This window comes from Choloepus didactylus, chromosome 27 (assembly GCF_015220235.1).
Source record: "Choloepus didactylus isolate mChoDid1 chromosome 27, mChoDid1.pri, whole genome shotgun sequence".
Classification (NCBI taxonomy): domain Eukaryota; kingdom Metazoa; phylum Chordata; class Mammalia; order Pilosa; family Megalonychidae; genus Choloepus; species Choloepus didactylus.
In genome coordinates, this window is record NC_051333.1 from 8,012,281 (window position 1) to 8,068,531 (window position 56,251).

Here is a 56,251-nt window from a genome sequence, read left to right on the forward strand (position 1 = left end):
GACCAAAAAAACCATCTATAATGATAGATCAGCAGGGTCTGGACAGGGAGGGGACATACGGGAGGTCCCAGGGTACATTCAAATGTGCTGTCTTCATCTTAGTGGTTGTTTCTTAGGTGTGCACATCTCTCCACATCCTCTCCAACACTTGTAATTTTCCATTTTTAAAATACTAGCCATTTTAGTGGGTGTGAAATGGTATCTGGTGGCTTTGATTTGCATTTCCCTAGTGGCTAATGATGTCGTGCATCTTTTCATGTGCTTTTTGGCCATTTGTATGTCTTCTTTGGAGAAATGCCTATTGCCCCTTTTTAAATTGAGTTGTCTTTTTGTGGTTAACTTGAAAGATTTCTTTACATATTCTACATATATTTTTCTGGCTAGTTCCCCCAGCTCTCTTTTAGTTACTACTTGTATGGGATATTTTTTCCCATTCTACTGTTGTTTGCCTCTAGTGGATTTTTAATTTCCATTATTGGGTTTCTCATCCACATAAGTTCTGTTATGTTCCCTTTTTTGTTCCAATTACTAATTTTTAAAATTTCTAATCTTTTTGTCCACACATTGTCTTAATATCCTTTAGTTCTATATCCATACTTAGTTTATTTCTATCCATATTTTTCGTTGACTCCTGAATTGATTTAGGAGATTTGATCGAAGGTCTTTGATAAGTTGTTCCAATGCCTGTGTTTTCTCTAACATTTTAATCTGTTCCCCTAAATGAACCATTTCTTCCCATCTTCTTTGGCTTGTGATCTTGTTTATACCTGGGCATTTGACTGTTTTGATATGCTAACTCTGAAAGTCACTTTCTCCCTCTTGCCTAGGGTTTTAGTGTAGATTGGCTCTTCTTCAACACTTGGTCCAGTTCATATAGAATCTTTACAGCAGCTCGTGTTTAAGGGTTCGGATCTTCTCAGGTCTTCCTGCACCTGCCCCTCCCCTGGCCTGCCCAGCAACTTTTAAGTTGACCCTATTATGTGTGACTGTTTCCCCTCCAGAAGAGGATTTTCTTTCCTCTGTTCCCCCACTGTGAGTTCAGTGCTGTTCTTTGTTTTTATGTAAATTTTCCTCTCCAGCTGCTTTGATTTTTTCAATAGCTCAAGGCCACCTTTTTCACTACAGCTTTCATTCCTGGGTCCACTCCCCCCTACAGCAGTTCAGTTTTCCCCTTTCACACCTTATCTGCCTCTATTAACTTCCACCTTAGGTAATGCCACCCCACAGAGCCCAGACGGGGTCAGCATTCAAAAGCATTTAGCTGTCTCCAAGGGGAACCACTGCTCTCAGGGGTATTTTTGCGGCCATCTTGATGACATCACTCTGATTAATTCCGCCTACCTTCTTTTAACCAGCGCTGGAGACCCTACAATGAAACCAACACTAAGGAAAGCAGAAGAGATGGAGAAAGACAGAGTCCTGGACTCACACCTGCTTTGCCCTGAAGTTTTGGTTTCCACAAACCGGTACATTCTGTCTTCTGTTGAGGCTACTTTGAGTTGTAAAAATAGCAGCCTTACCAACATAGCAGAATTCAAGGAAAGGCAATTACAGGCAGGGAGAGCAGTGAGAGCAAAAGTGGCGTGGCTCTCAAGAGACAAAAAAGACAGGGTAATTTCTCAGGTGAGGAATCAGGTGGTTTTAGAAAAATCACTCCAAGGCGAGGAGGCTGGGGCAGGGAAACCACAGAGCTGCCCACAGGCATCTGCCCCAGGAGAGTGTGGGAAATGCGGCCCTTCCACCCACGTTGGCCCCTTTGATGGTGGGCTCTCCAGCTGCCATCAAAACACCACAACCAAAGTCTCTATGGAGAAACCACGTCTTTATTGATTCAGAGCCTGCATCAGTGTTTGTCTTGTGGGGAAGTGAGTCCAATGATTTTCCTCACCTCCTCAAGGATGTCAGCCATGAGCTCACTTTCCGCCAGAGGAATCACAGGACTTTCCTTCAGGCCTGGGGGAGAGTGCAGTGAGGGACCCCCCCTACTCACACCCCACTCCCTGCCTTCGAGTTTGCACAAGAGACCAAAGAACTACAATTCCCACAATCCCATAAGGCACAGTAATGCAGGGTTCAGGCAGATGGGTGACCCACGGCATCCTGGGAGTTGTAGTTCCAAATTAGCTGCACAAGCATCTGACAGGGGGGCACACCTCCACCACCAGGCCTGGTCCCCCCACCCCCACCCCCCATCCTTACCCTTGCGCAGGCATTCTCGGACATGCTTGGCCTCATAACTCATGCCAGTTGCATTTGTAAAACTGAACTCCTTGTTCAAGCCTGGAGGCAGCGGGAACTCCTTATGCTGCCCGTTCACCACCAGCTCTGTTGGGCACCAGGATGGGTTGAGGATCTGGGGGGAGATGAGAAGTGGCCCAGCTGCTGCTAGGGGCTCCCCTCCTGGAATGAGCCTGGTGATGCTCGGGAGCTCCTCTAGCTCCTGGTGGCTGGGGGATTGCTCTCGTCCAACCCCAGGCAGATTCGGATCCTCCCTCCTGCCTGGCTGCTGGGGCTTTGCTCCTCAGCAACAAGATTGTCAGCCTCCAATCCTGTCTGTTTGTCCTCCCTAGGGTCAAACGCCATTCTAACCTGAGAGCTAAGGATGAGGCCTCCTCAGGCCCACTTAGGGATTATCTTCAGGTCTTTGTGAATCCCCTTCGTGAAGAGGAATCTCCAACCATCCGGCACTTTCCTGTCTGCCAGGAGGCTCGTTCTTTAGCCACATGCAATTGGAGAGCCTAACTCAGCCCCATATCCAAGTCTGAGCCAAAGTGGAGAAGAGAGGTGCATTCCCTTGTGGAAAATGAGGCCTAGAGGGTTGGGGTCCCTCAGAACCAGGCCCAACAACTTCTGCAGTTCTGGGTGCACCCTTGCTAAGGTTTCTTTTAAGCAAGAGGACTGCCAGGAGGCCCGGTGACGCCATCCTTTGGCAACACCAAAATCCTGCCCCAGAAGCAATTCCGAAGGTCTCATTGCCCTCTGAGCATGGCTGAGGGGAACTGGTTTCTCCTCACACGTGAGGATATTTGAGTGAGAACAGATTCACCCTCGGGAGGGATCATGGGGCCCCTCCCTCAGCCTGGTTGGTAAGGAGGATGGACTCCTTAGCGATGGTGGGGCTGGTTCAGCCCAAATCCAGCTCCAGTGGCCGGAAGGAGCCCCTACTGGTGCCGAGAGCAGTGACTCCCAGCGCTCGGCCCCGTCCCGGCTGGACCCGGCACCCCTCACCTCGGCTGTGCCCTTGGTGCCGCTCACGGAGGCTGTGTTGGAGAGCGTGGTGGTGACGCTGCAGGTGAAGCTGCCGTGGACACCCCCTGGGTACTGGAGGAGCACAGTGACAGTGTCGTCCACACCTGGGCACGGGGCACAGGGCATAGGGCACAGGTCAAGGGCAGGGCTCGGTCTCCAGGGTCAGACTGCACGTGCCTCAAGTCCTGCCCATGGAACCTGGGACCAGAGCCCTCGCTCCTTATTTGGCAATAAAAAGGAACGAAGCACTGGTACATGCTACAACATGAAAGGGCCTTGAAAACATCACCCTTGGTGAAGGAAGCCAGACACAAAGGACCACATAGTATATGATTCCATTTCTATGAAATGTCCTGGCTGGGCAAATCTGCAGAGGTAGACAGTAGATTAGTGGTTGCCTAGGGGTTGGGGGGATAGGAGGGATGAGGGAAACCACTAAAGGGTATGGGGTTTCTTTCTGGAATAATGAAAATATTCTAAAATTGATTATGGTGATGGATGCACAGCTCTGTGAATATACTAAAAACCACTGAATTCCACGCATTAAGTGAATGAATTATATGGCATGTAAATTATATCCCAATAAAGCCGTTACCTAAATAAATAAACAAGGAAACCCAAAATAAAAACCTTGTCTCCCTGAGCCTCAGTTTCCTCCTCTGTAAATACCTGTTTTATAGATTTATGAGCATCAGTTTTCTTATCTCTAAGATAAACATAATCATTGAATCTGTTGTAGGCCTGTTACAAGTATTACATCAAATGATTTAAAACACATAACGCATTTAGAAGAATATTTGGACCACTAGGAGGGCTTCATAAGTGTTAATTTTTAATGGAATTAAATATGGCATGGAAATGTCAGCATGCTTTCGGAATACATCAGGCAGGCTGCGGACAGAAGAACCGCCTGACCCAGTTCTCCTTGGTTTCAGATGAACCCAAGTTCTTATTTTGAATCTCGTTAAGTCCTCTCCTCTCCGAGTGCCCCTTTGCACCGTGACTTTGCAGCTCCTCCTTCAAGAGATGCAGCCCCTATGCCCACCTCTTAAATCTGAGCTGGCCAGGTGACTTGCTTTTGCCAGTGGGACAGGAGCAAACATGATGTACACAGAGGTGTAAAAAGCATCTGCCCTCTTTTTGCTGCACCTGGAACTCGGAGATTGTGATATGAATGAGCCCAAGCAAGCCAGCTGGAAAGGACACGTGGAGGAGAACCAAGGCCCCCCAGACTATAGCTTGCCACATACAAGATGTGAGTGAGGCCACCCCAGGTCACTCAGCCCTGGCCAAATAGCCAGGTGACTGCTGCTGCATGAGGGAGCCCAGCTCAAATCACCAACCCACAGAATCACAACCTAAGAAATGATTGTTATTTTAAGTCATTACATTTTGGGCTCGTTTGTTATGCAGCAAAGACTAACTGAGACAACTTCCAAAAACATTAATATTTTAAATTTATTTTATATTTATTAACTGCTTACTGTTTGCCCTGACAGTTACTTCATTTAACTCCTTATGAGAACCCTATTATTGACATTTTTATCAGTAAAAACAGATAAGAACTCAGGGATGTTGGGTCCTTGGCCAGGATCTCACAACAAATATCCATTCCAAGCCCACCCCCACTCTCCATGCTGATCCTCTCTGACTTCATGCAGGAAGTTCCTCCAGCTGTCTAACCTGAGTCTTGTGGGCTCGGAGACTTGTTTTCAGTTCAGTTCTCCTGTGGTGGGTTGAATTATGTACCCTAATTTACACACATTCTTCATTTTAATCTGCATCCCAGTGAATGGGAGCCCACTGTATATAAGACCTCTTGAAGATGTTATTTTTAGTTAAGGTGTGGCCCAACTGAAGGAGGGTGGGTCTTATTAGTCCAGATTACTTATAAAGAGAAAGGCAAGGGGTGGAGTCAGAAGTACATGTCAATGGGATAGGGAAGAGAAAGAAGAGGACATTGCCAAGTGGAGCGAGGCAGGGGTACAAGCCAAAGAACCCCCCAGGATCCCTGGAATGTTACAGACTTTTGGGTGACAGCCTTGTCTTGCCGATGCCTTGATTTTGGACTTCTCTAAGTCTCAAATCTGTGAGTCAATAAATTCCTGTTGTTTAAATCAGCCCCATTGGGCAGTCTTTGTCATAGCAGCTCACCCCAACTAAGAAAACTCCTATCACCACTGAATACTCCAGGACAGACCATACCTGTTTCATGATGCCGTCCCATGGCGAAAATCTTCTCGGGCCTCTGCCCACCGAAGACCGTGGACAAGAACTGGACACAGTAGATGCCAAGGTCCAATAGGCCGCCACCAGCCTGGTCCCTGTCCAAGGCTCAGGGTATGGAGGTGAGGTCCTTCCCAAATTCTGCCCGGGCCACCCGAAGGTCCCCCAGAGTGCCCTGGGCCAGAACGGACCTCAGAGCCTCTGAGACAGGGAAAAAGCGGGTCCAGATGGCCTGCAGACCACAGAGGAATGAGCGGGTCAGGACCCAAGAATTAACCAATCAGGTCTTCTCCCAACTGGGTTTCTTTTGGGGTCCCAATCTTGAAGGTTCCCATTGCTCCCCACTCCCCAAACCAGAGCCCTCCCCCTTCCTCCCCACAGCCCATTAGCCCCCAGTTGTCACCCAACTGCCCCCTCCTCTCCTGCCCTATCCCCTCCTCTCTGTGCCCATGGCCCTGGCCCCAACTCAGGTCTGATCCTTTCTCACCTGGACCATTACCCCAGTCGCACAGCTTCCAGTTCACCCCCCCATGTGGCTCCATTGCTCATTCTCCTAGAGCTGGCTCTGTTTCACTCTTGCTTAATACCATTCTATGGCTCCCCATTGCCCAAAGTCAATTTCCACTTATTGCTTATGTATTATGGACAAGATGAGAAAACTGAGGCTCAGTCAAGTAAAACTGCTTGCCCAAGGTCACATAGCTGGGAAGTGGGGGGCTGGAGTGTAGAGTCCTCTGACTCTAAAGCCAGAAATCTTGACCTGTCCAGAAGTACGTTCATACTGCGCACATGAAATCTGCCCACTCCTGTTTTCTTGACATCTTAACTCTTCTTTCCCCCTCCGACCCTATTTATTGGTGCAATTTATTTTAAATTTAATTTATAATTAAAGCTCAAGTCAGCTGCCTATTTGCAGGAATCCCTCTTGACCATTCCCCAGACTTGGTTGGGGCCTCTAATGTCCATACAACTGGGCACCAGAATCGCCCATTTCAGTGACCCTACCAGCTCTTATGATCCCTCCACACCAAGCTTATACATCCAGCCCATGTTGAGTCCTCATTCCTTATTGTAGCATTTCTGGTGTGTCTTAGGTGCCAATAAAATTGAGGTAAGTGATACACTCAACAGAATTTTGAAACCGTCCAGGCCCACTTCCTGGGCATATGAAACTTCGCAAACTGGGAAACTCAACAATCTTGGGCATATACCAGCTAGATGGGATATGGGAAATCATGTGGCAGCCATTGCCACTACTGGCAGAATGTATCACAAGGTAATTAAAGACAATAATCCTCCCTAACATGAAAATAGATTCTGGGTACCATTGGTGGCCATCTTACCTGCTGGTAAAGCCCATTGCCATTTGGTGGCTATTTTAATTACTGGCAATCTCCAGCAAAAAGTCAAAGGACTCCATAGGCAGCCATATTTGCTAAGGGCAAAAGCAACAGCTGCTTGATGTTGACTGTTTCTAGGGGACAGTTCTTTGGTCCTCCTGGCCTCTAATCCCTATAAATCCACCAAAATTAAGCCTATTGCCATTGAGTGCCACTTTCACCATTAGCATCTCTTTCCAAAAGGTTGACAATGGATCCTTCATGCAACCATGTTTGCCAAGGGCCAAAATTAATAGTCTCCACCATGATAGTTGCTGCTAGTAGCTTCCATGACATAGCTCCACTATATCCGGGGCAGACCCACTAACCCAGTTCAGTTCTATAGCCATCTGAACTGTGGGCAAACCTATTCTTGTGTTCTCCCTAAAACGGCCGCTGACAACAATGTTTAGCAATGGCCAGCAGGGCCCTGTTGGATGTTGGAAGAACCCTTCCGCCCTCACCTCCATAAGGAAGAGGCCTCGGGATCGGGCCATGGCAACCATTTCGCGTACTTCCGCAGCGTTCACACCCATGGGCTTCTCACACGGGACGGCCTTGCCCGCCTTCAGGGATAGCAGCACTGCGGCCTTGTGCTGGGGATGCTGGGTGCCAACGTAGGTCACCTCTAGGGCAGGAGGAAGGAGGTCCAACTCAGCAGCTCCGCCCACCACATGGAGGCCCCGCCCACCGGGGAAATCCCTCCTCCAGCGGACAGACACCCCCCCCCCAACCTCCCAAACGAAGGCTCCAACCAAACCTGCCATCTAACCATTCATTCTCTAGCACCACTTTGTTTTCTTTAGATCATTTCTAGCTCTCCAAAACTACTGGTACCAATTGAAGGCAGTGGGTTCTCTGCCCATGAGCTCAAATGACCAATTCCTGAGACACCAGGGTTTCAGAGAGTTCATTGCTAAGTGTGAAGATCAGATGGCCTATTGGTCTAAAAGTCTGTCTCCCTGAACTGCAGTAACTGATAGTTTTATAGTATCAAAAGACGGGCAAGTTTTAAGGTAATGAGCACAATGGCTCTAGGTGATGTAATTAGAGATGATTGAATTATTGAGCATGCACAGATTGGTTACATGCTTAGCCATTGAACGTATGTAAGAAAATGGCCTTAATATGATGATGGGCATGATTTTTTAGCATTATAATGAGGTATAGATTACTTATAGGGGAAAATCCAAGCTCCTGCACATGTCAGGTGGGCTCATTTTGGTTAGATCCAGCTGTGTGTAGCAAGATAGTTTGAGAATTGGGATGGGTAGTTCTGGGATGACTCAAGACCTTTCATTAATAAACATTAGGGGCTCTCTTTTGTGCTCCTAAGTCTCTAAAGTTAAAAAGCAGGATTGGGGATACAGTCACAAGGTTTTTACCATCACAGGATAAAGACTATATAACTATATAATCATTATCAGAGATCAAAGCAACTGGGTCATAGTTCAGCAACCTCAGGCATTTCTCTTCGGTCATTTTACAACAGGAGAAAGTAAGAAAAGAAATCGACAGAATGATTAGGTCATCCTAGTTATTTTGTTAATTCTTAATTCTTGATATCAACTATCATATCAGGTCGTTTAATCTTCTCGATGACAGCAAGGGGCAGATATTATTTTGCCGGTTTTGTAAGCGGGGAGACTGAGAGAGACAAACACAAGAGGCCAATGAGAACTCAGGGAGCCGGATTCCAAAGCCAGGCTTCGGTCGAGTCTCCACCCCTGTCTCTTACCTCCAGGACCCAGAAGCCCAGCCTCTGGGCGATCCGCATCAGCACAGGACTACCTCGACTTCTTTAGAAAGGAAAGCTCCCCTGCAGCCCCCCATTGCGGAAGCCCGGCCCCTGGGTGCAATTTAACTCCAGACAGACCAGCCCAGACCCGCCCCATTCCCGAAGCTCCGCCTCCCAACCCAAGGTCCTTCCGGAAGTCCGGAGCCCCCCCGCGCCTCTCCCACTCCCCCACGTCGGGGTCGTTGACCAGCTCCTGGTAGGAGCCATAAGCCTTGGGGATGTCGTGTTTGCGCGCGAACTCCTTCGCCCGGCTCAGGTCGCGCGCCGCCACCGCCACCACCTGCAGGGGCGCCGGGGTCAGGCTGGGGGGACTGGGGCTCAAGGATGGGGCAGGAGGGAAAGTCAGGGGGGTGGGTGGGCAATGATGAAGGCTGGGCGGCAGGGCGAGATTACATCCCCTCTCTCCCAGGCCTGAGGAGGGCGCCGCCCGGGGGCCGGACACCTGCGTCCTGGGGAGGAGCGTCTGGGGACAAGGGGGATTAAATCCCCTAATACCTGATTTGTTTCTCTTCTCAGCAGCTCAGAGCAAGACCCTCCCAAAACTCAAGGGAACTCGTGTTTCCAGGGCAGAGGTGGAGAAGGAGCAAGCAGGGAACTCGATGTCGGGTCGCAGCCTTGGAGACGAACCCGAGCATCTTCCTCCCGCGGACAACCCCGGAGTCCGCCCCGCACCCCCCACCCGGGCTCCCCTTCCCCAGGAGTCCGGAGGGAGGGCGGACCTGGTGCTCGGGGCGAGGCAGCATCAGCAGCACGGTCGCGAAGTCGCTGGAGATGCAGCCCGCGGAGATGATGCCCCAGCAAAGAGCCACCGCGGGGACCCAGAGTCTCAAAGCCTCCTGCAGCCGGGTGCCCCCTGCCCGCGCTATTTAAAGCCAAGACGCCACGCCCACCCAGGGGCACCGCCCCCTCTCGCCAACGCCGCTTCTCATTGGCTATCAGGCTTCAAAGGATAACGTAACTTAACCCTAGCGTCCCCATTGGAGGAGGGCAACGTAGGCTCCGCCTTGAGGGGGTGGGAGCCGAAGGGTCTCCTGTAGCCCCCTCTCGGCCCCCCACGGTTGTCCTCTGACCAGGTGACTCTTAGGCGCACTTCCACCACGGTTGCCCTCTGGCCTTTGATGGGCTGCCCCATCCTTCCCACCATTCCCCAAGCTCCATCCCCCCTGACTCTTCTGCTCTGAAAGCCCACACCCTTAAGAATTGTCCAGAGGGAGAGGAATAAGGAAGATGATGGTAATTACTGACATTTCTAGGGTGCCTGCTGTGGGTCAGACCCAGAGCCGATGCTTTATTTTCCTCGCCCCTAGTTTCTCACCGTAGCCCTGCAAATTAGGGTCTGTTGCTCCCAGTTTACAAAGGAGGAAACTGAGGCCCAGGGAGAGCCAGGGTCATTTTTCCGAAGACTTGATATGAGAAAGCGAAGACCTACAAACCTGTATCTGAGAGATTAACAATTAACAAATAGTCATGATTACTGAATCATCATATAGATGTATTTCTTTCTATACGGTAAAATAGGCAAAGTTAATACCTGAAATTACTGAAACTCAACTAGTCTCATCCTTGTTTATACTTTCCATTGTAATGGTTGTTCAAGCCTGGTGTACTTCCTATTGTAACGGTTACAACTCCATTCCCCCTTGTTTGAATCCATAAAAACCCTGAACTCCTTAGAGGTGGAGAGATTTTTGGGCAGATAGGCCATCTGCTCCCCTGCTTCCCACAGACCATTAAACTCTTTCTGTCTTTGAAACCCCAGTGTCCTGGACTGGCTGCAGTTATGCACCTCAGACAGAGAATGCACTGGCTTTTTCCCAAGAAACTGACAAAAGAAAGTGAAGATCTGCAAACTGGTTGCAAAAGAAGCCAGGTTTTAGAAACCAGTTTGAACTGCTTCTTAAGTGCCCTGGAGCCAGGATAGCAGATTCCAGTCTCTTCCTTGCAGCTTTCTGGCTGGATTGCTTTGGGTACAGTGTTTCCAGAAAACAGAGGTCAAAATAGGTGTTAGGAGGATTGACTGAGTCTTGTGCTCTATAATGTTGAACAGTAAATTATACCCTAAATGAAATTGTCAAGAGTTCACTCAGCCTCACCCACAGCAAGGGGTTTGACAATTTGCAACCGAGAAGTTAGGATTTAAGGGATGATTTTGCTTTCTGGTATATTAAAGTAGACAGAAGGAAACACCTGGAATCTCTGAACTGTCATCCAGCTGCCTTGATCTCTGATAATGACTGTATACCTTTACCTTGTGTGCCGGTTTGGAAGTATTATGTCTCCCCAAAACTCCATGTCCTTTAATACAGTCTTGTGGGGGCAGATGTGTTAATGTTTATTAGGTTGGAATCTTTGGATTAGGATGTTTCCATGGAGATGTGACCCACCCAACTATGGGTAATATGATTGATTGAATTATTTCCATGGAGATATGGACCCCACCCATTCAAGGTGGGTCTTGATTTAATTACTGGAGTCCTATAAAAGAGCTCACAAACAGAAGTGGACCTCAGAGTAGCCAAGAGAGACATTTTGGAGACAGCCACTGAAAGCAGAATTTTGCTAGTCCAGAGTTTGCCTGGGAGAAACTAAGAGAACACCCCCAGATGCCTAGAGAGGAACGTCCTGGGAGAAAGCCATTTTGAAACGAGAACTGCAGCACAGATGCCAGCCACGTGCCTTCCCAGCTGACAGAGGTTTTCTGGACGCCAGCCATCAGCGTTCTTCAGTGCCCTATTGTTGATACCTTTGTTTGGACACTTAACTTATGGCCTTAGGACTCTAACTTTGTAACCAAATAAACCCCCTTTATAAAAGCCAATCCATTTCTGATACTTTGCATAATGGCAGCATTAGCAAACTGGAACACAATGTGCTCTTGTGGTTGTAAAACCTTGTCACTGACCTTCACTTGTACTCATTTTATCCGTTTTTTGCCTTTGGAGTCCTGTGATCACTAAAGACAGTGCCTAATGCTCATTAACGAAAGGACTTGGGAACTAACCCACCCCAAGTCCAAAGTTATGTTGATAACCTAAACTGTATCTAACCAAAATGGAACTGCCTGACATGGGCAGCAGCTTAGACTTTAACCTATAAGTCACCTGTACCTCATTATAATACTAAAAATCACACCCATCATCATGTTAAGGCTGCCATTTTCTCACAAAATACGTTCTGTGATGAAGCAGATAACCAGTCTGCGCATGCGCAATAATTAGATCACATCGAATTACATCATCTAGAGCCATGGGGCTCATTATCCTAAAACCAGCCGAGCTTTTGATACTATAAAACTATCAGAATTATTGTAGTTTAGGGAGACAGGTGTTTGGGCCAATAGACCATCTGCTCTCCTGCATTGTGCCTGGCAATAAACTCTTTCTCTTCAAAACCCCGATGTCTCAGGAATTGGACATTTTAGCCCATCGAGCAGAGAATTCACCACCTTTCTCTAGTAAAAATTTGGCGACCCCCGTATGGGATGCTGCCCAAGGCTCTGATAGGACAGGTAAGTGCAGTAACTGGGCCTTTCACAGCTGCTGGACTGTATTTAGTCTAGAGGCTCTGCAACCAGGTTTTTCCCTGTCATGGTGCACTCCAGATCCTTTTGGTGCCTTAAGAAGCTTCAAAGAGAGAAATCATCTCCAGTTCCAAGTCCGGACATCTGACTGGGTGAGCGGGTCATCAAGGTAGAAGTGGATCAGGAAGACGGTTTGGTGGTCCGAGTCTCCTGGACTTAGGCTTGAAGGCCTGGGTCTCACTTCCAGAAAGATTCCCCTTGCCGTGGCCTCTACACCTTTCTGTTTTCTGGGTAGCATTCTGTACAGGGTTTGAGGCCCTGACCTGAGTTTGTCTGTTGAGTATACTCCTGGAAATTAAGTAATTCAACAATGAATTCATGTTCAAGGCAATTGTTAAGACCGTTTAACTGTTAACCAGTGTGTTACTTAGAAATAGTAAGTGTTTAATGCCTGTTTAATTGTTAGTTGGTGTGTTCAGTATAGTTATTAATTGGTGTGTTAGTTAAATATAGTAAGTGTTAAGTGTCTTTAAATCTGTTAGTTGGTGTCTTATTGCATTTGTATTGGTCAAGTGTCCTCATTGGTTACTGATTATAGAAATTCTTTAAAATGGGAACCTTTGGGCTGTATTGGACAATTGGAAAGATTTTAGTTATGAGCCTATGAGAAAAAGACTTCTTTCTGCAATACAATCTGGCCACAATATGATTTAGAATCCAGAGGGAAATGGCATGAGAATGGCTCTATAGAAAGAACACTGTGTTACACTTAGAGTTGTTCTGCAAAAGCCAGAAATGGGATGAGATGATGTATAGCCAATCCTTTATTTGTCAGTCTCAAAAGTATTTCTGTGTGTCTGTTTGAGTAACTTTCTGCTTGTTTCTGCTGTCTGTCTGTTCAATGTGTATTTTCATACCTCTGGATGGTAATAAGCAAATTAATAAAAAATTCTATAGGAATAGCTTTAAATTAATAAGCAGTTTATATAAAGATATAAATTAGTGCTCTTGAAGTCCAAAAAAAAAAAAAGAAAGAAACAAAACAACCTTCTGGGCAGGATGGTTGAAAACCTTAGTTTTTGGAATTACTGTAAACAAACCTGGACATTAGAAAGAAATTGCCCCTGGAAGCTACCAGAGGGCTGCCTCGGGGATAAGGAAAAGACTTTTCTTTAAGTGAAATATATCTAATAATTGGAAATAATTAAAAGAAAGGTGTAAGAACTCTCAAATACCACCACCCTCATTTAAAACTTTTAAAACTAAGTTCAACAGCCCAGACTTCCTTCTTTCTGTCTCACCTGTTTCCTACCAAGGGTCCAACCACCTGAAGCAGCCATGAGGGAATAACTGGGTGCAGAAATGTGGGGAGTTGAAGTTTAGAATTCTTTCTCCTCAACCTGGAGATTAGAAATGGCAGGCATAGAAGAAATGCTGTGGAATAGGCCATGTTTGTTCAAGTTATTTTTTTCTATTAATACCTTTGCAATGGTAACCGTAGTCATCAAATCATTATTAAGATATAAATGGCTTTGGGATAGGAGTAATTGATTGAATCTAATTGCCAAATTTCAGTAAGTAAAATGAATGGTCCTTGAGAGCCATGAAAAGTGTTCCTGGATTTAGGCTCGGGATGAGCTAAAAAATCACAGGATATTTTTCAGACCTTGATAGTCAATGTACTTTTAAGATAGTTCATAATTTTAAGATACTATGAAAGCAAATAAATTTTTTTTACCCCCAACAGAAAAAAAAAAAGCAAATGCAGCCGTGTGCTAGTTTAAATATATTGTGTCCCCCAAACACCATTATCTTTGATGTAATCTTGTGTGGGGCATACATTTTAGTGCTGATTAGATTGGAGTTCTTTGAGTGTTTCCACGGAATGTGCCCCACATAACTGTAGGTGATAACTCTGATTAGATATTTCCATGGAGGCATGGCCCCACCCATTCAGGGTGGGCCTTGATCAGTGGAGCCATATAAATGAGCTGACAAACAGAAGGAACTCAGTGCAGCTGTGAGTGACATTTTGAAGAGTTGCTACAGCCAAGAGGGACACTTTGAAGAAAGCACAGGAGCTGCAGATGAGAGACAGTTTGAAGACAGCTGTTGGAAGCAGACTCTTGCTCCAGAGAAGCTGAGAGAGGACAAACACCCCCAAAGCAACTAAGAGTGACATTTTTGAGGAACTGCAGCCTAGAGAGGAATGTCCTGGGAGAAAGCCATTTTGAAACCAGAACTTTGGAGCAGACGCCAGCCACGTGCCTTCCCAGCTAACAGAGGTTTTCCGGACACCACTGGCCATCCTCCAGTGAAGGTACCCGATGGCTGATATGTTACCTTGGACACTTTATGGCCTTAAGACTGTAACTGTGTAACAAATAACCCCCCTTTTATAAAAGCCAATCCATCTCTGGTGTTTTGTGTGCCGGCAGCATTAGCAAACTAGAACAAGCTGCAAAACTGCAATGACAGATTCTAGTCTGATTACTGTTTCTATGATGACATTTTGCCTCAAATAGTCACAATTTTAGTCTACTTAGGTATGTTTTCCCTAAATTTATTGCAGCTGACTGTTCTGGTTTGCTAAAGCTGCCTTCATGCAAAATACCAGAAATGGATTGGCTTTTATAAAGGGGATTTATTAGGTTACAAATTTACAGTTCTAAAGCCATAAAAGTGTCCAAACTAAGGCATCAACAAAAGGATACCTTCACTGAAGAAATGCCGATGGGGTCCAGGAGACTTCTGTCTGTTGGGAAGGCACACAGCTGGCAAGCACAGGTCCTTTGCTCCCAGGTTCTGGTCTCAAAATAACTTTCTCCACAATGTCTGAATTTCTGTCTCTCTTAGCTTCCCTCAGCTCTCTGTTGGGTTTTCCTGGGGCATTTCTCTCCAAGTATATGGCTGTCCTCTCTTAGTTTCTCCAGGGCAAACTCTGGATTACATATTTTAGCATCTCCAAACGTCCTTCTATCTGCATCTCCCAGTGTCAAAGCATCTGTGTTGGCACTTATCTTCTCTCCAAAATGTCTCTCTCAGCTTCTCCGTGCTGCTCCTCTCTGTGAGCTCTCTTTAAAGGACTCTAGTCATCTAATTAGGACCCACCCAGGATGGCTGGGGACACCCCCCATGGAAATGATCTAATTACATGGTCTCACCTACAGTTGGGTGAGTCAAATCTCCATGGAAACACTCAATCAAAAGTTTCCACCCTAATCAAAAGACTAATAAGTCTGCCCCCACATGATTGCATTAAAGAACATGGCTTTTATAAGGGACACAGGAGAGTCAAACCAGCACAGGACTGATAAAATAAGCTAGTACTAGTACTTTCTCAAAATCCTTCCTAAAATGTAGCCTAACTAGAAAGACTGCATAAACTCAACAATGTATCTGGTAATAATGACATTTTCATAATACCATAAAAAGAGGATATGCTGGTACTTCAAAGACAACCTATTTAAGAAATCAGTTGAGTTTAGTAAGAAATATAAATGAGATTTTATAACTGTAATTACCTGGATTTCAAAGAATCTGGCTTCTTAATTACTTTGCCATTTGTTACCCCAGTGTGTGGAAGAATTTGGATTTGTAGTGGCTTAGTTTATGTCAGGCAGTATATTTTCTGAGACTATTACGTAATCAGGTTAGGAAGTGCTATCATGAATGGGAAAGACGTAATTCTTAGCTCCAAAGACTCTATATTCTAGTTAAACTATACTTGTACCAGGGCATAGTATAAATCAGTGGTATTTAAAGTACCTGCCAATTATCTTAACAAGGAATAAAAATGCTGGAAAAATTTTTAAAAGTGAATAAAGAATGATCTAGGAAGACCTCATAGAAAAGATGACACTTTTAAGACCTTTAAATAAGAAAGTAGCATTTGAGTAAGTGGAGCTCTGAACTAGTTCTTTTTAGAAGCCAGAACTTAATTTTATGAACCAAATATCCCTGGTATTCTTTGGTACTTGGGAATTTGAGGTTTTTTCTGGATATAAAGTCCCTTTAATATTCCAAACTTGGGCTCTTCTGACCGTTGAAGGTAGTGTGGATTGGATTGAGAGATTTTAGGCATATTGTAAAGTAATCATTTGTGTGTTGTGAGTATGAAGCATATAAATGCCTGACTATATTCCAAACCCAGGCAAATATATTTTTTCCTTCTTCCATTATGTTGTAGTATCTCTGTCTCTTCTCCCCTTCGTGAATACTGTCACTGGAATGTAGGATGCATGTTCAAAGAGCTTTGTGAATTTATGAAATTTATTTCTAATTGAATGCAATCTGGATAAATAAAACTAAAGGTGAGATGGACAGTATTTGTATTATTTCCCATACTAAGACGGGCAAATTTTCTAATTAAAGTAAATTTTGTTTGTATCTGACTGCAAGCCATGAATGCATATGGAAATTGTAGAAGGTTTGAAAAAGTTAATTCTGTTTGCTGTACTCATTGCTGACTACAAGCCTTGAATGGACAGGGAAAGTTGTAAAAGGTTTGAGAAGTGAATTTTGTTTGTTGTCGTCATTGCTTACTAGAAGCCTGAATGAATATGGAAAGTTCTAGAAGTTTGTAAAAGTGAATTCTGTCTATCATGGTCAGTGCTGACCAAAAATTTGATAATCTGTTTATAGTTTTTTAAAGAAAAACCCTTTTGTGTTAAACCATGTATTCATGTAAAACTAATGTTTAATTTTCTCTCTGTTAAAATAATATGGATTGTTAGCCTTGTCTTAAGGAAAAGTAATAAAAAGTTTTTCTTATATCCCTGAAGATGGGGAAAGTGATTAAACTAGAGGAAGGGGTTAGCAACAGACAAGAAGCAATTTAACAAAGGATTATGAATACTGTGTCTTTATATAATTTTTTATCTTAGTTGCTAGCGTATTAGAATAACTAGAAGGAAAGAACTGAAATGGTGGCACTGTAACCCATAGCATTCTTTGAAATTTGTTCTATAGCTACTGGTTAAATTGTAATTTGAAAGCCATAACTTTTTGTATAGATGTTATATTTCAGAATAAAGAAAAACTGAAACTTTGGTACTATAACTCATAACAACTTTGGAAATTTCCTATATAGCTACTTGTTAAATCATGCTTTGAAAGATATTACCTTTTTGTATATATGTTATATTTCATAATAAGAAAATAACTGAAACTGTGGAACTGTAACCTATAATATTTTTTGAAATTTGCTCTTTAACTAACTACTTGTTAAATTGCACTTGGAAAGTTATCGCTTTTATGAATACATGTTATATTTGACAATAAAAAAAATGATAGAAAAAAGAATAATATACCTGACAAAATTGTCCTTTAAAAGTGAGGAAGAGATTAAGACACATCCAGACAAACAAAAACTGAGGGAGTTCATTACCACTTAGATCTGCCTTACAGAAAACACTAAATGGGGTCCTCTATGTCAACAGGAAAGGATGATAAATATTATATCGCAGTGTGGATGAAGAAATAGCTCCAGTATAAGTAACCATATGGGTAAATACATAAGCTGGTATTACTTCATTTTTTCATTTGTAATGCTGTCTTTTACTTCTTATACAGCTGAAAATTAAAATGCATAAAAAACAAGGGACTGGTGGTTTGATGGGTTGAGCCCTCTACCATAAGTTTTACCCTTGGGAAGACGGTTGCTGCAAAGGAGAGGCTAGGCCTCCCTATATTTGTGCCTAAGAGCCTCCTCCTGAATGCCTCTTTGTTGCTCAGATGTGGCCCTCTCTCTCTGGCTAAGCCAACTTGAAAGGTGAAATCACTGCCCTCCCCCCTACGTGGGATCAGACACCCAGGGGAGTGAATCTCCCTGGCAACGTAGAATATGACTCCCGGGGAGGAATGTAGACCCGGCATCGTGGGACGGAGAACATCTTCTTGACCAAAAGGGGGATGTGAAAGGAAATGAAATAAGCTTCAGTGGCAGAGAGATTCCAAAAGGAGCCGAGAGGTCACTCTGGTGGGCACTCTTACGCACACTTTAGACAACCCTTTTTAGGTTCTAAAGAATTGGGGTAGCTGGTGGTGGATACCTGAAACTATCAAACTACAACCCAGAACCCATGAATCTCGAAGACAGTTGTATAAAAATATAGCTTATGAGGGGTGACAATGGGATTGGGAAAGCCATAAGGACCACACTCCACTTTGTCTAGTTTATGGATGGATGAGTAGAAAAATAGGGGAAGGAAACAAACAGACAAAGGTACCCAGTGTTCTTTTTTACTTCAATTGCTCTTTTTCACTCTAATTATTATTCTTGTTATTCTTGTGTGTGTGCTAATGAAGGTGTCAGGGATTGATTCAGGTGATGAATGTACAACTATGTAATGGTACTGTAAACAATCGAAAGTACTATTTGTTTTGTATGACTGCGTGGTATGTGAAGATATCTCAATAAAATGATGATAAAAAAAAAAGCATAAATCTTTGTTACTGGGCACACATTGCGTAAAAATGGAATCTGTGAAGTGAATAAAATAAAAGGGATGGGTGGAGGATATAGGTACTGAGTATGAAAGCAACACAAATGGACTTTTAATAGATTTAGTATGCTAAATGTAATCCCCATAGTAACCATATCTTTAAAAATCTACACAAAAATAAAGGCTAAGTGATTCAAAATGGCTCATTATAAAAGACCATCTAAACAAAAAGGAAAGTGGTAATGCAGAAAAGGAAGAACAAAACAGGTATAAGACTTATGGAAAATAAATAGCAAAATGGTAGAAGTAAATCTTTCCTTATCAGAAATTCCCTAAATGTAAATGGATTAAATTCCCCCAATTAAAAGGCAGAGATTGGCAGAATGGATAAAGAAAGATGACCCAACTATACACAGTTTACAAGAGACCCACCTCCCCCCCCAAAAAAAGTTTTTCTTAACCATCTGAGTACTCTGTCCAGAAGACAAAGATTTTATATCAGAATAATATCCTTGTAGATATTTATGCTGACCTTGTCATCCTTTATTTCAGAAGAAAAGTCTTCTCACTTTTAAGGAAAACTGTTACAAAGGATTTATTCTTTCATCTTGTAAAAGTGAGGTACTAAAATAGTTTAACATATTATATGGGTGTTTAGGAATTATTACAATAATTAAAAGGGATTTTCTATCCTTCTGTTAGCTAAATTTGTATGGGTGAAATGTTATTCTTATATTTAGAGATTGTATAAAATTCCTAAAGACGTGACACTGTTTTCACTGTCCTTGTTGTATCCTGATATAGTGATCTGTATGTAGACAACAGTGTATGTTGTTAGTTGTGGTTTTAGTTATTCTTAGAAAAAGGTTACAGATCATGGCAACAACCAAATTTAAACTTGTCAGTCACACTACTTTGCTCTAATGCTTCTCTAGAAGTATATGTGGTCAGCTATAAGTCAGAACTTCATCTGCAGCAAGGGACGTTAAAAGAGAAGCAAGTGATGTTATCAATATGGCGATGTAAACAGCTGCTGAAAACTTTTCTCCAGAGACTCAACAAAATAATGGACAATTCTGAATTGTTTGAAACTCTGGAGGAGGATGTAGACTCGAGAAGGACCCTGCAAATGCCAAATTGAAGAGAGAGATGAAATAACAGGTGGGAACCTTCTGCCAGGACCGGCCAGTCCTCTCCCCTCCCCCTCACTCACTCTCAGTGTGAGAAAGGCACAGAAGCAGCAGACGGGACCCCTCCCACCAGGCACACAGACTATAAAATCTCTCACAGCAGTGAGACATATCCCCCACTGTTTGAAGACCCAGGGGACAGGGTAGGACATTTCTAGGCCCAGGTCAATGAGGAACAAAGAGACCGAGAAAACGTGGACAGAGGCTGTGCCCTGGGTCTGAAAACCCTTCCCCCACCCTTGAGGGAAGCAGCTGGAAGTTGTTTCCTTGCCTTGGGGGTGCCTGGAGTCCTGGGTCAGCTGAGGGAGTCCTCTGCCACAGGTGTAGCCCCACATTGAGCCAGATTTTGGCCAGAAAAGTGCTGGCATAGGAATCCTGCAGTTTCAGCCCACCTGTGTAGACAGCCTGTGCCTGGAAGCAAAGCAGCCTCTGTGGACAAGTAAGTTACCAAACATCGCCATCTGCTGGACAGTCCAGAAAGTGCAAGGGAATGAAGCCCTTTTAAAAAGATGCTTTAGACCCTTCACTGGGACCAAAGGAGCTGCTCTATATGCCCTGCTCAGAAACCCAGCCTAGTTTTGGCTGAGAAATACAGGCAACCCAACTGTCAAAGCAGGGCTATAAAACAACCAGGTCTTGCTCACTAGGGGAAAACAGAGCACTACCAGAAGCCAGCAGATCTATATTACCCCACACGGTGAACTTACTGGGGTGCCCAGTGCCTACTTCCCATCCTTGTGGCAGGCCACGGTGGGCACCTGATTTGGGGGGAAGACTGGGGAACAGAGTCAATCTGACAACTGGCCAGTGAGAGAAACAAAGAAAAGATAGAGATCAAAGACAACCAACAAGAATACCCTAGGAGAAAGAGAAAAAACAACCTCCAAAATAAACAAATCAAGAAAATCAGATGCCTACACAGCAAAAAATCATGAGCCACACCAGGAAACATGAAGATATGGCCCAGTCAAAGGAACAAACTAACACCTCAACTGAGATTCAGGAGTTGAAACAACTAATTAAAGATGTTCAAACAAATCTTCTAAATCAAATCAACAAGTTGGATGAAAATGTGACAAAAGAGATGAAGGATATAAAGACACTGGGTCACCATAAGACCAAGAACTGGTTTTGGTCTTATTTATTTAAGAACTGGAATCATTTATGGGAATAAAAAAACCCACAATCAAGACAGCAGTTTCCTCTGAAGCCAGACGGGGGGTAAGGGACTGGAGAAGGGCCACAGGGGGCTTGAACTCTATCCATAGTATTTCTGCCTCTTAAATAAAGTCTGAAAACAATGATGGCCATGTGGTAATACGTGGCCAAATCTGGGCTGGGTCCGGGTGTGTTTCTGATTTTCTTTCTACTTTTCTCTGCCTGTGCTTTTCCTGGACTGTGAATCTATTCAGCAAAGTTCTCCTGTGGGGCCACCTATGTTGGGGTCTGTGCTAAACGCTTTCCAAATATCAATTCATATAATCCTCACCACCACCCTGGCCAGTTCATCCTGTTATTAGCTCCCTGTTCCAGTTTGCTGATGCTGCCATTATGCAAAATACCAGAAATGGATTGGCTTTTATAAAGGGGGTTTCTTTGATTACACAGTTACGGTCTTAAGGCCATACGGTGTCCAAGGTAAAGCATCAATAGGGCACTTTCACTGGAGAAAGGCCATTGGCATCCGGAAAACATTTGTTAGCTTGGAAGGCACATGGCTGGGGTCTGCTGGCTCCCAGGTTGCGTTTCAAAATGGCATTCTCCAAAATGTCTCTGTGTCAGCTTCTCGGGGCAAACTCTGGGCTAGTACCTCCAAAACATCAGCAAAACTCTGCTTTCAACGGCTGTCTTCAAAATGTCTAAGTTGCAGCCCCTCCAAAGTGTCATACTCAGTTGCTCTGAGGTCCCTCTGTTTGTGAGCTCTTTATATAGGACTCTAGTGAACTAATCAAGACCCCCCTGAATGGGTGGGGCCACACCTCCATGGAAATTATCCAATCAGACATTTCATTTAACAGTTAATTGAATCACATCTCCATGGAAACACTCAATCAAAAAATTGCAACCTAATCAACACTGATATGTCTGCCCCCACAAGATTGCCTTAAAGAATATGGCTTTTGGCAGGATATAATTTATCCAAACCAGCACACCCCCAATACAGAAGAGGAAACTGAGGCACCAGGTGATGAGGAACCTGGCCCGAGGTCCCAGAGCTGGGCAGTGAGTGGGAGGGCGGGGATGGAATCTGGCCCCTCTGCTCCAGATCCCCTGTGATCTCTGCTGCTCAGAAGGTGCTCCGGCCCCTTCTGCCCCTGGAAGGTGAGCACCTTGGGGAATCCGGAGTGAGAGCCAGGGAGTGGACAGGGAGTGGATGAGGCTGGCGCTGTGACCGTGTACACGACTGGGTGAGGGGTGACGTCCCAAAGGGGTCACTGCAGCTGGACGGGGCCATCTTGGGTCTCCTGCTTTGCCTCCACTTCCCCTTCCTGCAGGCCACGGTGACTGTGTAGTTCTGAGCTGGCTATGCCACCGCGTGCCAGGTGCAGCCTCAGTTTCCTCAGCTTTCAAATAGCACCTACTTCCCAGGGCTGGTGGCCGGTGGGAGGCGGACAAGGATGAAGGGCTTGGCAGGGACACAGGGGTGGCAGCGTCAGCTGTTATGAATGTTACTAGTTTAAACACTCCCACCCTCCCTCTTCATGCGTGGGGCTTACGGGCTCATCAGCACATGGCGTGACTTGATGGAGGCTGGATTTCAGAGGCAGAGGGTCAGCAGATATGTGGGCACCCGTTCTTATGTCCTGTGGCCAGGGACGCGTGGTTGGGGTTCAGCTCGCCACCCTGTGGGGCTGATCCCCGAGAAATGGACCAGCTTCCCGGCTCGCTCACTCGCTGTAGAAGGGACAAGCAAAATAACGGCTTTATGAGTGTGGCAAACGCATTCTGAGCTGGGGGACAAAATCATGCCAGCTGGTGTGCCAGCACTTTACAGGCCTTGCCGGGATCACCGGGGCCAGCGTTTAGAGAATTTGCAGGAAACTGAAATCATGGGGAGAGGGGAAGGCTCTGTCCCAGCCGGCTCACAGCCAGGGATCCCCAAAAGAGCCTCCAGGGGGTGAAGAGCCTCTCCACGGAACACAAATACCTATCGAGCACCCACCCAGGGGACACTTCCAGGGAAAAAAGATACAAACTTTCTCTATCCTTATGAGCTAACACTCCATTGGGGGTTCAAGGGTTCAAAATGAAATAGCTACCCATGTAATTATTTAATTATATGTTATCATTTATGGTTACACAATTACTTAATTGGAAACTGTGTGGGTCAGGCTAGGCTGGGCTTGTGACAGCTTGTTACAGCAGCAATTGAAAACCAGTACACAATCCCAGATTGTCACAGTTCTGGATGCTATGTCCCAGGATGATGGAAACGCCAGGCTCCATTGGGGACCAGGGGTTTGCTCCGAGGCCAGCCTGGGGCTCAGGGGATGCTGGGCAGATCAGGTGATGATGGAACTGTGTCTTAAAAGTTTTTTTTTTTGTTTTTTTTTTATTGTAGTAACATATATGACACAAAATTTCCCATTTTTACCAGTTTTAAGTGTACACTTCAGTGGTAATAATGGTGCTGGGCAAGACGCAGGTCAGCTGCCCAGTGTGCTCACCGATCTGTCCTGAGACAGTGGGATTTCAAAGAGGGACAGTGTGCCGATTTGAATGTATTATGTGCCCCAGAAAAAGCCATCTTCTTTGATACAATCTTGTGGGGCAGACATATTAGTGGGGATTAAGTTGGAACTTTTGGATTAGGTTGTTTCCATGGAAATGCACCCCACCCAACTGTGGGTGTTAACTCTGATGAGATAATTTCCATGGAGGTGTGGCCACGCCCATTAGTGTGGGCCTTGATTAGTTTACTAGGGCCCTATATAAGCTCAGACAGAAGGAGCGAGCTTGCTACAGCCAAGAGGGACACTTTGAAGAATGCACAGAATCTGAGAAGAGTAGCTACAGATGAAAGACAGTTTGAAGACGGCCGTTGAAAGCAGACTTCTGCTCCGGAGAAGCTAAGAGAGGAAAAACGCCCCAAGAGCAACTAAGAGTGACATCTTCAAGGAACCACAGCCTAGAGAGGAACGTCCTGGGAGAAAGCCATTTTGAAACCAGAACTTTGGAGCAGACGCCAGCCACGTGCCTTCCCAGCTAACAGAGGTTTTCCGGACACCATTGGCCATCCTCCAGTGAAGGTACCCAATTGCTGATACGTTACCTTGGACACTTTATGGCCTTAAGACTGTAACCTTGTAACCAAATAAACCTCTTTTATAAAATCCGATCCATTTCTGGTGTTTTGCATTCCATCAGCATTAGGAAACTAGAACCGACAGTGAGGCTTACTGTGGTTGTGCATGGCAGGGAGACCAGGAAGTGAGTACTTCAGCTCTGTCCCCACCGAGTTGCAGAAACTTTGAGTTTTTATGAAAATCAAACAAAGGGAGGTGGAGATACTGATGTTGGGATGTTGGAAAGTACTGATTGGTTTGTTCAATTGGAAGCAGGCAAGCACAGGCCCCAGAGGCTGCTCTTGGGAACTGTTCTGGTTTGCTAATGCTGCCGTTATGCAAAACACCAGAAATGGATTGGCTTTTATAAAGAGGGTTTATTTGGTTACACAGTTACAGTTTTACAGCCATGCAAATGTCCAAACAAAGGCATCAACAGTAAGGTATCTTCACTGAAGAACACCGATGGCGTCTGGAAAACCTCTGTTAGCTGGGAAGGCACGTAGCTGGTGTCTGCTTGCTCCCAGGTTGTGTTTGAAAATGACATTCTCCACAGTGTTGCTCTTGGTGTGCTTTGTCCTCTCTTAGCTTCTCCGGAGCAAACTCTGGGCTAGCATGAGTCTGCTTTCAATGGCTGTCTCCAAAATGTCACTCACAGCTGCTCTGAGTTCCTTCTGTTTGTCAGCTCGCTTATGTGGCTCCAGTGATTTAATTCAGACCCACCCTGAATGGATGGGGTAACACCTCCATGGAAATTATCCAATCAAAGCTCTTGCCCACAGTTGATTGAGTCACATCTCCGTGGAAATGCCCAATGAAAAGATTCCAACCTAATTAACACTAATACGTCTGCCCCCACAAGATCGCATCAAAGAACATGGCATTTTGGGGGACATAATGCATCCAAACCAGCACAGGAAATGACAAAAGTCCGCTGGGGTAAGCTCTGGTTACAGGTTACAACCTGGTCCTAAATTGCTTAATTAACATTAGATGACAAGTAAGAGACTAAGCTAAGCCAAACTGGCCGTCAGGAACTGGCAAAGTCTGGCTGCGGTAGTCCATGTCGTTAGGGTTACTGTAGAGTTGCAGATGGTTCAGTCTACATAAGATAAGAGGCTTAAACTAAGTGGTTGGAACTCCCTTCCCACCCCTGGGGGCTGGATATCCAAACGGTCGGCAGGCTACCCTTATCTATGAATTTAGCAGCCCTGCCTCTGTCCTCCTTGCTCCTTTTGGAACTTGGGATTTATTAGGGAGCACAGAAAATAACTGAGCAGAGGGACACACTTACAAATAAAAAATTGCACATTGCAAAAGGCTGCTGTATGGGTCAGGAACAGGTTCCCAGAGACACTGGTTGCGTAAATGTGTCCATTTGATGCTTGTTGGCATCAGATTTCAGGCCAGGAGCGAGGCCATCGGGCATATTGTTATCCTTGTATTGAATCCTTTGAAGTACCCTGTGAGGCTGGTACCATTTTATGCCCATTTTCCAGATTGAGTCACTGAGGCTCAAGCTCCCATCATTCATGAAGAGAAGCAAAGAGAGACTGTGGTCCATGTTTGCTAAGATCTGGCTGGGAGTCGCTGCCCTGGACATGGAGGGATCCGAGAACATGCATTTTTTTTAATTAAATTCAATCATCTGTGGTGTACAATCAGCTGTTCACAGTACCATCATATAGTTATGCATCCATCACCTCAATCTATTTTCGAACATTTTCCTTACACCAGAAAGAATCAGAATAATAATTAAAAAAAAAAAGTAAAAAAGAACACCCAAATCATCCCCCCATCCCACCCTATTTTTCATTTAGTTTTTGTCCCCATTTTTCTACTCATCCATCCATACACTGGACAAAGGGAGTGTGATCCACAAGGTTTTCACACACTGTCAACCTTTGTAAGCTACATTGTTATATAATCGTCTTCAAGAGTCAAGGCTACTGGGTTGGAGTTTGATAGTTTCAAGTATTTACTTCTAGCTATTCCAATACATTAAAACCTAAAAAGGGTTATCTATATAGTGCGTGAGAATGTCCACCAGAGTGACCTCTCGACTCCATTTGAAATCTCTCAGCCACTGAAACTTTATTTCATTTCGCATCCCCCTTTTGGTCAAGATGTCTGAGAACATGCATTTTTAGTGAGCTTCCCGGATAATCTTCATGACCAGGGCCTGCTTTACACTTCTCCTTCCCTGTGGATGCCAAACCCGACCTGCCCCTTGCCCAGGAGTGTGTTGGGAAACGGACTCTCTGGGGTGGGGTGGGGGGCAGGCTCCGTCGCAGCCTCTGCCCATTTCCGTGGTGTAAATACTCTCATCATGGCCCATTTCAAGCCACCAAAGATTGAAGAGCTTGTAAAATTCCTGAACATTTAACAATTGGCTCTTACAAGCCAGGACCAGACAATTCCGGCAGACTGCTGTGGCCACACGCCACTTCTTACTTCTGTTATGCTCTTTGGGGGTTCATAACGAATGTTTTGGGGTCCTCCTGGCATGCCTTTTTTTTCTCAGTGCTCAGTGATGGAATCCCAGGGTGGAACCTGTAGCCCCTTCTAACTCTGCTCATCCAGGAAATCCCAGGCTGAGGAGAAAATGCTCTCCCTTCCCTATTGAGGTCTGGAGGGAAGCAGAGTATACTATGGCCCCAAACCTGCCCCCGAACCCAGTCTCCAGTTATTGCTACTGTGCCAGTTTGAATGTATTGTGTCCCCCAAATGCCATTATCTTTGATGTAGTCTTGTGGGGCAGATGTTTTGGTGCTGATTAGATTTGCTTGGAATGTGCCCCACCCAGCTGTGGGTGATGACTCTGATGAGATATTCCCATGGAGGCTTGGCCCCACCCATTCAGGGTGGGCCTTGATCAGTGGAGCCATATAAATGAGCTGACTCAAAGAGAAGGAACTCAGTGCAGCTGTGTGTGACGTTTTGGAGAGGAGCAAGCTTGCTAGAGAGGAATGTCCTGGGAGAAAGCCATTTTGAAACCAGAACCTTGGAGCAGACACCAGCCACGTGCCTTCCCAGCTAACAGAGGTTTTCCGGACGCCATTGGCCATCCCCCAGTGAAGGCACCCGATTACTGATGTGTTACCTTGGACACTTTATGGCCTTAAGACTGTAACTGTGTAGCCAAATAACCCCCCTTTTTATAAAAGCCAATCCATCTCTGGTATTTTGCATTCCGCAGCATTAGCAAACTAGAACAGCTACTAAATTGCATGAAATGTAAACTTTTAAAATCCTTAACCTTTAAAAAGCCCCTTCCTGACTCCAAGGGATGTGCAGCCCTGCACAGGTTGCTTAACTCTGCTGTGACTCAGTTTCCTTGTCTGTGAAATGGGGGTAATAATAGTAGTTACCTCCCAGGACTGTTTTGGGGAATGAATGAATTTGTACATATCTTGATCATAGTCATGGCTCCACGGCTGCATGTGTGTGTCAGACCTCAAGCTGTCTGTTTGAAAAGGTTAATATCACCGCATGGAAATTAGAACTTATTTAAGAACCATGTAAAATGCTTAGCTGCTGCTGGAACATGGAAAAGTTCTAAAAACAGGTTGAATATTGTTATTATTAGTTCTATTTGGTGATGACGTTTAACCTGACAGTCTTGTTTGCAGAAGGGTTATCAGGAGCTGTCTGCTTTCTTTATTAAGCCAAAAGGTTATCGACATGGACTTGCTGTCCCACAGGTGTGGAGGCAAACTAAAATCTCTAGTGATTATGCTAGACTTCTTATTTAAACAGCATTTCAGTTAAACAAATAACTCCAGAATCTTGTCCTTTCTACCAGACCCTGGTTTGGTCCAGGGAAATTGACCCCGTCCCAGCTCCAGTGTGACCCCCACTGGCAGAGGCCACCTCAGTGGATCCCGGTGTATGGGAGATGAGAGGAGACCTGTGGGGGTGGGAGCTGGGGACGGGTTTTCTTTCACTTACGCCAACACCCAGGGGAGGCTGGGGCTTCTTCCTGGGCTGGCTGTTAGCGAAGACACATGTGACATCTGGAGCAGCTGCAGTCACCTTGGGACCAGAGGGGAGCACGGCCCTGACATCAACAGCAGAGCCAGCAGCTGGGAGGACTGAGCTCCCTGAAAGCGTTGGAACCACCCTACCAGGGGACTTCTTGTTCTGGACGACATTACATTTTTCTTTGTTGTTTTAGCCCAAGTTCTCATTTTCTGTCCTTGCGGCTAGAGGATCCCACTTGACCCAGATGTGCCCAGCTGAGGATTGGCACGTGTGCACTTGTGTGTGGGCAGCAGATTCCTCGGGAGCAGATGGAAAGATTCCAGGACTGAGCTTCTCAGAAGTGGCGCGTGAACTGGACCCTAACAGAGGAGAGGTGCTTGGCAGGTGACGGGTGCGTGTGCTGGAGGTGCTGAGGGAAGAGAACAAAGACACGGAGCCATGACTTGGTTCTTGGAGTCCAGAAAATGTATTTTGATGGAATTGGAGCACGGAGCAGTGTGAGATGAGGCCAGAGAGGCAGGCGGGGCCTCAAACAGAGCTGAGGGGCTGGTCCTGGGGGTCTGGGGAGCCACAGGGGGCAGGGTCAGCTCTGGGTATAGAAAGACCCTTCTGGGGTGGGGTGGGGGAGGGAGGGCTAGAGGCAGGAGGCCTGGGGGGGGGGTGACCGGAGCCCTGGGCAGGGGATCAAGGAGAACCCTGGCTCCTAGTCAGCTCTACTGAGGACCCTGGCCTTGGGGAAGACCCTATCTTTGAGGTCCTACAAAAGGTAGGGAAAGGTCTCGAGGGACCACCCCAAGCCCCTGTGAACCCACAGAAGCCTGGCCCAGAGAGCAGGATCCCAGCAGCTGAGAGGGTACAGGAGGCTGGAGGAGCCCCACGGGGGCGGGGGGCAGCCCAGGCGAACACATCGAGGAAGGCAGGCAGGGAGCAGAGCCCCTGTGGAGGGGCTTCCCTAAAGTGGGGGCACACACGACAACCCAGAGAAGACTGGCCCCGGGAGCGGGGGCAGGAAGAAGGAACCCCAGACGCAGAGGCCCGGGATGCAAAAGCTGGGATGGGCAGATCGGGGTCGTGGACAGCAGCATGTGAAGGGCTCCCCGCCCCGCTCCCCAAGAGAGGCCTGTGGCCGGACCCCAGGGGACATTTACCGTGAGACCTCAAGCCCCTGCCTATGGGCTGCCTTGGTAGGAAACTGGACGGCTGGGACCCCCCCAAAGGATCAGAGGTGCTGGGTATCCAGCTGGGGCAGCTCAGGGTGCTGTTCTGGAACCTTCTTTTCTGAAGTGTCCACATCCTTCTGGTCATTAGCTGGAGCTGGGACAGGCATATCATCTGGATATGGAGGGAGGAAATGGTGATACTGGACAACCTGGTCTGCCCAACCCCCAGGGACCGAGGGCTTGGGCCCCTTCCTCCCTCAGACCCAGGAGTCCTGGCCCAGCCTCCCAGGCCCGGCACCTGTGTCCGGGTGGAACTTGAGCTGCCCCTCAGGGCCATGGGCCTGGGCCTGGGCCTGCTGGGCCTCCTCCTGCTGCTGCTGCTGCTTCCTCTGCTCCATGTGCAGGACGGCCTGTGAGCGCGGGAGGATGGGGATGGCACAGTCGGGAGAGTCGGACGCTTGGGCCTCGGGCCCCAAACGGAGACTCTGCGGCAACCTGCTAAGGCTCATGGGTAGGCCCTTCCCTACTGGCCTCTTTCTCTCTCTCTCTTTAAGGGGTGGACTTAAGAACATTTAAGCATCCCATTCTCCATCTCCTTGGGCGGCGCTTTGGGGCAGGGAGAGCCCTCCCTGTGTCTGTCTTTCTCTTCCTTCCTGGGAAGGGCCTTTCCCACCTCACCCACTTATGACCCCACTGCCCTTATCCAACACGGTGGCCTCACAGCTGCAGGGACGGGGAAACATCCGCCCTTACTCAAGATGGCTGCCGCCACAGGGGAATCTAGTACTAAACACAGTGGCCAGCAGGCTTCCCCAGCACCTGGATGCACAAGGACAGGGACGGGGGGCCCAGGCACCCAGAGGGCAGGCCCAGCTTCCCCGGGCAGTCACCTGCTGCAGCTCTCTCTTCTGGGCCTCCAGGCGGTCCTGGGACCGCCCCAGGGCCTCGGTCTCCTGGCTGAGGTGCTGGGCCCTGGCATTCAGCTCAGCCTCCCGAGCGGCCAGCTCCTCCTCGAATCGCCTCAGCTCCTCCTCCGTGTAGGCAGGGTGCATCTCCACCGTCTGGGGGGACAGGGGCAGGGGCCATTAAGAGGGTAACTCCTGCTTTAATGTCCCCTCACATGGGGGAGAGAGCTTTCCTAATGGAGATTTAGAGAAGGCTGCGAGGGCAGTGGGTGTGTGGAAGAGAGCTGAGCAGGAAGTGGGGAGGGGTATAAAGACTCAGAGGGGTGGGGGACAGAGACTCAGGGAGAGGGGACAGAGACCTAGGGAAAGGAGGAAGGAGACTTAGAGAGGGAGATGGAGACCCAGAGAGAGGGGGACGGAGACCAAAAGAGCGGGGGGCGGGGACAGAGACCCAGAGAGAGAATGTTAGAGACCCAGAAAGAGGGCGACAGAGACCCAGAGAGAGGGGGATGGAGACCCAGAGAGAAGGGGATGGAGACCCAGAGAGAGGGGGACAGGGACCCAGAGAGAGGGGGATGGAGACCCAGAGAGAAGGGGATGGAGACCAGAGAGAGGGGGACAGACACCCAGGGAGGGGGGGGACAGAGACCCTGAGAAGGGGATGGAGACCCAGGGGGGTGGGCCGAGTCCCAGGGAGAACGAGCAGTAGTCAGAGGCCATGGAAGATGGGCTGGACTGGGAGAGACACAGGACCCAGAGTGTCTTCCCGTCCTCACCTCCCAGCCTTCTCCGTTGTCCCCAAACTCCTTCCTCTGGGTGGAGGTGAGGAATTCCTCCAGGGTCACGAGGCGGTCCTGGTTGGTGTCCACCTAGGGAGCCAGGTAAGGTAAGTGATGGGGTGGGCGGGGCGCCCAATGCCCTGGGTGCTCCCTCCTCACATTCTTCATCACGTGCTCCCGCATGCGCAGCCGCTCCTCTTCCATCTCCCGCATGTCATCCTCCTCGTTCTTGGGGTCATACACCTTCTCCAGCTACAGGATCGCAGGAGAGATGGGGCGTAACTGAGAGGCCCGGGGCAACCCCTCTCCAGGCCAGATGCCGGCCTCACCTGGGGAACCAGACTTCAACTCCCAGCAGCCCTTGGGTACCCTGCCACTCTGGGCAGCCTCCTTTTGCCCCAGGGTCTGCTGGGAGTTGTAGTTTTCCCTGAACTCACACCCAGGAGGCACCTAAGGGGGGTACACACTGGGATCCCCAAGGGGACAGGTGGCTGGTCCAGGTGTCCCCTGCACCCACAGCTTCCCAGACGCTCACCTCCTTGGTGAAGAGGGCCTCCAGCTCCTGCTCGTCGAGGACACCATCACTGTTGATATCTGAGGGGGAGACCACAAGGTATCCTGGGGGATGGCAGCTGGCTGGGTCAGGGCCATGAGAGACCAGCTGGTGAAGGGACTTGGGGCTGCTGTGGGGTCTTTCACCAGAGGACAGGCGACCCCACGTCCCTGGCGGTGGAATGGAGGCCTCAGGCTTCAGGGCCCCCTCAGGCCCGTTGCTAGGACTGTCAATTCCCTAGCAACCAGGTCCCGGGAATGGGAGGGATGCAGGCGGCTTCACCGGGTCTGTCCTCCGGCCGCTGTCACGCAGCGTCCTCATCCCGGGCACCAGGCTTAGGGGTACCAGAGCGGCGACTCTGCCTGGGGTCTGGGGGTGCAGGGGCCACTGCCTCCCAGAGAACAAGGTCAGTGCTGGCTCCAGCTGTCGGGGGGCCTCTCCCTGGCAACTCGGGAACCTGGGGACTGTCCACACAGTCTGCACCCCCTTCCTGCTCTGCAATGTCTGCTCTGATCAGACCCTCCAGCTCAGGAGGCTGGAAGCGAGATCCTGCAGATACAATCATTAATTGCATCTATTTTTAAAGATTGGTTCCAGTGATATTCTTGCACTGGTAGATAATAATCTTATAATTATTCTAGCCTTATCTTTCAATGTCTGTATCTTTAAATACTCTCTCATTTTGTTCCTTTTTCAATATATTTTCAGCTATTTTTACCTGTTTATGCTTCCAGATGAAATCTCAAATCACTTTTCCCAAGTTCCCCTCAAATTACAGTTACTTATAGAGATCAAGTTCTGTAGAACAAGAGGCGTTTGGGGCAGTGGTGTGGTCACCTTGCTGAGCCTTACAGATAAGGCTAAAAATAAATTCCCCTGGGTGAGAAGAAGATAAGGATGCCAGCTCTCCTGACAAAATTTATAAATATAATTCAATTCCAACAAAAATGCAAAAAACCACACAATTTTTTAGAAATTTGGTGAAATTATTCCAAAATTCATGTGGAAGAATAAGATAGTAGAAAACATATTTGGAAAGAAAAGCTAAAGTGAATATTACTTAAATTTCCATATATTAAAATGTTTAATAGGTAATTTTCAGCCCACATCTCCTTTGACCTTCTGCCTGGGCTTCCAGAACATTCTTCTCTCCCTCCGCCTGCCTTCATTCTTGACACACCCCAGGGCTCCAGTCTGGGGTCTCTTCTCTACTTCTGGACCTGCACTGCCCATTATGACAGCCACAAGTCACAAGGGGCTACTTAAATTTAAACTGATTGAAATTAAATAAGATTAAAATTTCAGTCCCTCAGTCCCACTCACCACGTCAAGAGCTCCATATCCACTTGTGGTTGGCATAGTGAACATGGACCATTCACCATCACCCTGAGTGTTCTACTGGCCAGCACTTCTCTAGATGGTTTCTAGAAACTGCCTTTGTACCTGACTATTCATCTTACTGCCTGCTCTGCATCTCCACGTGAACATCTAACAGACATCTCTCTCATGTACATGACCTGACCCAGCTCCCGACCTTCTCCGCCCTCAATGGATGGCAGCTCCATCCCTCCCGTGGGGTCAAACTTGACCCTCTTGTCCCCTCACCACCCTCGTCCAGTCCATCTGCAAGTCCTACTGGCTTGACTCCAAGATGCACACCCAGAATCTGACCGCTTTGCTCTCCCCACTGTGCTACCACCCGGGCCAGCCACCAGCATCTCACACCTCCTCACCACTCGCCCCCTTCAGCGTGTCCCCTTGACACAGGATTCTGCTGACACTTAAGGCAGATGGTGTGAGTCCTGGCCTCAAATCTGGGTTATCCCACCACAGACAGAGTTAAACCCCAACCCCTCGCCCTGCCCTCTGGGGCCCTACGCTCTCTGGCTGTGGTTCCCACCTCAACCGTGTCTCCTTTTGTCTTCTCTTCATGCTCTCTGCTCCGGCCGCACGGGATACGTGCCAAGTTCATTCTTCCCTGTGTACCTGCTCTCCCCCCAACCTGGCACATCCCCCAACCCCCCAAATATCTGCAAGGCTCAACCCCGGACTCCACCAAAGTCTCTGTTCAAATGTCCTGGTCTCTCCACATCCATGCTGTCCAATTTCGCTGCCACCTAGACATGTGAGGCTATTGAAATTTACTAACAGTTAAACACAATTAAAATTTTAGTTCCTCAGTTGCATCACACAAGTCACATTTCTAGGACTTGACGGTCACATGTGGATCATTCTGTCAGCGCAGAATATTCTGTAGCATGGTGCTGGTCTAGCAAAACCTTTACTGGCCACGGCACCTCCAATTGCCACTCTAGAGCTGCTTAATCCTGCTGTATTTTTTTCCCAACAGTATAAATCGTTACTTGATACTCTATTATAGATCCTCTATCATCAATTCTAAGATGAATTTCCCCCTATATTTTATCATCTGTGAAACTGGAGCACATCTTATCATCCATCGATGGTGTGTCAGTTTATAATTGGCAGCTTACATACAATACGGTCTATTCTTATTATTTGCAGTAATCACGTCCTATAAAGATGCCGGAAACACTGAATTAGCAAATACAGGGTTAGGCTCCTGGCCACATCTTGTCAACAGATCAGTATATAGCCTTGTTTTATGCGTCTTTCTGTTTAAAGATACCTTATTGAATACATATTGTTGACTCATTAACATTGAACTCATGGCCAATAGCACCGTAGTTCATGCCTGAAAGGAGCTCATCTAAAGCACATATGTTCTCAGAAACGCACAACACAGCCTTCTGGTGCTCTGAAACATGGGCAGCATTTTGGCACCACTCTCAGGGCCATTTTAAACAGCAAAATCACCCACAAGTAGAACAAAAACGCAAAAACCGTGACGCTAAATAAACTGCCAAAAGAACCCTTGTTTACAGTCTGAGAGCTGAAATAAGAAGGCAGGGTGTTACCTCATTCAGCCTCAGCTGGGAATGTGCGTGTTGGGCAAATCACGTTTTTCAGTGCTCTGTGCATGTCCACAAATGACCGTGAAAGCACTGCGAGTACTGCGGTTGGGGCTACAGATAAACTCTAGTGAGTAGGTGAATGCACAAATACGGCACCCGGGAATAATGACGAGTGACTGAACTGGTGCATGTCACTATCAGTGGTGTCTTAGGTTCACTGAAATATAGTGTTATCTGGTTGCTCCACCACTGGCTCTGCAAGGGTGGAAATTCTTCTCCTGGTCACTGCTGTGCCCACAGGGTATAGAACAAAGCTCAGTCCTTAGGGGGAGCTTAGTAAATGTTTGCTGAATGAGTGAATCATGCCCTGCCAGGCTCTGTTGACAGGTTACAGCTTCCGGCTTAGCGTCCTGGGCACGCCCGAGGGTGCCTTGCACCCCCAGGCCCATTCCCAGATGGGAAGAGAGAGACTGAAGGGGACGGGGACTCTGACCCACCACAGACAAGGACTTCCCAGGCTCTGCAGGCCTGGTTACTAGGGAGTAGCCCACCCTTACCCAAAGGGCTCCCAGAAGGGACCAGGGCTTCCGGGCTGCTGTGGGAGGGGGGCCCACGCCTAGCCAAACCTGGTTTGCCCAGTAAGTGGACACCAGCCAGTCCTTAGCACCCAGAGGTCTGGCCCATCCTGGGAAAGAGCCCAGCTCTTCCATGGAAGCTTCCAGCCCTGACAACAGGGGAGGGCAGGACCTTCTGGTCAACCAGGGGAGACAGGCACAGGCTTCCCAGGCTGACTAAGCCCTACTGGATGGGGAGACACTCCCATAGCAGCCAGGCCCCAGAGAGGTCAGAGCCTCGGCGTTGGGCCTGGGTCTTAGGATCCCCCTCCCCACCTTACCATGCAGGATGAAGAAGGTCTTGGGGTTAAACCTGTTGGGGTCCAGTCCATCCAGCTCCTCCCACACCTCCTTCAACTGGGCTTGGCTGCCCTGTGGAGGAAAGAGCCGGGGGCTCATGAGCAAGAAGTCTGGGCCCCAGGGGATAAAGCCAGAGAACACTTTACCCCCATCTCTCAAATGTCATCCTTTCAAGCAAGAACGCCAGAAACTACAATTCCCAGCAGCCCCTGGGGTAGCTATGTACGTTAGCAGGGGCTCTTTTGGCCTGAGGGGCTGCTGGGAGTTGTAGTTCTTCAGTCACTTTCTTGCCTTCTTCCTGTGCCTGGAGAGTTAGACACATTGGGGGTGGGGGTCGGACCCTTACAGGCACGTTGACTTTGGGGTGCTCTCGGTGGCGGCGCTGTTGCTCTTCCAGCTTCCTTTCTGCCTCCTTCCGCTGCTCTTCCCCCAGTGACTCCAGATAGCGGCGTCTCTTGTGTTCCTTGAGCATCTCGTAGCGTTTGAATTCCTCGTGATGGGCTGCGTCATACTGGGCCAGGTCGCGGGTGGCCTGCGGGACGGCAGAGGGCCACTTTCATCACGCCCCTGGGCCCAATCCAGCCTCCAAAGGGCCAGGCCTTGGCCCTCGCCCTGGCCAGGGGCAGCCCCTCCCTCTCACTGATCTCACTGCCTTGGTCTCCGTAGCCCATCCCCGCCCCGTAACACACCCTCCTCTCTTCCTCTGCTTAAAAGAGCTCATGACAGTTACACAACAGCAGCAGGAAACTTCAACCCGCCTCTTCCATGTTCTCCACGGCCTCAAGATCTTGGAGGAAGAAGTAAACAAGGAGCAAAACACGAGGTGAATTTACTGTGGGGAAACAGGACAGGTGGGTGTTTAGAAACACGTGCTCTCTACTTATTCCGCCCAGATTAAATCCGGGATCTGTTCCCATTAGCTGTGTGATCTCAGGCAAGTCACTCAGCCTCCCCGGGCCCTGGTTTCTGCCCCTACAAGACGGAGATAATGACACAAGAGGTGTCAGGCCAGCCCAGAACAAACACTCCACAAACAGGCAGGGTTACTAGTGATAAGGGCAGAGACGGGCAGCCAGGTGTGGGGGCGAGAGGTGGGCTTTCCCCCATGTGCCTGTTTCCATATTGGTAAAACAGGGACAATACCAGTATATAACAGCCTCACAGGGGTGTTTTAGGGACTCAGTGAGATGCATTCCTTTACTCGTTTAATAAATATTTACAGAGCACCTATGTGCCAGGCCCTGCTCTAGATACTGGGGACATGAGAGAAGAAAGTAGACCAAAATCCCTGCCCTCCTGGAGTTGACATTCCAGTGGGGGTGACGGAGGGAAGTGAAAGAAATAAAAGAAAATAAAGAAAGTATAGTGTATGACTGTAGGTAAAAAGTGCTGGGAAGATAAAACAGGAAAGGGGAACTGGGCTTGGAGGCTGGGGGTGGCTGCAGTCCTCGCTGACTGGGGGTGTGCGAGCACAGGCCCGGAGGAGGGGACGGCGTGAGCAGCAGGCTCGAGGCAGAGGGCACAGCCGCTGCGAAGGCCGTGGGGCAGGAGCAGGCCTGCTGAGCTGGAGGCCCCTGGAGGAGGCCATGGGGCTGCAGGAGGCGAGCGAGGGGGGTGACAGTCACGCCATCGGTGCCTCCCCCACCCTGAGCACACACAGGGATGGGAACAGCTAGCATGGGACACTGTGGGCCACAGGGCGGGCAGACTCCGGCTTTTCTCCAGGTGAGATGGGAGTTGCGGAGGGTTTGGGGCCGAGGCGAGACGTGATCTAACAGGATCCAACAAGATTATTCCTGTGGCCGCCATGGGAGGCGGAATAACATCCCCAGAAAGATGCCCTCATCCTATTCCCTGGAACCTCTGAATCTGTTATATCCCATGGCAAAGGGGAATGAGGGACGCGATGGAATTAAGGTTACCGTCAGCTGACTTTACATCAGGGTCTCATGGTTGGCCCAACGCAATCACAAGGTCCTTCAGTGGAAGAGGAAGGCTGAAGAGGACCCTCAGAGGGAGATGTGACCACAAAAGAAGGGTGAGAGAGAGGCAACAGGGCTGACTTTAGAGACAGCGGAAGGGACCCAAGCCTGGGAGGGCGGGCAGCCTCGAGAAGCCGAGAGAGACGAGGAGCAGATTCTCCTGCAGTGCCCCGGCAGGACCCAGCCTGCTGACACTTGGACTTTAGCCCAGTGAGACGCCTGCTGGAGCCCTACATGCAGGGCTATAAGACGACACACCGGCGTTGTTTAAGCTGCTAGGTCTGTGGTCATTTGTTACCGCGGCCATAGGAAATGACATAACTGCTGAGCAGGAAACCAACTGGAGAGCTGTGATTTCCACCCGGGGGGGAGTCCGCCCCCAGAGGATATGTGACAATGTCCGGAGACACTTGTGGTTGTCACGAATGAGGGAGGGGTTTGCTACTGGCACCGTAGTGGAGGCCAGGGGTGCTGCTGGACATCCTACAACGCCCGGGACGGCCCCCGACCTCAAAGAATGACCCGGTCACCAGTGAGAAACCCGGCTGCAGAGGGTGGGCGGCAGAAGCAGGGGGCCCGGGGAGGCAGCACCTATGCAGGATGATGGGGGCTGAGCCGGGGCGCAGCAATGGGAGTGGAGAGAAGCGGGAAGTTTCTGGACTGTTCCGGAAATAAACTGCAAAGACATATGCCAGGGACTGGAGCCCAGTGCCCAGTGTGTCCTTGTACTCAGTAAAATCCTCACAGTCCTCGGTGGAGGGATCAGGGCGGTCCGACCTCCATCACTTACAGCCGGAAGCTTCTGAGTGTCCGGCCCAGAGCTGGGCTCTGCTGGGACCCGGAGAGGGGTCCGACCTCGCCTGGCCCTCGAGGGGCTCCCAGACCCAGATGCAAACAGTAATCTCCACCTAGAGGGGCACCTGCTGTAACGGAGGTAGCGCGGGGCACTGCGGGTGTCAGGAGGGAGACTCGACTGCAAGTTTAAGGGACGGCTGGTTCAGCAGCTCCACGGAAGGACAAAGTCGCGGGACTGACGGCACCCAACTGCAAGACTTACTATAAAGCTACAGCTTTTGAGGTTTTGGAGGGAAAAAAAACAAACAAACAAACAGATAGCCAGGTAGGTCAATGGGACAAACGGACAGCCCAGACATACACCCATGTCCACATCGTCGACTGATCTCCAGCCAAGGAGTTAGGATTGTCAACGTAAATGCACAAACTGCAGAAACGAGCCCTTCTCCTCTGACGTCACTGTGTACAGCCCCAATGTCTGAGAGCTCTGAGAGTTTACAGAGCTTCCTGTCTGCCCTGTGCTGACAGGTCGGGTGCTGGTGTTATGCGCTCTCCCGCTGCAATTGCTAATAAAATGAAAATGCAGACGAGATCAATGACGAAAAAGAGGCCAGGGGTCCAGAAAAACACGGTGGAAGACAAGGCTGTGAGAAAGCTCCCATGGGGTCAGAAAGAGGGGTCCCCAGGCCATACAGGCCTCCAGGCCAGCAGAGGGGGGATCTGTTTGGGGGTGCTGGGGGGCTCTGGAAGGACCATACGCAGGGGCGTGATGGTGTCCTGGGGCATCCGCTTCCACACCCCCTCCCCAGGAGATGGGGGCTGGGCACCCCATGTCTCAGATGCCGACTTGACTCGGTCCCTAGTGTGGCTGCAACAAATGCCCACAAACTCGGTGGCTTCAAACCACACAAATTCCCCAGCCCTCAGCTCTGGAGGCCGGAGATCTGGAATCAGTTTCACTGGGGCTGAATCCAAGGTGTGACCACCCCGCAGAGGCTCTGGGAGAATCTGTTCCCTTTCCTTTTCCACCTTTGCGAGCCGCACTCCTGGGTTTGTGGCCCCTTCCTCCATCTTCCAAGCCAGCAGCTGGCATCTTGCTCCGGCCGCCACACGGCTGTCTGTCTCTGTCACCAGATCTCCCTCGGCCTCCCTCTCATGAGGACCCTCGTGACTGCACTTGGCCCACCCAGACAGACCCCCCAAAATCACACAGGAAGGACAAGGCCGACAAGGACCCTGAACATGGGTCTGAGTTGCGCCCAAGCCCAGCATTGTCCCACCTCCTGCTTTCCCGTGGAGGATCAAGGGAGACTTTTAGAAACCAGCTGCCCTCTGCCAGCCTCCGGCCTCTGGTAACAAGCCGGCTGCGGTGGCTCACAGCCACGTCTCTGCCCCCTTTCTCCCGCCCGGCCCGACCCTCACGTTACCGTCTGAATCAGTAGCTCCAGGTCTCGGGCCTCAAATGTGTGCTGATTCTGAGGGTCCAGATGTTCGAACTGCTTCAGGAGGTTCAGGTGGTCCACCTGCACATCTGGATGAGGGGCAGAAGGCAAACAACTCATGGAACATTCATTCTCGCCAGATCCCTATCCTGGGGCAGATGTGCTTGAACAGAGGGTACCAGAGAGGCCCTGACTGAGCCAAGGTAATCAGGGAGGACTTCCTGGAGGTGACACCGTGATTGGGTCCGATAATTAAAAGAATAAAAACCGTAACGATAACTACTATGTATTGAGTGCTTACTGTATGCCAGGCCTGGCTCTCAGCACTTGCAACATGTTAACTCATTTACTTTTCACGAAAATCCTATGACATGGATTCTACAAGTACCCCCATTTTGGGGATATGGAAACTGAAGCCCAGAAAGAAGTGACTTAGTAGGGCACCAGATGGGAGGTGGCAAAGAGGGGATTTGAGCATTGAGCTCCAGAGCTCCTGACACTCAGCCCCCCACCCCCACCCTGCCGCTGGGGAGCTGCCAGCTGGAAGGGGTGGGGTCTCCAGACAGGAAGGGGAGTGCACACCCACGTGCAATGCCCAGCCATTGCCCAACACACAATTCCCACGGTCCAGGGTCCAGCCCTGGGAAGAGCGAGGCTGGACTGTGAACCAGACCCAGGCCTGCCCTCCCAAGGCTCCTGGTTTGGGGGGTGAGGGTGGGGGGTGATGAAAGACACACACACAGGCAGGTGGAATCCAGGTGACCCGAGCTACAGCTGGAGGCAGCTGGAGGCCCTGAGTGAGCCCAGAGGGACAGGTGCTTGGGAAGAGTCCCCAATGGTGTGACTCTCCAACTCTTTCCTTTATTCATTCAGGCCACAGACGCGGGCACAGCCCCGGTTTTGGGCCCGATCTGTAGGCACAGTGTGAACCAGATGGCAACAGGAGCACCCAGTCCAGAGACAGAAAACAGGCAACCAACAGACAGATACGCAACCATGCCGGACGCAAACAAATGGGGTCTCCTTCACACAGGGCGCTCGGGGCAGGACCCTGGGGAGGTGACATGAGAGCTGAAGCTGAGGCTGAGAGGGAGTCAGCTGTGTAACAGAGAGCCCCGAGACAGCATCACCGCGGCAGAGGGAACACCTGGGCGAAGGTGCTGGGGTGGGGAGGACAGGGCGCTCGCCAGCAATTACAATTGGGGCTGACGCAGTGGGCGAGAGGGCACACGAGCAACGGGAAGGGGCTGCGGCAGGGCAGCAGGGGCTGGTCCAGCCTCCCAGCAGCCACCAGGAGCACAGACTTGATCCCAAGGGCACTGGGGAGCCATGGCAGGTTCTGAGCAGGGGAGGGACCAGACCTGGCGTGGGTGCTGGGGGAGGCAAAGCTGTCCCCATCCTCATCCCCGAAGCCTGTGAACATGTTCCCTCTCATGGCAAAAGGGACCACACAGATGGGATTAGGTTAAGGACCTTGAGATGGGGTGACCATCCCTGATTATCTGGGTCGGACCAAAGCAAACACGAGGATCCTTGTAAGAGGGAGGCAGCGGGACACATGGCTCCAGGAGATCATGTGACGACTGACACCGGATGCCATGCGGCTGGTTTCAAAGATGGAGGAAGAGGCCACACCCAAGGAATGGAGGCGGCCTCCAGGGGCCAGAGGAAGCCAGGAAGTGGACTCTCCCCCAGAGCCTCTGGAGGGAGCGGGGCCCTCCCGACACCTTGACTTTTTAGCCCAGTGGGGCCCATTTCAGACTTATGACCTTCAGGACTGTGAGAGAACAAATGTGCATTGTTTCAAGCCGCTACCTCTGGGGTCCTTGGTTACAGAGGCAACGGGACACTCACACAGGTGTCAGCAGAAGCCGGCTGTCTGCTGGGTGGGAAAGAGACACCCAGGGACGGGGTGGAGGCAGGGGAGGACCGGGCGGGAGACGATGGCGGCTGCGCCCAGGTGGTAGCAACGAGAGTGGAGAGTGGCATTCAGATTCCGGATATGTTCTGAGTTGTTAAAAGATAAAGCACGTAGCACAGCACTTGGTAGGGGATAAGCAGCCAAGAAACAGGAGCTACTGCTCTTCTTAGCGGTGAGGGGACCTAATTTCCCAGAGATGAAAACAGACTCTGAAACTGATCCCTACAAGGGGGCAGTGCGAGAACATGAGAACGCACGAATGCCCGTGGCAGGCAGGGGCGGCAACTATGCCTGTCTGTCCGCTGCGGTAGCTCCAGCCCCCAGCCCCGCGCCTGGCACAGTCGGACTCAACACGCGTCTGTCGACAAATGAACCAAATCAAGTGGCCTTGAAAACAGACGCCAGCTCTGCTGTTTACCGTCCTCCCCTCCCACTGGGCCTCGGTGTCCCCATCTGTAACGTGGGAGCCTCCCAGGGTGTCATGAAGTTCAAGGGGAAGCTGTAGGTGAATCTCAAACAACAGGACATCTTCTTAAACACTTACTAATGAGCCGAGAACCACCCCAGCAGAAAGCTAATGTACCAGAAAGCTGCGATGATTATAATGGCCCGGCCAGCCGCTCCGACAAACCCATCCAGGAATGTGCGAAGGGGATGGGATCTTGGACTCTGACCTGCCCCCCTCCTCCCGGCCAGGGCATCTGACAGGCAGGGAGAGTGAGGCTCCCCTTGCCTCTCGCAAACCACCCAGAGGCCCAGGATGGCGGCCGCCCGCCCCGGCCCTGCTCACTGGGCTCCTGCTCCGCGTCCATCTTGGCCTTAAGCAGCATCCGCAGCCGCGACACCTCCTGCCGCTTGAGCTCGTCCAGCTTGGTGCGGACGTGGTGGCTGACGAAGTCCAGCTCCCGGCTCAGCTTCCCGCTCTGGGCAGAGAGGAGACACTGGTCAGCGAGGGGGCACGCTGGGCAGCCTCGCCCTGGTCTCTGTCCCTCTCTGGAACCTTCTGCAAACTTTCTGCCAATCCCCCATGGCTTCCCTGAGACTCCAGGACCTGGCCCCAGTCCCTCTGCTGGGCATTAACAGCCCTATCTCTCATCACTCACAGAATTACACTTTTTGTTCCAGCAACACGAACTCGTGCAGAGGCCCCCATACTCACAGGGCTGTTTCCTACCCCTGAGACTTTGCACATGCTGTTCCTTCTGCCTGAGATGCTGTTCCACCATCCCTAACCATACCTTCACAGTCCTCCAAAACCGAAGGCACATGGCACCCCTGGGAAGAGTCTCAACACCTCTGTCATCTCACCTCGCACACACCTTCCGGGCTGAGGAGGGGGACCACCTCTGCCACCACCACCTTCCCGCCAGGTGCCCAGAGCTACCTCTGTTATTGCAGAGATCACCTTGGGTTATGTCTGCTGTTCCTTAACCAAGCGGCACCAACCCCTCTCCTGCTCACAGGCCGTCTGTGGCTCCCAAGGGCCCTGAAGACAGAGGCCAAGCTCCCCAGCCTGGCGCTCGAGACCCTGGAAGACCTGGCACCCACACCTCCAGCCCCATCTCCCCTGTCTTTATTTCCGTTATGAGGAGCCTAGAAAACAGCTGAAGGCACCAGAATGCTTTGTTTGAACATGCAGTTCCTACAGTCTAAAATGCACCCCTTCCATTCAACTTCTATACCCTGGATGCTCCCGCTTGAAACCCAAAACCTCACATAGGGAAGCCTTCTCTCACCTGCTGGCCTCGACCAGGTCCCTCTCTGGGGCGCCCCAGAGCCCTCTGCTACCTCGATCACTGTGTCAGTCCCTCGAGACTCACTCCTGTGCTAGTCCTTTACCTGTCGTAACTTGGATAACCCTGGTCTGAACCCCAACAGACAGGTACTATTGTTACCTCCTATTTTACAGACGGGGAAACCAAGGCACAGCAAGGTGAAATTGCCTGCCCCGCGTCACACAGCTGGTCAGGGGGTGCAACCTGCAACCTGCATCACCCGACTCTGTGCTTTACCACCATACTCTGTGCCCCTCAAATCCCTTCCCGGCTGTGTGAACCCAGAGAAGCGACTTCCTGTCCCTGCGTCTCTTTAGTGATTTAGAAAACAGGCTGGGCTGGACCCACATGGGCCCCCTGGGGAAGCCATTCCTTCCCCGGCCTCTGCCCTCAGCGAGCGCACCCCCTCCCCACAGCTGCGGGCACCCAGGCACACCTTGATGTCCTCAGCGTTGGCGGCCTGCAGCTTCTCCCGGAAGTGCCCGTCGGTCTCCAGCACGTTGATGACTTCTTGGAGGTAGCGGTGGTAGTACAGGCCAGTGTCCTGAGGCGACACGGATGGACATAGCAATCCTAGCCCCTGCCCTTTCCTGTATCCTCCTGCAGGCAGGCCCTCGAAGCCTCGAAGTGGCAGCTGAGGGACCCAGGGACCCTCCACTTGGAGCAGGAGGCCTAGCCCACCAGGGCTCAAACCCCTGCTCTGCTGGGTAACCCCAGGAGAACTGCTTAACCCTCGTGGCTGCTTCACCCACCCCCTTCCCAAGTCTACAGAGGAGACAAAACAAAAATCACTCCGGTAACACTCAGCCCAATGCCTCACACAAGGTGGGGGCTAAGAGAGTGGCTGTGACTGGCAGTTGTGAAGTAGTGAAGCTTTCACTCCCTCATTCATTCGTTCAGCAAGCATTCATCAAGCCCCAACCATGTGCCAGGCACTGTCCTAGGGGATACGGCAAACAAACAAGACAAAACTCCCAGGGCTTCTGATCCTATCCCTGCCAGGGAGTAGCCGGGCAGCATTTTGTTCTCCATGAGTCCCACTCTTTCTATCTGTAAAATAGGCAATAAATTCCCCACCTCTCGGAGCCATGATATAAAGAAAACAAGATAGTCTAAAATGATGGTAAGGATATAGAAAATACTCCATCTATTACAGCGCACAGCGGTGCTGGCTAGAGGGTAATGGCCCAATAATTATTATCGTCACCTGCCTTGGCTCACCAGCAATGCCACGTGCACCATGCAAACTAAGAGCAAGGACTCTGGAATCTGACTATGTGGGTGGCTCAGTTTCCTGTGGCTGTTGGAAAAAATCGCTCCAACCTTAGTGATTCAGAGCCACCTACAGCTGCCTCTTAGCGTTCTGGGGGTTAGAAGTTCAAAATGGGTTGGCAGAGTGGCATTCCTTTTGGAGGCTCTTGGGGAGAGTCTGTTTCCTGGCCTTTTCTAACTTCCAGAGGCTGCCCACAGTCCTTGGCTTGTGGCCCCTTCCTGACATCACTGCAAACTCTGCTTCTGTCCCCACCTGTTCTCTCTCTGACCCTCCGAGGGTCTCCCTCTTTCCCTTGTAAGGGCACTTGTGATTGCATCAGGCCCACGTGGGCCATCCAGGATCATCTTGTGTCCTGAGAGCCTTAACTTAACCAACCCTGAAAAACTCCTTTTACCACATAAAGTAACATATTCACAGGTTCTAGGGATGAAGACGTGGATGTCTTGAGGGCAGGCAGGGGGCGTTATATAGCCTCACAGGGCTGTTGCGTGGGTAAGTTAATTTACTAAAATAATTAGTACAGTGCCTGGTGCATAGTAGGAGCTGTCAATGTCATTATTTTTGTTGTGGTTGTTACGGATGTTTATAACCTTTTGTTGCTTTCTGTTAGCCTCGGACTAAAGAATACATTCCGTACTGCAGCCCACAAGCCCTCCCGCACCCTGTCCCCTCTCCGTCCCCCCTCCCTCCCTCTCACCCCCACTGCCTCCTAGAGGCCCTCTATGCACTCTTCCGTCTCCCGCCCCACAGCCTTTGCCCAGGCTGTTCCCTCTGCCTGGAAAGCCCCCTCCCCCATTTCCTGACTTCTCCAACCATCACCCCCAGCGTGCATCCTCATGGGCACCTGCCCTTCATCTTCTATCTTCCAGTCTGCGATGGCGAAGGGTTTGCACATGGCTGTGCCCCAGTGACTGGTGCTGAGCCAGCTCATAGTGCATGCTCAAGAAATACATGGAACAAATGAAGGGAAAGGGGTCCCAAAGGTGCCCTTTAGTGTCGGCAGGGATTTCACAGGGCAGAGGCCTAACTTGCTGTGGGGAGGGCAGATGCCTGGTCTGTCCTGGGCAATAGTGGCCTACCCATCCCTAGAGGCAGCTGTGGGAAGTCAGGCCCCAAAATAGGGCCTTGGCCTTGAGGACCCTTAAAGTTCCAAATTCCCAGAGAGGAAAGGTTTAATACAGTTCAATATACACGTGTTGGAATTCATACGTGAGTGTCTCACGTGACCCTTCATAATTTAAACTACAACTCCCATGAGCCCCTTGGCACAGATCAGAACACCTTCAGTTAGCTAACATTGCCTGCCCATGGTGCTACTGGGAATTGTAGTTCCTTTTCCGAATCTTTTCCGGGAGTCAGAAAAACGGAGGTGGAGGTGGGTAAGGCAGAGATTTCACTTAAAATCTGAGAAGGATTCGGACACCTCAGAGGTCCAACTCCCAACAGTCGGTGACTTAGAAACCTGTCCCCTTCCCAGTTTTTCAGCGCAGTCGGCCGGGGAGCCCCTGAAGTATCCACCCAGGGGCCACGGGGGTCCGCGGGGATTGTAGGACCACTGCAAACACCTGTTTGGCGAGCAGGGCGGGGCCACTCACGGGGCTCTCAGTGGCGGGGCTCTCCTCCTTCTTGGGCGCCCCCCGCTCCAGGGGCACAGCCAGCACATCACGCAGCAGCAACAGCAGCGCGGGCAGGAGGAGGAGGGCTGCGCGGGGCCCGGCGGCAGGCATGGCGGCGTGGTCTGTGGGGGCCGAGGAGTGTCTGCCCCAGCCTCCTTCCCCTCCCCCCGACCCAAGAGTTCGAGCCCCCGCAACGCCGTCCCCCACTCCCACTCGAGAGTCAAGGGTCCAAGCGTCACGTCCTCTAGGACCCAGAACTCCGAGCCCCCGGCTCCCTCCTCTCCCAGGACCCAGAACTCCTGGCCCTCCGGGACCCCGGGCCCCAAGCTGCCTCAGAGAAGTCCGGGCCCCTGGTGTTCTCCTGCATCAGACCCAGGAGCCCAGGAACCCGGCTCCCTCCCCAGACCCAAAGGTCCGCGCCTCCAGCCTCCTCTCCTCCCAGAACCCAGAAGTTCCAGCGCCCTGTCTGTCCTCCTCCAGGACCTAGTTTTCCAATCTCCTCGCCTACCCCCCTCCAGAGCCCTCATTCCCAGGACCCAGGAGCCCGGCTCCCGGGGACCCTCACCTCTCCTTCGCTGCAGAGGGCGTTTCCCGGAGCAAGGACCTCCGGTACGTTCCCGGTGATTTCCCCTCTAGGTCACGCCCACTTTCCCGCACAGGCCCCGCCCCCAGCTCTGATTGGTCCACGCCAGTCTCCCTGCCCTTTCTCCGGCTTCTGGCGGCCCGCTTCTGGCCGAAGTCGCTGGCTTTTTCTCGAAAGCCTCGCCTCGCCTCCTCCTTGCTGACGCCATGTTTCTGGCCTTTTAGGCAAAAGGAAGCGCGGACACTTTCAACGCAAACTACAACCCCCAGCAGGCCGGGGAAGCATGAGTCCTTTTCCGCAGGCGTCGTGGCCCCATGGCCTCATGGGAATTGTAGTTTTCCGATTCGTTTTTGCCCCCCAAAAGTGACTGCAAGTTAGAGCGCGGTAGCAATTCCACAGCCCACTGTTTAAGTTTCTCCAGGTGTAGAACCGGGCTACAATGGAGGATCTGTCGGGTCCCTTTAAGGAACACCCGCATGCCATTCCAATCCAGAACCTCAGGAGCAGGGTTGCCTGGCTGCCTTGGTGGCCAGGGGTCCATTCCTCTGTTGAAAGTGGAGCGTAGGGGGTCAGGAGGGAGGGGGCTAGGGCAGGTCCCAGTGGAAATACCCCCCCCTCCCTCTGAGCCCTCTTTCTTCCCCTGCTTATTTCCTGGAAACCCAGAGATTAGGTCCCCAGCTCCCAAAGAAAGGGTCAGGTATGTTCAGATATTGGCCAGAGAGGCAAGGCACTGGAGTGTGAATGTAAGCAGCCTTGCAGGGGGACCAGTGAGAGTCTCCAGGATCCCAGGCAGGTGGGTGCGGGGAGTCCGGGGTGACCGGGGATTGGCTGTTTGGGGCCCAGAGGCTGGACCTGGGAGAGTCTCAGACAGTGAGCTGCAAGAGTTAGGTACTCCAGGCAGAGGGAACTGATTCCTGGGCCCCCGATAGCCAAGAAAGCTGGAAACAGGCTGCCAGATCCCTGGCAGGGGTGGGTGCTGGGATTCCGGCTGCGTGGGTCCAGGAGATTTACAGTTTATGATCAGGTTTTGGAGGGCAGGGGCCATTGGGATGTTGGCTGTGGGTCCTGACTCCTCATTCTTGCTTCTCCAGAATGTCTCAGGATAAAGACATGTGGAAAAAACGGTAAGTGGGGAAACTATGGGTATGGGTAGGTATAAGGGGCAATGTAAAAGCCTCGCTTATGTTCCCCCGCTCAGCTCTGGCCTCATGACCATGTATATGGGTTCAGTGCCATCAGTCTTGTAGGAAGGGGCTGGGAGCCTGGACTCCCGGGCCCTAAGGGGAGGGAGGAGGGTGCAGACTCATGAGTCTGAGGGAGGAGGGACTGGGGGCCTGGGGTCCCTGACTCTGGGATTCTAGATGGGCCAGTTTGGGGAGAAAAGAGCTTCAGAACTGGTGGGGCAGGACAGGCTCAGTTTCCTTTCCTCTGTGACCTCACATGTGCTCAGAACCCCAGGTTGGAATAGGGAGGGAGGGAGGGGCTGCCCCATTGCCTGTCGCCACGAGTCTGCATCTCCCTCAGGGCCCTGGGGGACGAGCTCACCGCCACCAGGCTGCAGAAGCTGGAACAGCAGGTACGATGCCCTAAGGATCCAGCCACCCTAACTGTTCCCCTCTTTACCACCATCACCTCCTCCTCCACAGAAGTCCCAATGCCAGGACTTGCTCTGGGTTTCTGGGGCCCCCTTGTCTCTCTCTGCGTCTTAAGTTCTCCAATTGGGAAATGAGAAAATTGGGAGAATTGGGGATCTGAAGAAAGCATATCCTGGTGATGAGACTTCAAAATTTCTAAGAAACAAAGGTTCTGGGGGCAGGATCCTTAGGTCCCCGGGGTGGGGTTGGGGACTGGACCCCTGGGACCCAGGGGAGGAAGGGGTTTTAAGGGGCCCTCCCACCGATGCAGGCCTCCCCTTGCCCCAGGCCCAACCTCACCCCTGTCTTCCCATCCGGCTCCTGGCCCCCACGACCCCCCTCCCACCTCCGCAGCGGCTACTGTTTGAGAAGAAGCAGCGACGGAAGCGCCAAGAGCCCCTCATGGTTCAGGCCAATCCCGATGCGTCCCTGCGGCCCCGGCGACCGCGGCGGCGGGAGGAGCGCCTCGCGAGTGACAGCGGTGAGCAGAGGTTCTTAGGGTCCCGCCAGGACAGGGGTCTTGACCGAGGGGCTTAGCGCGCGCCCGAGGGGCAGGGCCTGGAAGAGCCCTGGGGCGGGGCCTAGCAGAATCTTGGGCGGGGCCCAGGAAAGCCCTAGGCGGGACCTACGCGGGAGCACCAGTGACAGCGCGGGGGCGGGGCCCGAGGGGATGGGCTTGGTGGAGCTCGGAGGCGGAGCCTAGGAAGGGCCACTTTGGGGCGGGGCGGGGCCTGGGGGCGGGGAGGGGAGGGGAGGGAGATGGGGCCTGTATTATTTAGAGGCGGGGTCCTGGAGGGACCGGTGGGCTTTACTCACCCTTGGAGCACTGAACCCGGGGAGGTGCGTGCTTGAAACTCAGGATGAAATTGGGGCACTGAGTGGGTCCGGGGGCTTGGGCGGTCATTGAATTCAGGGCACGGTCTAGGAACCCAGTGCAGGGCCGGGAATTCGTAGAGCAATTAAATGGGCCTTACTGCCCCTTCTCCCAGGATCCGGGAACCCTTTCCTCCGGGAGAACGTGCCCGAGGCACACCTGCGCCCTGGTGCCCACAGCGCCCTCAGCACGGTGAGCTGCGGTGGCGATGGCAGCGGTGAGCACGGCTCACTGGCGTCGCCGACAGAAGCAGGTAGCCCCAAGTGCCCCCCGGAATCCCCAGCATTCCACTCCCACTGGAATCCAGGAGTCTGGGGCCTTCATCCTTACTCTCCAAGGGCTCAGGAGTGCAAGCCCGCACCTCCTCCTTCCTTAGGAGGCCAGGCCTTGCTACCTCTTCCCTCAGGACCCAGGTGTCCGGGTCCCAGACCCCTCCTCCCACACACACCCAGGAATCCAGGCCCTCAACTTTCTCCTCCTCCTCCAACGCCCAGGAATCCAAGTTTCCAGCCCCTTTCTCCCCCAGTACTCAGGAATTCCTGTCTCTTGTCCCCTTCTTGGCTCCCAGACAGTTCGGATCCGGAGTTGGAGGAAGTCTCCGTGGAGGACGTTCCCGCCTCTCCTCCTTACAAAGAGCCTCTGGGGGCTCGCCGCAGGGGCTGGCCAGCCCGCCAACGACCGGGTAAATGAGGAGCCTTTGGGAGTGAACTCTGGCTCCCTGATCCCTGACGCAAGTTCCCACCCACTGTGTATATCCCCACCCTTTTTGGGTAACAGCTTTATTGAGACATTATTCACCCCTTTTAATCACGCACTGGTTTGTAGTACATTCACAGAGATGTGCAACCATCACCACACTCAACTTTAGAATATTTTCATCATCCTCAAAAGATACGCTGTACCTTTTAACAGTCACCCCATCCCCACTATGCCCTCAGTTCTAGGCAACCACTGATCTCCCCGTCTGTATAGATTTGCCTATTATGTTCATTGCATATAAATGGAATCATACAGTATATAGCATTTTCTGTCTGGCTTCTTTCACTTAGCATCATGTTTTAAAGGTTCATCCCTGTTGTAGCATGGATCTGAGATTCATTTCTTCTAATGCCAAAAAGTATTCTCATCTAGGGACATTTTACTTTTGACATGACCAGCTATTTCAACGACAGGATTCTTATTACCCCAGACTCCACTCGCGCCCGCCCCATCTTAGTTCTCTAATCTCTCCGTTGCTCTCTCTGCGACAAGGAAAAGGGAGGCTCCGCTTTCCCACACCAGGAGTTTAGGCCTTCCCAGCTAGCACTGGTGACTTGTCCCAAGCCCCTGGGACCCTGACGTCCTGAGCTCAGTCCCCGGTTCTTCCACCCGCCCCAGGGGCTGACGCGGAGGACGAGAGCGAACCCCAGGATAGCAGAGACCAATACGGGGCGCCCTATCTGGAATCGAAGCCTGGAATGGATAGCGACCGGGAACGCGGAGACTTGGCCTCGGACAAGGTGAGAGGAGACAGAGCCAGCAAGAGGGAGGACCCGGAGGGGGTAGCCTCGGACCTCCGGGGAGGGTGAGGCCAAGATTCTGCGGGCCCCATCCGAGGCGCTTCCCTGGTGGGCGGAACCACCAAGCCTGATGGGATTGGACAGAGGCCCTGAGAAGGAGCCAATAATCCAATCAGTCTGGAGTTCGAATTCGGGTGGGCGTGGCCAATGGACTCCTGGCCCTCCAAGGGGGAGGTGGCGGAACACAGCGGCGGGAAAGGGCGTAACCTTGAACCCGGTGGCCATTCCGTGACTGGGAAAGCGGGGGGCGGGGGTCCGCCTGCCCCTCAACTTTGAATCTGGCCTGTCCGAGCTAGGGCGAAGCCCTGGAAGAGAAGAAAGAGTCGGAGTCTTTAGCGACCAGCTCCCCAGCGGCGGCCCACGGGGAGATGTCCAAGGCCCCGCAGGGCCCGGCCGGCACGGGCAGCGGAGACGTGGGGAGCGCGTCCCGCCCGCCATCCCGCGCCCCGGGCCCTCGGCTGGGCGAGGACATGGAGGCGTACGTGCTGCGGCCGGCGCTGCGGGGAAGCACGGTGCAGTGCCGCATCAGCCGCGACAAGCGCGTCATGGACAAGGGCATGTTCCCCTTCTACTACCTCTACCTGGAGGCGGCCGACGGCCGGAAGGTGCGGTCCGGCCCACCTGGCGAGCAAGTCCCGCTCCTTCCCGATTTTACAAACCCGGGCCTTGCCCTTTATCGCCCCTCTGTATGCTATAACCAAGCCTTTGGCCACTCTAGTAATGGGCCGCGCGTTTCCCAAAGGCAAGCCACGCCCTCTGTACCCGAAACTCCTCCCCGTTTTGATTGGTCCCAGTCTGGCCCCTCCCCAGCCGCCTTTGCTGTCAGGTCCCGCCCATTCCCGAGATGAGATAAGCCCCGCCCCTCACGGGAGCCAAGCCATGACCCCTCTCAGCCCGGCGATTGCAAGGCGGTACTCATCTAGACTTAACGCAAACCTCCCCAGCATCCAGCCCTGTCCTCTGTATCAGCAACGACTCTCCCAAAGCCAGGCCACACACCCTCTTAGTCACTCGATGCCTTTTCCTGAGTCCCCCATTGATTCTCTTTCCTCTGACTCATTTCATTTTTTCCCTCCCAGCGAGGCCCCCTCTCTCCCAGAAAGAAGCTTTTACCGCTACTCGGAGCCATTTTTCCGGGATGAAACACCTACCAACCCTTTCCCGAAGCTCCAAGTGAAGCTCTCCCCCATTCTCCAAAGCCAGACACGGCCCTGGCTTAAGCTCTGAGCCGCGACCCGACGGTGGGAGGAAAGAGGGAGAAACACTAAGATGGGAAGCTCCCCTGTAGGATCCAGCTGATGACCTACTTCAGGGAGAAGCACATCTCCCAGCGAGCCTTGGGGGGTGCTTTCTGCTCCACAACCCTCTCCTCTGCCATGGGGATATGGCGAGCCCCTCTCTGGACCCCTATGCTAGCCAGACGTGGGAAATCGATTCTGATGGGCTGTTCCTCCCATCCACAGCACTTCCTCCTCGCTGGGTGTAAGAGAAAAAGGAGCAAAACCTCTAATTACCTCATCTCCCTGGACCCCACAGACCTATCTCGGGATGGGGACAACTTTGTGGGCAAAGTCAGGTGGGCAGAGTCCTGATCTCTGTGAGATAAGAGGGGCGCCGGGGGGAAGAAAGAGACGAGTGGACTAAATTTCCCAGCAGGCCATGAAGCACAATTTCCACCTGCTCTGGGACCTGTCCTCCTACAGCCTGATGGGTTTTATAGTTCTTCAGGTTGTATCCTCAGGGTGGTTGGGACTAAAAGAGCCAAAGGCTTTGGAGCAGGAACTGGCATTTTAAGACACTTGACTTCTTGAGAAGCAAGGGGCTGAGACTCCTAAGTCCCTCCTAAGAGAGCTGGGACTTGTGAGTTCCTACATCTTAGAGGAAAAAAGTCCCTAAAGGACCTAGGTAGGAGGCTACAAAACAGGAAAGAGACAACTGGGATGGTGGATACAAGGAATGCTTACATGGCTCTTACAGTGGAGGCTAGAGTAGATGAGATGACATGTTAAAGCACTTAATGAACAACCAAATAGTAACACCTATTATTTTATTCTCTTCACTCCCCTGCTGGAGCAGATCCAATGTCTTGGGCACCAAGTTCACCATCTTTGACAACGGGGTGAATCCTGACAGGAAGTATTTAATCCCGGAGACTGCCCGGATCAGGGAGGAGCTGGGGTCTGTGTTTTATGTGAGTGTCTGCGGGGTGAAAGAGAGAACGAAAGAAGATGGCGGGGAGTGTGGAGCTGTCAAGCCAACCCGAGCTTAATATCCACAGGAGACCAATGTCTTGGGATTTCGGGGTCCGCGGAAAATGACTCTGATCATCCCGGGAATCGACGCCCAGAACCAGAGAATTAGCGTCCAGCCACAAAATGTGAGTCCTCCAAGGTTGGGAATCTCTGGGTTATAGGGGAGGAGAAGGAAGGAGGGGGCCGCTGCCTTGCAGAAGGTCACCTATTGCAGCTGGGAGGACTTGGTCAGACTCTTCTGTCTAATGGAGGAGAGACTAGGGACTCAGCATTCTGTATCGCGAGAAAAAAAGCCGGCTGGCGGTAGGTTAACAAGCACGGCCTCCTATTTTACCGCCTAGGAACAAGAGTCGTTACCGAGTCGCCTCCAACACGGCGCCAGCCATGGGTTGCTCCTACTACAAAACAAAGCCCCGTTGTGGAGCGACGAGAGCGGCGCCTATGTGCTCAATTTTCACGGTCGAGTCACGAGAGCCTCGGTCAAGAACTTCCAGATCGTGCACTCAGATGATCGTGAGCTCCTTGAAACCGGCTTTCCTGGGCAAGAGGGCAAGAGCGGGCGAGAACTGCGTCTCCCATCACTTCTTGCGCATTTTCTAGGCAGGGCGGACGCCGCGCTGCTGCAAACCCTTCTGGGAATTGTAGTTTACGTGGCGCTCGGAGGGTTTCCAGGATTAGTAAGAGCACCGCGCAGCCCCTTGGGAGTCGTAGTTCTCGTAGCTCGCGTTCCCGCCGCAGGGAGAGGAGGGGTGCGGGGAAGACTTAGTTCCTGATTCCCTCCTGCAGCGGACTACCTGGTGCTCCAGTTCGGTCGCGTAGCCCCAGACACATTCACCATGGACTTCCGCTTCCCGCTTTGTCCTCTCCAAGCCTTCGCCATCTGCTTGTCTAGCTTTGATGGGAAGCTGGCCTGTGAGTAACCCAATAAAATGCCATCCCCTCACCTCACTAGCTACTGTACCAGCTGCTTGAGAGAAAGGGCCCCAACGGGCCTGCTTTTCCACTGCTTAATAATAACCAACACTTATTAGATGCCGACTGGATATTGGTGCCGAGGTCTCAGTAGGCTGCAGCAGCACCTGCTGCCCTCACCATGGAATCTGCAAGTTGGGCCTTGAACAAAAAGGGTAAAAGAGAAAGAAGTGACTTTCAGACCGCATCTGAAGAATCAGAGGAACTAGCTGGGGGTGTGGGGTGGGGGGTGAGGGGGACATTAGGCGGTAGGCAAAGCTCATGCAAAAGTCTGGAAGGTGAGGGAGCTTGGTCAGTGTGGGGAATTGAAAGGCTAGTTGAGCAGGAGCCTGGGGAGCCGGTGGAGACAGACAGCATATGAAGCTGGACAGGGTGCAGGACATTTGTCCTAGCCAGCTTTGAACTGAGGTGAAGTATGATATGACGTCAGAGAAGCTTCTGTGCTGGAGATGTAAGCTTGGATAACAGAAGACATGCATGGGCGGGCGAGTGAGAATAATTATACTAGCTAATGTTTATATAGTATTTGCTATTTGACGTCATCCTAAATATTGACTCCTTTCTGACCTCACAAGGCATGTACAATTGTTACCCATATTTTACAGCTAAGGAAACTAAATCTATGGACATAGGGTATATAAATGTGAAACCAGCCTCGAGCCCTAAGAAATTCAACATGTAAAGGCTGCTAGGAGGATCAGCCTTCAGAGAGGCAGAGAACTATCTCTTCATCCCTTCTTAGGTATCAGTGAGTCCAGCCCCCAACCCCTTTGGAGAGATCATTGTCCCAGGTTTAATAAAATGTAGGCAGAAGCCATGAAAAACTACAAAACCCACCAGGCCTTAGTTGAAAACTGGCCTCAGGAAGGGAAGAGACGATTTGAGGGATGATGGGAAATGGAGTTTATCTTCTATTGAGGTTCTTGTGGAAACAGTTCTTTCAAACCCACACTGAGCATTGTTTGTTAAAAATCAAAAGGCTTTATTCCATAAATAAACCAACATGTAAAAAAAAATAGTTATTAACAGCCAACTACTTGGTCTTAGCCACGCCTCCCACTGAGGTCCAGGCAAGGAGGCGCCGGCACACAGGCAGGGGCGGGAGAGAGCGCGACCACAGCCGGGCTCAAGGGCGTGGCCTGGCTCGGGACCGTAGAAGGGGCGGAGACGGACGGCTCGGTCTGGGTCGGGGCAGGTAGTGGGGACAGGGAAGTGGGTGGGCTCCCGAGGCGTGCCCAGGCCCTGGCCCGGGCAGCAGGAGTGAGGCAGGCGCCCAGCTCCTCCTGGGCGCGGGCGATGCGGCGGGCGAAGCGGCTGCGATCCCGGGCGAACTGTTCCCAGGGGCCCCGGCGGGTGGCGCGGGCCGGCCCCGCCCAGACAGCCAGGATGTGGACGGAGACCTTCTCGGAGAACCGCACCTGGGGGCGGACGGGCAGACACGCGGGGACAGGGGCACAGGCACAGAACGCACGCGGCCACAACAGGGAGAAAGAGAAAGAGAAAAACTAGTTAGCAAAGAAGCTTGCGATCTGGCTAGTCACGCGCCTGCCACTGGATTTTCCATCTGAATCACTGAAAATAGAGGTGGTTTCCTGGGGCTAAGGTGAGTCACAGCGGCTGCCTCCTCCCACAGGAATCCCAGGGGCCCAGCCTCTTGCAAAGGATTGCACCAGGGCTCACCCAGTCCTCCGGACAGTTCACATGCAACCCCGTGCAACACACCGGGGTCCCGGGGGTCCCAGCCGCCAGTCCCTCCTCCCCCAGATGCAGGGGTTTCGGCTCCCACGGCTCTCTTCCCTAAGACTCAAGAACCTGGGCCCTCAGCACCCACCTTTCTGGCCTTTAGGGAGGTCTCAGGTTCCGGATCCTTGGTGGGAGTTTCTAAGGACTTGAGGCGCCTTTGCAGTCGGAGGGGCAGCCTAGGAGGAGCCCAGGGAGGTGGTGGCTTTTCTCCAGGCAAATAGATGGCCACCTGGAAGGGGCGGGGCTCAGTCTCTCCCTCTTCCTCAGTGTCCTCTCCAGGTTGATATATCCAGGAACCGAAGGAGGTTGTCTGGGCTTGAAGGGAGGGACGCGGCTCTGAGTCAGCTGCTTCCGAATCATAGTCATCCCCTTTATCCTCATGCTCCTCATCCTCTGTGTCCTCTCCTGGGTCATACACCCATGCCCTCAGGAAGGCACTCATGGGTGGGCCTGAAGAGGAAGCCTCAGCTGCTCCTGAATCACTGCCATCATCTTCCTCCTCTTCCTC

General features: G+C 50.9%; 4 protein-coding genes across 7 annotated transcripts in view; 1 reads left to right on the forward strand and 3 right to left on the reverse strand.

Moving 5' to 3' along the window:
- Positions 1 to 1,816: 1,816 nt before the first annotated feature.
- Positions 1,817 to 9,784, reverse strand: DHDH (dihydrodiol dehydrogenase). Its single transcript, XM_037819204.1, is given in 8 exon segments — positions 1,817 to 1,953; positions 2,200 to 2,353; positions 3,229 to 3,353; positions 5,455 to 5,707; positions 7,319 to 7,507; positions 8,825 to 8,932; positions 9,372 to 9,514; positions 9,709 to 9,784. Coding segments are annotated over 8 exon segments (1,158 nt in total). The 3' UTR covers positions 1,817 to 1,843.
- A 17,947-nt stretch (positions 9,785 to 27,731) lies between these two features.
- Positions 27,732 to 46,845, reverse strand: NUCB1 (nucleobindin 1). 4 transcript variants are annotated; one of them, XR_005214365.1, is made up of 14 exons: positions 46,692 to 46,845; positions 46,076 to 46,248; positions 43,674 to 43,781; positions 42,253 to 42,385; positions 39,527 to 39,630; positions 35,669 to 35,854; positions 35,304 to 35,394; positions 31,458 to 31,516; positions 31,082 to 31,174; positions 30,920 to 31,012; positions 30,129 to 30,299; positions 29,537 to 29,648; positions 29,227 to 29,410; positions 27,732 to 28,487 (listed from the first exon to the last, which is right to left on the reverse strand). XR_005214365.1 is itself a non-coding variant. In XM_037819831.1 (13 exons), the coding sequence occupies exons 2-13, from the start codon at positions 46,235 to 46,237 to the stop codon at positions 29,298 to 29,300; spliced, it is 1,425 nt and encodes a 474-aa protein (XP_037675759.1). In that variant the 5' UTR covers positions 46,238 to 46,248; positions 46,692 to 46,844; the 3' UTR covers positions 28,663 to 29,297. The 4 variants fall into 4 exon arrangements, 2 of the variants coding, with proteins under 2 accessions (XP_037675759.1, XP_037675760.1); XR_005214366.1 differs by lacking the exon at positions 27,732 to 28,487 and adding an exon at positions 28,620 to 28,638; XM_037819831.1 differs by lacking the exon at positions 27,732 to 28,487 and having other exon boundaries at positions 28,663 to 29,410; positions 46,692 to 46,844.
- A 386-nt stretch (positions 46,846 to 47,231) lies between these two features.
- Positions 47,232 to 54,200, forward strand: TULP2 (TUB like protein 2). The gene is made up of 13 exons (XM_037820039.1): positions 47,232 to 47,502; positions 47,801 to 47,833; positions 48,234 to 48,285; positions 48,698 to 48,824; positions 49,333 to 49,470; positions 49,786 to 49,899; positions 50,595 to 50,716; positions 51,073 to 51,381; positions 52,240 to 52,352; positions 52,853 to 52,967; positions 53,055 to 53,153; positions 53,370 to 53,541; positions 53,815 to 54,200. The coding sequence occupies exons 2-13, from the start codon at positions 47,802 to 47,804 to the stop codon at positions 53,946 to 53,948; spliced, it is 1,527 nt and encodes a 508-aa protein (XP_037675967.1). The 5' UTR covers positions 47,232 to 47,502; position 47,801; the 3' UTR covers positions 53,949 to 54,200.
- Positions 54,201 to 54,958: 758 nt separating this feature from the next.
- Positions 54,959 to 56,251, reverse strand: part of PPP1R15A (protein phosphatase 1 regulatory subunit 15A) — a 3,648-nt gene continuing 2,355 nt past the window's right edge. The window contains exons 2-3 of the mRNA XM_037820038.1: positions 55,832 to 56,251; positions 54,959 to 55,418 (exon numbers count right to left, since the gene is read on the reverse strand). The exon at positions 55,832 to 56,251 is cut by the window's right edge and continues 1,569 nt beyond it. Coding sequence (XP_037675966.1) covers positions 55,044 to 55,418; positions 55,832 to 56,251 — 795 coding nt within the window. The 3' untranslated portion in view covers positions 54,959 to 55,043. The remainder of the gene's footprint in view (positions 55,419 to 55,831) is intronic.

What these genes read in the sequence shown, in the direction of transcription:
- TULP2 (XM_037820039.1), top strand. Translation starts at nt 47,802, where the DNA reads ATGTCTCAGGATAAAGACATGTGGAAAAAACG. An exon ending in GCCAGCCCGCCAACGACCGG is followed by an intron (nt 49,900 to 50,594) that starts GTAAATGAGGAG and finishes CACCCGCCCCAG; the next exon opens with GGGCTGACGCGGAGGACGAG. An exon ending in GAGACTTGGCCTCGGACAAG is followed by an intron (nt 50,717 to 51,072) that starts GTGAGAGGAGAC and finishes TGTCCGAGCTAG; the next exon opens with GGCGAAGCCCTGGAAGAGAA.
- NUCB1 (XM_037819831.1), bottom strand. Translation starts at nt 46,237, where the DNA reads ATGCCTGCCGCCGGGCCCCGCGCAGCCCTCCTCCTCCTGCCCGCGCTG. An exon ending in ACCCCAAAGTCAACGTGCCT is followed by an intron (nt 35,395 to 35,668) that starts GTAAGGGTCCGA and finishes TTTCCTCCACAG; the next exon opens with GGCAGCCAAGCCCAGTTGAA. An exon ending in GGGAGCACGTGATGAAGAAT is followed by an intron (nt 31,013 to 31,081) that starts GTGAGGAGGGAG and finishes CTGGCTCCCTAG; the next exon opens with GTGGACACCAACCAGGACCG.